Genomic DNA, 72089 nt, shown 5'->3' on the forward strand with positions numbered 1-72089 from the left:
TTTCCTCATTTTACTTGTCTTTATTGTTGTGTTGTTGTCTCCTTTTCTCTTAGTTCTTCATTATCATTTGCAGTGTATCCAGAGAATGCATCTGTCCATTACCCGTGCTGAAGAGCTAGAAAGGGCCGTGCTAGAGGCCGCAATGAACGTTGAGAGACTGACGGTAAGCTTGGAGAGAGAGAAGGAAGGACGCCGAACCGCGGAGAGGGAAACATTTCGGTTGAACAAGATTGTTGCTTCAGTTGAAAAATTGAAGAAGGCCGCTATTGGGACACAGGCTCAACTCGAGGGGAAGGTGGCCAAACTGGAAGCCGTTATTGCCGTGATGGTCGCTGAGCGCTCTGCTTTGGAGGCCAAGCATTGGCAACAAGGCTGGGATGAAGTTGGGGCGACGTATAAGGAGGAAGTGCTAGTACTGCGAGACAAGCTCTTTCTAAAGGGTTGGACGAGTGATTTGGCTGCTACGCTGGTTCCTGAAGGCTCTTCCCTGTTTCAAGACGTTCCCGTTCCTTCAAGATCCTTGGGTTCGAAGACTGTTTCCACCCCTGCTATTCTTCTAGCCGAAATTTCCCCAGAAACTGATTCTACAAACAAGACCCAGGACAATAATGCTGCCGCTGAAACGGTAGATATTGAAGGACTGAAACCCTGGAGACCAAAGCCACGGGAGATGTGGTTAAGGAGGCTTCTACTTCTCAGGAAGTTGGAGTTGCCTCTACTTTTCCTTCCCGAGACGGCCTGGACGAAATTGTTGATGCTGCTCTTGAGTTTACCTCTGTTACTGAAAGTTAATGTTGAAAGGATTTGAACTTTTTTGCTTTTCTATTTTGATGTATCGTGGCTCGGTCTCCAGGACAAGCTTTTTTTCTGCACTTGCCAAGACAATTTTTCTTTTCTCTTTTCTTTTCTTTGCTGCTGGTTATGAGGCCATTTGTGCCTTTTGTTGGATGATAGAATTTTCTCTTTGAACTTGCAGTCTGATGCTGTTTGGCTTTTATGTTTGAATGTTTTCTATACTACCTGCCCCCGACCGAGCACTGTTGGGACCTCGGGGCCGAATGGATGCTTGGTCTGGTTCTGTACTGCTTTTAAATAGATGCTCTGTCTGATTCTGTACCGCTTGCCCCCGGCCGAGCATTGTTGGGGCCTCGGGGCCGAACTGATGCTCGGTGTGGCTTTGTACTATTTGCTCCTGGCCGAGCACTGTTGGGACCTCGGGGCCGACCTGATGCTCGGTGTGGCTTTGTACTGTTTGCCTCCGGCCAAGCACTGTTGGGACCTCGGGGCCGAACTGATGCGTGGTGTGGCTGACGGATGTGTGGTATGGTTGTGCTTGAGTTTGTAAGTGGATCTTACTTAGGTCTAGGTTGGTTTTAAAAGAAAACAATTGTTTGCCCCCACCTGGAGCTAAGTAAGATTGGTACTGAAGATTGTGCTCTTAGATAGAACTGCTTAAGTCTGTTGCAACTTTGATAGCGCAGATGCGTTTGAATGAGATAAAGTCATGACGAGGTGTCTTACTCAGGTCCAGGTTGGTTTGAAAAAATAATTGTTTGCCTCCACCTAGAGTTGAGTAAGACTAATGCTGGGAGTTTGCTCCTGACAGAGCCTGGTTACGCTTGTTCCAACTCTGTTTGTTTAAATCAGTACTGAAGTGTTGACGTGTTGGTACTTACGGAACTCTGTGGATTCAAAGATGTTTACTTAAGATATGTTAGTGTGGTTTCCACCAAGCAATTCCACTTGGCTATAGTCCAATTTAGTTGCCAAACATTATTTCACCAAGCAAATTTAAATTAAGTCTATTTGGGTTAAGACCAAAGTTAACTCTGTTTGATAAACATCAAAGCTAATTCCATTTGGTAAGGACCAAAGCTAATTCCGTTTGATAATCATCAAAGCTAATTCCGTTTGGTAAGAACCAAAGCTAATTCCATTTGGTAAGAACCAAAGCAAATTCCGTTTGATAAACATCAAAGCTATTTCCGTTTGGTAAGAACCAAAGCTAATTCCGTTTGATAGACATCAAAGCTAATTACAAGAATTTGATAAATTTGAGAGAAGTGGGGAAGCATTTGCATTGGTTAACAGATAAATGCCTTTATATTCTGATAGAGAGGGTGGGAGACAATTCTATTGATAGTATTTCTTGAGATTTGCCACGTTCTAGGGCCGAGGTATAGCTCTGCCATTAAGATCCTCTAGGTAGTAGGCTCCATTTCCAACGACAACTGTGACTTTGTAGGGACATTCCCTCGCCAGGTACCTTTTTGTGATCCATAACTTTCCTCAAGACCAGCTATCCTGGTGTAAATTGCCTTGGGAAAACTTTTTGGTTGAAACTCTTGATAAGCTGCTACTGATACGCTACAAGTCTGATCAATGCTGCTTCTCTTCGGCCCTCTACCATATCTAGTGCTTGTGTAATAGCTTCCTCGTTACTAGTGCTCTCAAACAATTCAGACCGAAGGGTTGGGAGGCCGACTTCGAATGGGATGACGGCCTTCATTCTGTAAGTTAGTGAGTAAGGTGGTTCCCCGTTGATCGTCGTGTTGTGGTTCGGTATGCCCATAGCACGTGGGGTAATTCTTCAACCCATTTTCTTTTGGCATGCTCAAGCCGTTTCTTTACTCCGTTGATGATGGTTTTGTTTGAGGCTTCTGCCTGTCCATTGCTTTGCGGGTACCCTGGAGAAGAGTTCCTATATTCAATCCTGAGGTCGGCACAAAACTTTCTAAAGATCTTACTATCAAACTGTGTTCCATTGTCCGCAATCATTACCCGCGGGATATCGAAACGCACCACCACATTTCTCATAACAAACCACTTCGTATCGGCCTCTTTGATATTTGCCAATGCCTCGACGTCAACCCATTTAGTAAAATAGTCGGTTGCTGTAATGAAGAATCGTCTGTTCCCAGTGCCTCGTGCCAATGGTCCAACAATATCCAGACCCTATTGGGCAAAGGGCCATGGGCTAGTAAGTGGGGTGAGAGTTTTAGCTGGCTGATGAATGAATGGAGCAAACCTCTGACATTTATCACACTTCTGTACATACTGCTGAGCATCTTGTTGCATCCGTGGCCACCAATACCCGTGAGTGAGGGCTCGGTGTGCCAGCGACCTTCCGCCAACGTGGCATCCACAAACCCCATCGTGAATTTCGTAGAGAACATTCTCGACCAGATTTGGATGCAGACATAGAAGATAAGAGCCAAGATAGGAACATCTGTACAGCTTCCTGGATGGTGAGATCCAAAACCGAGCTGACTTGTGTCTGACTTTGTTGGTTTCCCTTTTGTCTTCGGGGAGAGTACCAGATTTTAGAAAAGCAAGTATTGGATCCATCCAGCTCGGCTCTACGCTGCTGCAGAAGACTGGAGATACAATGCTTGGCTCTGGCACGAACTCAACCCAAACTTTTCTGGCATCTTTGGTATCCACTGATGAGCTAAGACAAGCCAAAGCATCAGCATGGATGTTTTTGTCCCGACTAATTCGTTCCACTCGTATGGATTGAAACTTTTTGAGTAAGTCTTTGGCCTTGTCTGCGTACATGGCCATTCTTTCATCCCGTGTTTCGTAGACCCCAGAAAGCTAGTTTACCACTAGCTGTGAATCGCTAAAAATAAGAAGTTGTTCTGCACTGAAGTGTTCAGCACTGCGTAAGCCAGCCAACAACGCTTCGTACTCTGCCTCGTTGTTCGAAGCCTTCCAACCGAGCCTGAGAGCCTGTTCCTAGATAAATCCTTCTGGTGAGATAAGTACTACTCCTGCCCCCCGAACCTCGGTTATTGGACGACCCGTCCACATAGAGCTGATAGATGTTTCCGATGAAGAGTTTCCAGGCTTCCGAAGCACAGAGCTTTCCTTGTTCGTTGATGCGTGGCACCTGTGCCGAACTTGGGTTCCCTGGTTCGGTACTCTGGGTGGGAGCAAATTCTACGACGAAATCTGCTAAGACCTAGGCCTTAATTGTTGTCCTGGGTTGATACCGAATGTCAAACTCGCCAAGTTCTACTACCCATTTTGCTGTTCTACCAGAGAAATCAGCTCGGCTAAATACAGATCTGAGGGAGAATTTAGTGAGGACATTGATGGTATGCCCCTGGAAGTAATGTTGTAACTTCCTCGAGGCGATAAGCAGCGCGTAAGCTAACTTTTCCAACGGTGGATACTGTGTCTCGGCATCTAGTAAAGTCTTGCTAACGTAGTATATAGGCCTCTATTCCTTGTTAACCTCTCGAATTAATACTGCACTTACAATATGATCTGAGACTGCTAAATAGAGGTACAACTCCTCTCCTGGCTCTGGAGTAGACAGAAGGGGAGGTGTACTGAGGTATTTTTTTAGACTTTGTAATGCTTCAGTGCACTTGGAACTCCATTCAAATGTTGCCCGTTTCTTCAAAAGCTGGAAGAAGGGCTTCATCCGATTTGAAGATTTGCTGATGAACCGATTCAGTGCGGTCGCCATTCCGGCCAGTTTCTGCAGCTCCTTAGCCTTTGTTGGTACTTCAAGATCTTGTATTGCTTTTATTTGGTCCGGATTCGCCTCAATTCCTCTGTGAGTGACCATATATCCCAAGAACTTCCTTGTTCCTACCCCGAAAGCGCATTTCGAGGCATTAAGGCGAAGCTGATGGTTCTTTAAGATGTTGAAAACTTCTCTCAAGTCTGTAAGATAGTCTGTAGCGAACTTGCTCTTGACTACCATATCATCTATATAAGCTTTCATGGTTTTTCCCAGTTGGTCCTTAAACATTCGAGTGACCATCCGCTGGTAGGTCGCCCCGGCGTTCTTGAGGCCGAACGGCATCACTCTGTAGCAGTAAGTTCCTCTCGGAGTGATAAATGTTGTCTTTTCTTGATTCGGACCGAACAGTGGTATCTAATGATAATCGTTATAAGCGTCCAGAAAACTCATGCACTCATGCCCTGCTGTTGAGTCTACTAGTTGATCAATGCGAAGCAGAGGAAAGCTATCTTTAGGGTAGGCTTTGTTCAAGCAAGTGAAGTCAATGCAAACTCTCCATTTTCCGTTCTTCTTCTTGACTACAACTGTGTTGGACAGCCATTGCGGGTATTGAACTTCCCTGATTGCTCCTGAAGCCAGGAGTTTTTCGACTTCGGCAATTACTGCTACGGTGTGCTCGACTGAGGATCTCCGACTTTTTTTCATAATGGGCCAAGCTGAAGGGTTGATGTTGAGCTTGTGGCAAGCAAATTCTAGATCCAACCCAGGAGTATCATATGCTGACCATGCGAATACCTCCATATTTTCCCTCAACAATTCCAACAGCTGAAGTTTCTCATCAGCGCCTAGCGAGGTACCGATAAGGAAGTACTTTTCTTGGTCACCCTCTTTTACCAAGACTTTCTCCAAATCCTCGACCATCTTTTCCTCTAGGGTTCCCCCTACATCTTCCAAGACTGGCTGTTCGGCCACTTCTACCGTCTGTACCCGATTGCAAAGCTGCTTTGCATTTAATGTTGCCATGAAGCAATGTTTGGACGCAACTTGATCCCCTGAGATCTGCTCTATTCCGTGTTCCGTTGGGAAACGGATGAGTTGGTGGTAGGTTGAAGGGACTGCCTCCATTTGATGAATCCATGGGCAGCCAAGTATGGCGTTGTAAGGGGATGGTGTATTAATAACCAAGAACTCTATCTGGAGGGTTTTTGTTCCTACCATGACTGGCAACGCTATTCTGCCAAGCGGCCATTCTGGCTGTGAATTGAAACCGACCAACGGGGCTACTGCTGGGGTGAGGTGTTGCTCAGAGAGACCAAGCTTTCTGAACAAATCATAATACAATATGTCTGCTACACTGCCTTGATCTACTAGGACTTATTTTACGTCAAATCGTTTCCCAATTCCCACAGTTATAATCAGTGCATCAGTATGTGGGTGCTGTATGCCTTCTAAATCTTTGCTAGTAAATGAAACAGTGCACAAGGGGGATTTGGGTACTGTACGTACCTTTTTCAATGCAGACTCCACTGACATGACCCTCTGTATTTGCGCAGCCTTAGCGATCTCTTCTTTCAGTGCCTCATCAGATTCCTGGGTCGTTGTCCCATGGATCACATTTATTATCAACCGAGGTGGGTGCTCAACATTCGGTTCTGGTGGCGGGTTCCCCAGTTCGGCCATTTCCTTATCCTGATCAATGTAATCCCTTAGGTGTTCGGTTACCACTAAGTCTTCCAAGTGTTGCTTCAGTGCCCTGTAGTTCTAAGTCATGTACCCCCTGTCTTGGTGGTAGATGCATCTGAGTTTCTGATTGCGCCGAGCTGGATCTCCCAACATTTTCGGCGGCTAAACAAAGAAGGGCTCTCTCTTGATCTTTTCTAGGATTCGATAGATTGGCTCTTTGAATACAGTCACAACGGCTTCGTGGGATTTGGACTTATCCACTTCATTCACTGCAATCCCTCAGTGTTCTCCTCGATCTGTTCTCTTACTTTCTGGGCGTTTGGTAAGTGATTGTCTCAGCTTACTTTTAGGGCACAGGCCATGTTTGAAGGACATAACGGCCATCTGTTCGCTGCACATATTTTCCTCCAGGTCATTGTACTCTTTCTAGTACCTCCTGGCATAATTGCGCAGCGTTTCCTCCTGCCCCTTTCGGAGACCGAACAATGTATCCGGCTCCTTCAGGATCTTAGTGTTGGAGACGAACCTAGCTAGGAACTCTTCGGAGAGCTGCTTCCAGCCATGGATCGATCTAGCGGGGAGACGATTGAACCATCGAAGTCCGGTTTCTCCCAAGCTGGATGGGAAGACTTTACACATCAGTGCCTCGTCTCGGTTCCATAGGGACATCATCTATCTATAATGGCTAATATGTGTCAGCAGGTCCGACTTCCCGTCATATGAAGTGAACTTTGGTAGGGTGAATTTCTTTGGAGGTCTCAAGGTCTCAATCTCTGGGGAGAATGGCGAAGAGACAAGCCTGTCCAGCGCTCGATGTTCTCTCTGTGAACAGTACGGTCCAGATGATCCCGATGTTGTTCGTTCTGCTTATTGCCAATTAACCAAATACGAAGGTCCTGAGGAGGGTAGTCAATCTGTTAGCTAACTGTCTTCTGCCTCTTGGCCCTTCTCTGGCGTGACCCACGGGTGTGACTGCTTGTTGCCTTATTCTGTATTGGGATAGGCTGGCTTTATTGCCCAGACTAATTCTTGGGGAACTTCTTCACTCGTGGCTCTTTGGATAAGCTCCTCCGTCGCAAACAAGAGGGCTCTGCTTCCGTCTTCTTTTTCGTCAGATCGCCCAACACCCTCTTAAGTTGGGCTTTCAACTCCTATATCTCCATCCCCACGAAGTCTATGATTCGATCTCTATAATCCTTTTCCAGAAGAAAGTGATGAGAAGAACCTCCAACGAAGGGTAATCGATGCTCGACGGATTCAGGGGTTCGATTATTGTTTCCAGTTTGTTCCTCCGGGACTGTTGGGAGTGCCAAACCTTTGTCCTTCGTTTTCTCCGTCTGTGGAGTATGTGTCGAAGGCGGAATATCCTCAATCCCCATCGCCGGAACTGAGTGCAGAGCTTAGAGCTGAAGTGATCCATGTTCACCGCACCAATTGTGCGTACCGGATTCCGCACTAGATGAAAGTGGATCGGGGCTCGGCACTCGGTTAGACTATTCAGGGACTGAGGTTCCTGCCACAAGAAACACCGTTAGAGCTGCCCGGCCGGGGTTGGCCGGAAACCCCTCCGGTGTGGGAATTAGCAATCGGAGAAAAATAGTATCGAGAGATGAGTTTGTATCTAAGTGTGATTTTGCTTGGAATTGTTCAGTTACCTTCAATATGAAGTTCATGTTGTATATATAGTATTCCTTGCTTGCTTCTCAAGGTGAGTTCATGGAGTTTGGATGCTGTCAGGTGTCCTTTTAGCATTGCTCAAGGTGAGGGACCACCTGGTAGTTGTCATTGAATGCATATACTCATTGTAGTCATGCTGATAACAAACCACATTCCTTTTATTCAACAACTTTCGTGATTCTAGGTGTAGGGGACCAGTTGAGGTGGCAACTTGCACATGCACATATTCACAACTTCCACGTTTCCTTGCGAGGTTTCCTCAGCTCGGTACCGTTGTGCCTCAGCTCGACATCCTTATGCCTTGTCTCGGCTTTTTACAGGATCATTCATGGAAATGGGCTGATCCATTCGAATATCTTTGTATGGGCTCGGCCCATAGGTTCAATCTCGCAGCTCGGCCCAGCCCAGCACCACAGCTGGACTAACCTTTCCACTGCGGGTTGGGCCCAAGTGCTTGAAGACCTGGGTGGACTGTTGATCATGAAATTGGGCTCAATTGGTTTGCCCATATACTCATCCAACCCACTTGGATTCAGACTTTAGTAGATTGGGCCGGCTCAAGGCTTGGACCCGACCCATTTCACATTTAGCCCCTTCTTCCTGTTTATATCCTTTTATTAATTGGTAATAAAACATAAGATAATACGACAATTTATGTGATTATTTAAGTCTCTGATTATTTAATGTAGTAAATTACAATCCACATGGTTGCCAGCTGCATTATGTTTAATTGACCATATTAATCTTATTATGTGGGGTTCCAACTACATTAAGTGATAATTAACTAGAATAAATTGAAACTTTTGAAGATGCCTATCATAAGGACAGCGTGCAATAAAAAAAATTTATTAGGTAGTAATAGTATAACAAAAATGTTAGAAATTTTAAAATTTTATCAAATATCTTATATGGGTGTAGAACTCATATGGACCTACATTGTCTAGGTCCTATACTCATATGATACATTTGATAAAAAATTTATTTTAGAATTTTTAAATCGTCTAGCATTACTCATAATACAGTAGTATTGTAACTTGAGCGGATTTAATTAATATTGCATATAGAAGGATATGTTCAAGTTTGACCCAAGCTCAACCTCTAACCCACACTAGCTTGTGCAAACCTGAATTTGAATTAGACTCAGAATTGCCTAAATTCAATAAAACATGTGTATTGCACTTTTTTAAGATTAATAAGGTCATTTTAACACAATTTATAATATTTAAGATGTCATGTGTAAGTCATATGTTATTTTTTTTTCATTTATTTATGTAACAAATTCTTAATAAAATGTTCATATTGATATAAATTAATAGTTTAAGGTGGCAAAGTATGATATTTTTATTATACTAGTCTAACCAGATACTGAGTTTTTTTTTTGTCTATAAAAAAAGTATAATGTTTTTAGCTAATAAGTAAAATGATACCAAATAATAATTCAATGCGATAAAAGTGTAATTTAGGCGTGATTTGGAATCCAGTCACAATGGTAACCTTTTTTTTTAACTTTTACGTTTTTAGTGATTTCCTTCTTTTCTTTTCTTTTTTCAAATTTGGTTCTTTTTTTAAAATAAAAAATAAAAAAAAAATTCTGCCCATTTAGTGTAGAATGGCTTAAAAAGTCTTTTAAAAAATTGAAGAAAAAAAAATCCAAAAATAAAGTTTAAGACCAAAAAAAAAAGTGAACTTTTTGTACTTGACATTTGCCAAGGATTTTTTTTTTTTGAACTTTTCTGATCCATGTAGAACCTAAAAGTTTAAAACTTTGTAAAAAAATTTCTAAACATCACTAAAATAAAAAAAAATAAAAGTAATTTAACAAAAAAAAAAAAAAAATCAATCTCAAACCACAACTTACTCGTACAAATTATGACTCCATCAATAATGTAATTGGAAGACGGTAAACATTGATATCAAATTATGAGTATATACTAGCTGTCAACAGTTTGGTAATTAAAATTTGAGAAAATACCAATTTATGTAAATTTGAAAATAAAAAAAAAAATCAAATCAGTAGTAAAATTTATAAATTTTAATAATTATTAATAATTAAAGTGTTAAATTTTTTATTAGTATATAATTATTTTAAAAAGACACTACTAAATTATGCCTCCATTTGGAAAGTGGGTTAACTTTTTGACTTTTTTGACTATTTTAGCCTCGGTTAAAAAACTTGGTTTGAGAAAAACTTTTTGATTTTTTGACTTTTTTGATTTTTTTTGTGAGAAAAGAGTGTAATGATTATGGGTTAGAGCATCTCCAATGCACTAGGCATATAATACTTGTTAGTTAAAATGTCTAGTGTGATTCACTTTTTTCAATTCCAATGCACTAGGCATATGATTAGGCATTTTGACTCAACTCATATTCACTAGCTACATGTAGCTAGCCTTCAACGCTAGGCAAAATGTATTCAATCATTATGATCATTTCCCTCCATCTATGTTATTGACGTGGCATTCTATAAAATTAATAGTATTTGGATAAATAGCTAAAATAAAGAGCATGGTTGGAGTAAAAACATAAAATAGTTGATAGGCAAAATAAAATATATACTTTATAGTAATATTTAGATAGGTAAAATGCTTACTACCGTTGGAGATGCTCTTAGATGTGATATTTTGTTTGTTACAGTTAAAATAACATATTTTATCTTTTGTGGTTAAAATAGCCACAAAAACTCTTACCGAACGAAGCCTATATATAGGCCAAGTTTGGGAAGACTAAATAAGTGCACTTTTTGACTTTTTATGAAATATGGGTTGGATTTGGGTTGGGTTTGAAGTGATGTGTTAGAGAGGTGATGTGACTTAAATAAGATGATGTGACTTAAATAGAATAGTGACTTTTTGACTTTTTAGATTTTTTGAGGGATCCCAAACTTGGCCATAATTTCTGCTTAAAATTTTCAGTGATAGGGGCTTACATAGACCTTGGTCACAACCTAGAATACTTTTAAATGAAGTAGACTTCATAACAAAAGCATTTGAAAACACTGTTTCCTACGTTGGCAGCACGGAACACTTTTCTTAAAAAATGTTTGGGAGCTCATAAAAAAGGATCCCCACGACCCTATTAATTTGATCATTAATATGTTTGATTTTTTTTTTCTATCTCAAACAACGATATCAATGGTTCGGATTATTTTAGGGTTAATGGGTTGTGTTTTGTGAGGATCTCTATTACTATTACTATGACTTTTCAAGAACACTTTTCAAAAAATTTTATTTTTTTATTTTCGTATTTTTTTTTTATTTTAGCTGAATTTTTTCAATATTTTAAGCAATTTTTTAATTTTTAGACACACCTAACATAAATACACATAAAAAGTATAATTTTTGTAAAAAAATCTTTTAAAAATTCACTAAATATCAAAAATATAAAAAAAAAATACAAGAATTCAGTATATTTTTCATATTTTTATGTATTTATTAATTTTTTAAATTATTGTTTTACAAATTTTTTACTTTTTAAATACATCTAACTTAGGTGCATCTAAAAAAGTAAAAACAATGCTTAAAATTTTAAAAATATTCACCAAAAATAAAAAAATAAAAAATAAAAAATTTAATTTTCAAAAACTTAATCTAAAAAACTCAAACCAAACACACACATTTCATTCGTTTGAAAGAAATTTATCATTTTAATTATTAATATTGATAAAATTTATCATTAATTTATAATTAAAATTATTTTTTAAAATTATTACCATATTTTTTAAAATTATTTTTATTAATTTATAATAATTTATATCTCAAAAATCAAAAAAGACAAATAGGAATAAAAAATTTATCATTAATTTATAATTATTTTTATTTTTATTTTTTAAAATTATTACCATATTGTATTACTAACTCTTCTTTTGTTTAGGTGTTGTATGAATTTTTTTTTAGAAAATATTTTTTTATATTTAATGGTTAGTGATGGGACAAAAGTGGGGGTGAATGTCGAGCCAGTGGCGGCAATGGTGCTGGCCCTGGCCGTGGCGTGGTAGTGGTATAACTATCACTCACTTGATTCACGCCCACGGGAAGTCACTTTTGACATTGAAACAAAGTGCTCTTTTGGCAAGAAGGTGGTAAAAAGTTAATTTTTTATTAATTTTGGGTTATATTTCTCATATAATTTATTTATAAAAAGGTAAAATAAGTTAAAAAAATTAAAAAGTCAATTTTTTACCAACTTCTCAAAACACTCCAAAAGTAATGATTTTTGATAAAATTGAAATTTGAATTTGAAAATAAAGTGGTAAAAATTGAATGTTGAACATTTTAATATGAAAACTGTTTGTTGTTTACTGAAATTTAAGTATTTAATTTAATTAAATTTTTTGATATGTAAAAAGGTTGAAATTTGAAAAAATTTAATTTATTAAATTTTCGCTTATACTTCATATTTGTAGTGATAGGTTAGTAAATGCCTAACCAGATAGGGGTGATCTCTAAAGGTAGACCTTAAGAAGTCAAGACTTTTAGAGGTCACTTTTAAGTGGTGCTACATAGTAGAACCACTCAATCATGCAGTAAAAAGTCGCAGACTCACACATCAGAAGGGATTCAAACCCACACTCCGAATAGTGGTGTTGGAAAATAATAGGTTGTGTTTTGTAGAATTTTAGAATTATGATTTGAAAATAGAGTTATATTTTGAGTTTGTGAGTTTTGAAATTATGATTTGAGTGTAAAAAATTTATTTGGTTATGAATTTTGAAAAAAGTTTGAATTGAGTGATGTGACATATGATATTGAAAAGTAGGTGTTTTGAAAAGTGTTTTGAAAAGTAGATGTGGAATTAATTTTCTAAAGTTATAACCAAACAATACACTCAAACTAAGAGATAAAATTAAATTTTAAAAACTCTACCAAACATAGCCATAGTTTTTCAACAATTTTAATGTGAAATTAAAATAAGACTCAACCGCCAGTTGAGGTGGATCCAAATGGTTTTGTATTCTCTTAAATGAGAAGGTTACAACACAAAAATAATTAATCAAAACCATTAAGTTGTGAATGAGAATTGTCTCATAAAGTAGGTATCAATAAAAGTTAGATTTAGTCTTAGTTTTGACTGAACCTAAGCTTGTGCTTGTGCTAGTGCATGTGATGGGTTTGGTCTTTATCTTGGACTTAGACTTGAACTTGGGCCTAGCGTAAAGACCTTAATTTTTGTAATTACTATTAAATCCCTAACCTTGAGCTTATTTCAATAAAGCCCTTGAATTTTCGCTTAATTGCATTTTAAATCCTAAAATCGGGACGCATCACAAATTAATTCGAGTAAACCCTAATCGATCCCGGTAGATTAATAATCACCTTTAAAACCCTATTATTAATTATTAGATCCTATAATTATAGATTAATCACTTTAAAATCTTAATTTTCAGTAACGTCGTTTTCGCTCGGTTTCTCACATTTCTTTGTGCTTTAATTTAACGGGATCCGAATTTATTCTTTTAACTATTTACTAATGTTAGTATATTAATAACGTATATCAAGGTTTCATAAATTTAGACTTGTTCCCTATATACTTCTATTTTATTTCATCGTAAACCTTAATTGTAATATTTTATTAATTAATGTACTTATGTCTATTATTTTATATTTATAAATACAAATATCTCATATATATATATATATATATATTTCTTGGAGCCAAGTAGTTGGCTATGTGATGGATGAAAGGGCATTGATGGCACTTTGACAAATTTTTACTTGGGAAACTTAGTTCCTAAAAAACCTCCTAATCCTTTCTCTATATATATGCACACTTCTCCCCTTCTCTTTTTACACATTTTTCAGCCATGCACTAGAGGAGTGAGAAAGAGTGATCTCGGAAGAGAGAGAGAGAGAGAGAGAGAGAGAGAGAGAGAGAGAGAGAGAAAAGAAGAAGAAAAGAAGAATTGTGTTAAGTCTTATAAAACAAAGGTAAACTTACATCACCTCTTCTCTTAAGTTCTTTTACCACTTGTTTTTTTCCTCCTAATACATGCTATTTGTATATATATGTTGTAATTTAGGCCTACACTTTTGTATAAATGTGTATTAATCAAGAAATGACGTTCTTCTCATTCTTTCTTAAATTTCCAGCAATAATTCTTTTTCCTCTCTTGAATTTATTTTCCTATTAAAACTCCATAAACTGAAAATCTATTTTTATGGGGTAATATTTAGTATGTCTAGAGTATGTGATAATTTGGTAGGACCTAAGGATGCATTTTTATAATCTAAACAATTTTTCTAAGTTTGTTACTCACAGAACCAAAAAAACAGTCAACTTTCTCTATTTTTATAAAATTCTAGAAAAATAATCTCGAGTCCAATTTTATGTCAAAATCTTAATTTTGGTGTTTTATTTCAACTAAAAAATTTTTGAACTCAAGAGAGTGAGGGGTTTGAGAGGAAAACCGATTTGCGTAACGGTCAACGAATCTGGATAGATCTTGGTAATTTTGAATTATCTTAAAATCTAAAATACCTATCCTACCTTTGTAAATTGAGTTTGAAATTAGACTTATTTATCTACAAACTCACATGAGGCCAGGTACTTAGGGCTATAAAAGTATTTTTTTCATAATTATTTTCAAACTGGTTCAAATCTGAAAATTTGAAAATTTGTGTTAATATGCTCTTATTTAGTTTCAACTCTTATATTCTATGTTTCTTGAATGTTTTAGTCTTAATATGTAATTTATGATAAATTGTGAATTAGCTTTACCATGAATAAATTACTTGTGTAGTTTAGATTCGTAATTATATTGACCATGCTTTGCTATAACTGAGAACATAATGCACTTAATAAAGGGAAAATCAAATGGAATGGTAATGAGTTGCGATCATTGTATTAAATTTTATGAGATAATGAACGATGGATTCAAGAGGATTCAAGAGTATGGTATAGTAGAATGTGTTCCATTTTTGTGAAGTCTTGCGTAAGTGTGTTTTTGAACCTTAACATGGCATGAGAGGTATTCTGGCAGCTTAATGGAAATGGGAGGTACAAGGGTGACAGTGAGGGTCTCACACAAGGAGAGCATCCCTGGAAGCCCGTTCTCTTGGGGCAGACCATGATGTCACCACTCAGGTATGTAATCTAGATACGCGGGCATCATTGGTAATTGTGCGGTAAGCGACGCATTGGTATTGTCTTAACCAATGGGGAGTTAGAATTGCCCGTGGCTAGTGTTAGTGGTTGGGGAGGAACGACATTCTTCAGGGAGTTGCTTAGAACTAACTAAAATTTGACTATTATTCATGAGAACTGAAATTTAATTATAAGCTCTACTTAATTATTGCTTTCGTTGTATATTATGATCGTGCCGTTATGTTACTTGTGTATTTAGAATGGAAAAAGGGTCGGGATATGTGTGTTTTCTAGGCATTCCAAGCTCATGGCGTTTTATGCTAGGTGAAGGCGAGTTTTACACCGAGAACGAAATTCCTAAAAATTTTGAGGAACCATGGCTGCCTTAGAGATTATATTTTATATTTCCTATATTTTGTTTAATCTTTTTGTATCAAGGAACTGATTTGTATTTAATGACTTGAAGGATTTTATTTGTAACTATTATTAATATTTTTTTTAGTGTAATTTTTGAGGTTATTAATTAGTTAGAATTTTAAATTTGAAGTTAATTTGATTTATTAATGGCTCGGAAGTTGGGACGTTACACCTAGCCTTGAGCATGGACTAAGCTGTATTGTGTTGGGTTTAGTTTGTGCATGTGTTTGAGATTGGACTTAGATCGGATTGTGACCCAACATTCGTATCCGTTTTGCGACCCATTTTGTTTGTATTATTCAAGCATCATTATATACATTTGTATATATTAAGCATATGAGAGTCATAAGCTTTCGTAACTCTCATCTTTTGATGATGGAGTTGATGATCATATTAGTAGCAATGAGTTTTTAACCTTTGCAACTCTAACTCTAATGGCTACAGTTGATGGCATGTGATGGCAATTTGATGACCCTATTGATGTTAGCTTTCATGAGTAAGGCTCTCCCCCACAAGTATAAATAGAGACATTTCCTCTCCAACTTAGAAAAAAAGATGAAAAGAGGATTTTTTCAGATGAAAAATTTGTGATTTCTTTTTGGAGATGTGTTTATATCAAAGGAAAAATTCAAAGATTTTTTTTCCCTATCTTCTTTTTGCTAGCTCCTTCTTTAGTTCTTATTAGAGAGAGAGTGCTGCCCTTCGTCAGTTCGCCGAAACTATCCAAGAGGTGCTCTTGCAGTAGTTGATTTCAACCATCGTATCTTGTGAGATAGATGTCGACGTTACTCTAGCATCTATTGACGAGGTGAGAAAACTGTGTATGCCACAAGTTTTGGTTTGTTTCCTTTCTTGTCATTTAACCAAACCAAACCAAACCTTAAGTCCCATCAAATGGAGTCAGTTACATAAATCCTTCTTTTCCACGTGACCCTATCAAAAGTCATTTCCTTAGTCAATAGATTCATATCTCTATTTACAACGCTTCATTTCTTGTCATTTGTTTTTTAATTTTTCAAAATTAATTTTGCCTCAACGAGTTCTAATATTTAGTTATCCATGTTAATAATTTGTTTTATTAGTGATTTTGTTTATCCGAGTTTCATGATATAATCTAATTTATTCCTATGTTTTTAGTTTTATAGTTTATTATATATTTTATTCTTTAATAATAATAATAATAATAAAAAGATTGTTTTGTCATTTTTATTTAATTTTATTTTATATATTTTTTTAGCATTATTATAAAAAAATACCAACAACTGATATAGTTTGCCCAAGTTTAGAAAGTTTGTATTACCAACCATATGTACTGTCGTCAGAGTAACTGGCTCCAAAAAAAATGAAACCTAGGATAATAAATTTAAATCACATGTTAATTCTTGTATGCATTTTTCTTTGCATTTTTTTTTCTTCCCACTAGATAGTGGTTAGTATGTTAACAGTTCAATTATAATGCAGATCAATATACTTTCATAGACTCAAACTTAAAATATCACTTATCTTGACACCCAAATATCCTCTTTATGGCAACTTGAACAATTGACCAGGCTAAGCAGTATATGGACTGGGTCTAATTTTAAAAAAATAAAATAAAACAAAACAAAACAAAACGTAATCAAGTTCAACGTAGCCTGCCTGATAACAAACTTGAAAGTCTCACCCAAGTCTAACCTTAAAACTACATTACAATTGCACGTCCACCCAATAAAACTAAATAAAACATTTATATGAATTTATTTAATAAATAATTTACCATAATGGACTCAAAGGTAATTCGCAAGTCCAACTCATTTTGTAAATAGTTTTAAAATTTTAGCTCAATCAAATTTATGAAGTTAAATATCAATTTCAAATTGAATAACTCTAGGTAACAAGAAAATTTACTCATAATTTTACCATGAAAGTGAAGTATAAGGCGTGAATTTAAAGTTAATGCATTTGTAAATCATACATAGAATGAATAGTACATCAAAATATTATTGAAAATCTTTAGTCTTGATGGTATAATGACACTTTTAAGTGTCACTGAGGTGTCACTAATATCTGCCGTGATATAATCAGCGTGTTTGGTTTGAGTTTTTTGGATTAAGTTTTTTTAAAATTGAATTTTTTAGTTTTCGTATTTTTTTGTTTTTAGTGAATATTTTTAAAATTTTAAATATTTTTTTTTACTTTTTTAAATGCACATTACTTAGATGTACCTCAAAAGTAAAAAATTTGTGAAAAAATATTTTAAAAAATTGATAAATACATAGAAATATAAAAAATGTACTGAATTCTTATATTTTTCGTATTTTTGGTATTTAGTGAATTTTTAAAAGTTTTTTTTTTTGCAATTTTTTTACTTTTTAGGTGTATTTATGTTAGGTGTAAAAAGTAAAAAAAAAATTACTTAAAATATTAAAAAAATTCAGTAAAAAAAAAATACGAAAAAATAAGAAAATAGAATTTTCTGAAAAGTATTTTTGGAAAAATGGAACCAAACAAATCGTTCAAAAGGTCATAATACTTAAAAATGTCACTAGCGGAGTAATTTTGTGCCACTTTCAAGTGTCACTGAACTAAGAAAATGTTGTAAATGGTAGCTAGCCATCAAGTCCGTGTCCACCCCCACTCAAGAATTACGTCTTGAAAGGTTGAAGAATTTATTAAATATTCTCAAAGTATCATGTGATATTGTTCACATGATATTCCTATTCATTGAGAAATTACAATACATACTAAATGGATCATTATTTGTCATCACTTAACAAAAGTGAGTTAATATGTTTAACTCACATGTTTCATCCGTAAAAACGTGATTAATTTAAAATACCATATAAATAATACCACATATATTTTAGAATTACTAAATAATTACCAGAAAAATCAATAGATGTCCAATAGTAGATTTTGGGGGACCCTTATATGTAGTTTATCATCTTCACTTTTCGAACAAAATATTTTCTAGGGAAAGTGGGGGAAGAGAAAATTTATTAAAAATTTTCAATAATCCTCAATCAAGTGGAAATCGGGCTGGTCTAATTACAAGCAAGCTTTGTGTTCTTTGTAATTTTTATATGGTTTTTAGCTACTAAGCTTCCACTAATATTAATGAGTGGCTCTTAAATTTACATAATAAGTCATCTCGATGTTTCTTTTAATTTTTAAATAATAAAATGGGAGAATTTTATATCAAGGTAAAATTTGAAAAATAATTACAAATTAGTGATAAACTTATCAATGTTAATGATTAAAATTAGGGAAATTCTAACACACACACACCTTTAAAATGGGTGCACCATATACATCCCTAGTTATGTTATTTTTTCTCTTTAGTTATGATATTATTTTAATTATGACTTATGAGATTTTCAGTTATGTCTCATATTGCGTTTTTGGTTATGATATATATATATTTTTTTTAAGTTATGACTCGAAAAGTATAAAATTATGCCATTTTATTCTTTAGATATAAAATAGATGCGTACATAGTGTTTCCCTTAAAATTATAAACATTTTTATACATCTGTAATAATTTTTTTCAAATTACCACTGAGAGGTAATTTTCCACAATAAGATGTTTATTATGTTTTTATAAAGTGACATGAGATAACTAAATTTTCATGTGTAGTAACTAAACCTTTAGTTTTTCTTAGTTTAATTTGAACAATTTGGTCTATATATTTAAATTCAGTTTCAATCTAGTCATTCCACTTAAATTTCTGTTCAATTTTTCTATATATGAGCGCGGATCGATTGCGGCCACATAACTTTCAATCCGTCATCCGTCTGCCAAATTGGCTTTTTGGAGAAAATCAATCCGCATCTATCCGCCAATCTGGTGGATGTGGATTGAGCGGATTGGCAGATTGACGAATGGATGCAAATCAGTTTGGCGGTTTAAAATTTTATAAATTTCTAACATAATTCAACTTGTGTACTTCCTCAAAAAAAAAAAAAAAAGTATTATAGTCGATGACTTAAAAAGTATTACAATCACTACATGTTTCATCCAAAGAAAGAAAGTTTGAAATTTTAGAATACACTACATGCCTCATCCACATAAAACCACCAAAATCATGAACAGAGTAGTAGTAGTAGAAATTGTGTGTCTCTGTATTGTTACATCTATATCTGTTTTTAAAACAAAAACCAACAAGTATATATCATCTTTTTTATTTATTATTTTTAGAGTTAGATTTAAAAATAAAAAATATATAGATAAATAATATATTTATTTTTTTCAATTAAAAAAAATATTTAAGTTGAAAACTCTTTTTCAACAGAATATATTCAACAGAATATTTAAACTCTTTGTCAATTGAAAATACGAACAGAATATTTAAGCAAATTGAAAATATAAAATCTTACAAATTACTAAGGGTGCTTGCAGTTTGACAGTTCGGTTGTGGCTAAAGGAACCTCAAATCTGACATCCATCCAAAATTAGGCAGATTGAAAAAAATCAATCCACAATTGTCTGCTTGTCATCACACATCCGTCTAAAATACGGCGGATCGGTTTGGTTCAATCGATTTGGACGGATCGATAAATTCGCTACTCACCACTAATATACACTCCAAACAAGTGTCCCAAAATCTTAATTTTAACTTTTAAATTAAAAAGAATGATCGAATTGAAATTGCATTTAAAAGTATAAAGATTAAATTATTTAAATTAAATAATAAAAATCAATATAAAATTTGAGACAAAAGTGTGATTTACATGTGTTTTGAATTAAAAAAAATTGATAATTGATCGAAAGAAAATTACTAATCAGAAAATGCTCACCACTAATATACACTCCAAACAAGTGTTCCAAAATCTTAATTTTAACTTTTAAATTAAAAAGAATGATCAAATTGAAATTGCATTTAAAAGTATAAAGATTAAATTATTTAACTTAAATAATAAAAATCAATATAAAATTTGAGACAAAAGTGTGATTTACATGTGTTTTGAATTAAAAAAAAAATTGATAATTGATCGAAAGAAAATTACTAATCAGAAAATGCTCAGGATGGGAAGTTTTAGGAAGTCAAAAAGCTCCTTGATGGTGTGAAAAATTATTGGCGTACTTATCCAGCATAGCTATTAATTAGACTTATTTATTCCTAGATTTTCATTGATAAATTTATTATTATAAATTTATTTATAAAAATAAGAAATCAATAAATTTATCAATAGGATTTAATGGGTAATAAATCTAAAAAATATGACCTATTGGTAATTTATCTCATTCTTAGAATTTTTTCAAGAGAAATTATCAATAGGTCCTAATAATTGGACTTAATTCTCATTAAGTCCTATTGAAAATAATTCATAATAAAATTGTAGCTAAAAAATAATTTTTTGTGATATTTTTTACATATGTCGCTAAAAATCGACAATTAATAACTATTTTATCACGATTTTTATAAATTGTTGTTAAAACTTACAATTAGTAACTTTTTTTGTGATGAATTTTTCAAACTGTTGCTGAAAATTGAAAAATAGTGGCCTTTTTTGTGACAATTTTTTTAAATTGTCGCTAAAACTTATAATTAGTAACATTCTTTGTGACAAATTTTACGTGTAGGTCCTAATAAGTAAACTATGATATTTATTGAAATTATGATATTTCTAGCTCATTACTCATTGCATGTCCCATTTTAATGTCACATAAAATATACACATTAAAGGACCATGTTTCATAAAATTTACATTAGGCTTGTTCCCACTACATAGCACCCACTTTAAATTCTGTCCTTTCCAAAAAATTTCATGACGCCAGCGAAGTCATCACAATCAGTGGCGGTTGTGTCATTTTCCGGCAAGCACAACTGCTATATATACCCACCAAGTGGGAGGAGGAGCATAGGATAATATATACAAGTGCATAGGATATTTGGGAATGTGCTACTAATCAGCATCTGTACTAGTAGCAGTGAAACAAAATCAATGAAAATCCCCTTTTTACTCCCCATAAATATGTGATCACAGCCTTCTTTTTGAAACACTCACAAAAAGTCACTCAAATCACCAAACATTTCCTTTCATTTCAAGAGAGAGGGGGCAAAAAAAACAAAGATGGTGAAATTCTCTAAGCAGTTTGAGGGGCAGCTTGTTCCTGAATGGAAAGAGGCCTTTGTTGATTATTGGCAACTCAAGAAAGACCTCAAGAAGATCCATTTCCTTAACAACAACAACAATACTACTATTACCAAGCAACCCAACACCTTCATGTCCTCTCTTAAGAAGTTCTCTTTGTTTGGCCATCAACATAGAGAACATGGGGTCATTCAAGTACTCTCTCCCTCTCTCAATCTCTCTAGTGTTGTATGAGCACAAGATCCTTTGTTCCCAAAATTTCTGTCTCCTGTGCTCATTGCATTCTCAGTCGCATGATTGTGGCTTGAGATTCTCTCCATAACATACGGGTTGAGAGTGAATTAGATAGAGAGACGAGATTTTGGAGACATAAGATCCTGACGGCCTTCTAGGATACATGCATGTAGTAAAATTTGAATTTTTTTTTTAGTCTAATGTGTGGATTATGGTGTTTTGTTAGATTCATAAGAAACTTGCATCCTCATCAAGTAAAGGGGACTTGTATGAGACTGAACTACTAGAGCAATTTGCAGACACTGATGCAGCCAGTGAATTCTTCTCATGTTTGGACCTCCAACTCAACAAAGTGAACCAATTTTTCCAGACAAAAGAGAGAGAGTTTCTTGAGAGAGGGGACTCATTGAAGCAACAAATGGAGATTCTCATTGAGCTTAAAAGCGTGTTCAAACAACGCTCCAAGAAAGGTTCTTCCTACCAGGACTCGAAGGATGATGACTCCATTTCCGGCACCATTTCATGTGGTATATATATAATCTGCTTTCTCTGTTTCACACATTAAAAACAAAAATTAAATTCAAATTAAATTAAATTGAAATTATGAATCTTTTCTACCAGTTATTCACTTATTTTCATCACCAATAATTTTATTTATTTTTTCTACAGATGACGAGTCGATAAGAGACAAAACAGAGCAAGAACAGGGGAGGGACAGAACAACAGATGAAGACTCAATGAAATCAGACGAGCCGGTGGGGCAATCAATAATAAGGAAAAGTGAGGATGGGAAAATGAGGACTACGTCGGGTCGTGTTTTCAATTGCCAAGGGAAAAACTTGAGAATAAACATTCCTCTAACTAACCCAACTCAAACATTCTCAGCAATCACTTACTTACTTTGGGATGATTTGGTTAATCAATCATCGAAGAAATATTGTCCCGAAGGAACTAAGCTTCACATCAGCAAAAAAAAGCTTCATCACGCGGAGAAGATGATTAAAGGAGCTTTCATTGAGCTCTATAAAGGGTTAGGCTACCTCAAAACTTACCGGTACAATCTTCTTTCTTTTCTTTTTCTTTTTTAAACTTCTAACTTCTGTTGATGATTAATGATGAAAAATGTTAACTACATCTTCTCTATGTCAACTATGATTTTTAGGAACTTGAACATGCTTGCTTTTGCAAAGATTTTGAAGAAATTTGACAAAGTAAGAGCAATGACCAATGGTAGATTTTTTTAGTCCTTGATTGAAACTTCAATAATGATTTGCTTTTGTGACTAAACTTTTTGTGCATTTGCATTTTTTTTTCAAGGTCACAAACAAACAAGTCCTTCCCATTTATCTAAAAGTGGTTGAAAGCTCCTACTTCAATAGCTCAGACAAGGTAAACTCACTAATCCGAAAGCATAGCTATGGTATTGCGATTGGAAGATGATTGGATGTAGGGACAAGATATCCCATCACCAAGATTATTATTCTTGGACAATATTAAGTGGCCATCAAAAAGTGAATTTTTCAGGAAAAAAAGGGGTCGCCTTAGATTTGCATTGATTGAGCTAAGATACTCTTGTCTGTAAACTTAAAAAATGGAGTACAACATTGTCAATTTCTAATTAGTTTAATGAATCATAGGTTATCAAGTTAGCAGATGAGGTTGAGGAAATGTTCATCAAACACTTTGCCGAAGATGATAGAAGGAAAGCAATGAAATACCTTAAACCAACTCAGCATAAAGAGTCGCACGCGCTGACTTTCTTCATAGGTGAGTGTTGTTTTTTTCCACATAATTTGTGAGTATATAAATTTAGAATTAACCTATTTAATTGACTTGTTTTGAGAGATTTATGAGAAACTCTTCACTTTCTGACAGTATAGGGAACAAAAACATGAATCAAATGCACCATACAAAGTACACTTTTTTATAAAGCCAAGGACCGTGCTAGGCCATTTTCATTTTATGTGCAATCCCGACCCTACATTGCTTGATCATAATAAGATCAACAACATGAAAAAGACAGTATTACATAGTTTCCCTAGTGCGTTACTAAGCTGTGTTATGTTGCATGAATGCTTCTAAATGAGAAGTACTTGTGGTGGGCTTTGTCAAAACACCTTTTGGATGCCAATGCAAAACCTATTTCGTATAACAATCTTAACTGTGATCAATATATACCATTTTGAATCATACACCTATACCCATAGGAAGTGATGCAAGGAAGGGTGATGGAATTAACAAAAACACGACGAAAATAGGAACAATATAGAAAAAAGAACAACTTTTCTCAGAAATCAACTGATATTGTCAAAGGTCTACAACTAAATTTATAACATACATTGTTTGGTGACCAAACCACTATCCATGCTGCAAATCTAGCCGAAGATGCAAAAAGTAAAAAAACAGCCAAAATAGCAAATTTGAGTTGGGCTCAAATCTGGGACTAAAATATAAAAGAACCTTCCTAGAAAAAACATGAATCAAAACCTATTTATTAAAATCACGAAAAGTATTCAAAATCTTTAATTTCGTAAATTGGAATTGAGCAATGCTAGGTATCATGAAAAAACTTTCATGAAAATGATCATGAAAAATTTATGACCTTTGGATTACACTTAAAATAAAGCACTACACACTAATCAAGGTAATCCAAGGGCCATACATTTTTCATGATCAGTTTCATGAAAGTTTTTTCATGATCCCTATCTTTACTCATTGGAATTTGCGGAAAATCCAGTGCAGGTCAATGCACAGCAGTGAGTTGAACTTGTTAAGCCATTTCGGATCAGATTTGGATGTTTTGGGCCTAATTTGACAACCTTAGAAAATCAGCAAAATTGTGTTTTTTGCCATCAAACGGTTAAACCAATCCATGCGCTCGGTTTCAACAACCAATGGAGCAGCAAGTATAGCTAGGGGTGCAACTCGGGCGGGCTCAACCCGAGCAACCCGAGCCCAGCCCGAGTTTTTTTAGGGCTTGGGCAACTATATCTTGCAATCTGGACGGGCTTGGGCAAAATTTTGATGCCCGAATTGCAATTCGGGCCGGGCTTGGGCAGAACCAATGGCCAACCCGAGCAACCCGAACCCGAATTGAATTTAATATATTATATAAATTATATAATATATAATATATATATAATTTAATAAATTATATAATATATATAAATTAAGTAAAAGAGTTAGTCTTAATTTTTATTTTTTATTTTTTTTTTGGTTAGTCTTCTATTAAGTAAAAGAGTTAGTCTTAATTTTTATTTTTTATTTATTTTTTGTTAGTCTTCTACCATTAGATTAGCATCTTTTATGTCTATCCTTAGATCTACCTACAGGTTTCTGGACTCGGGCAATTCGGGTAATTCGGGCAATTCGGGCAATTCGGGCTAACCCGAGCTCAAAATACAAAGCTCGGGCCGGGCTTGGGCAGCAATGCTCGGGTTCATGGTCGGGCTTGGACGGGCTTGGGCACTGCCAAATACAATTCGGGTCGGTCTTGGGCAGACCCCCAACCCGACCGAACCCGCCTGAGTTGCACCCCTAAGTATAGCAAGTGTACATGTATTCTTGTTCAATTAAAAACTATGTAACAAACTTAATAATTTCATACTGATTCATATGTTCGAATCCTGATTTTTCAGTTCTTAACTCATCTCATGACAATCATGTCAATAGCACTCGTAGCTCTTCCAATTCAAGATAGTTAATAGATCTCCCATGCAAAAATCCAGGAATTACAAAAAAGTTCTCATCTCACTCTTGGTTTTTTCTTATTTCAGTAAATTAGAACTTACTAATTTAAACTTTTTTTACATATAACCAGGACTATTCACTGGATGTTTCATTGCGCTTTTCACTGGGTATGTCATTGTGGCTCATGTTACAGGGCTGTATAGACTACAATCGGATTCAGTCTATATGGAAACTGTTTACCCTGTGCTTAGGCAAGTACCGCTTTATTCTTAGTATGCACTTTGATTCATAAATTTAATACTTTTGATATAGCGGGTATGAAATGAATATGACAGAGTCCTCTGTTTACAGCATGTTCAGCCTATTGTTTCTGCATTTCTTTTTGTACGGATGCAACATTTTCATGTGGAGGAAGACGCGTATAAACTACACGTTCATCTTTGAGCTGGCCCCGGCAAAAGAGCTTAAATATCGAGACGTGTTCTTGATCTGTGCTGTGTCAATGTCTGCTGTAATGGGGGTGTTGTTTGTTCATTTGTCGCTCGTGGCTAAAGGATGTTCATATGCTCAAGTTCAAGCAATACCCGCCTTTCTGCTACTGGTAATTTGCCAATTTTAAAGCATATTGTTTTAAAAATTTGTGATTTTAATTAACTAATTCAATTTATTTTGTGTGCAAAGGTCTTCTTCCTATTGCTTTTGTGCCCCTTCAACATTTTCTACAAATCGAGTCGATACTGTTTCCTTCGTGTGATTAGAAACATCATTCTATCACCTCTCTACAAGGTAACTTTTTTTTTTTTTGCAGCCACTGAATTATAGTTAGAGATGTGTATAAATTCCGGACAAAAATTTGATAGTGCTATAGATTTTAAACAAAGTTTAATAAGAACTAAATCATTTTACTGATAAATTTAACAACCCTGCAGGTTGTAATGCTGGACTTCTTCATGGCTGATCAACTTTGTAGCCAGGTAAGCTTAAGCCCTTCTACAAGTGCACTTTGTCTTTAGCTAACATAAAAGCCTGTAGCGTTTGTTAACGTTGTCATTTCCTTGTTTTCTATTTAGTAAACATTTTTTTTTTTTGGTAAACTTCCAATAGCCGCTAATAGTTTGACTTAATTCCCATTAAGTCTTAGTAAAATTATCGCTAAAAATAATTTTTTGTGACGATTTTTTGCATATGTCGCAAAAAATTGATAGTTAGTAACCTTTTTTGTCATGGTTTTATAAATTGTCTCTAAAACTTAAAATTAATGACATTTTTTTGTTCTGAATTTTTCAAATTGTCACTGAAAATTGAAAATTAGCGACGTTTTTTTTAAAAAGTCGCTAAAACTTATAATTAGTGACGTTTTTTGTGACAAATTTTAAATTGTCGCTGGAAATTAACAATTGGTAACATGTTTTAGTAGTGTTAAATGAAAAATATCATTAATTATCATAAAATCTATTGGACAATAAGTCTATCAATTAGGACCGACAATAAGTCTATCATAAAATCTATTGGACAATAAGTCTATCTATTAGAACCGAAACCTAAGTCCCTTCTATTTTTTTCTCTTTTTTTTTTCAAGAAACAGAAACAAATAACGTGTTTGATATAAACATGTTTTCAAAGCACATAAAAGCAAAAATAAGAGAACATGTTTGATGAATTGCCAAAGGTGGTGACAGAGGGAAGGGTGGGGTGGGCGGAGGGAGGGAATGAAAACTAGTTATGAAAACAAGTGAAATCTGCTCTTTTTTCAAACTTCGAAAATCTTGAAAACTATGCCATTTTTATTGAAACAAAAACAATTATCAAAAGTATTTTTTTTTTCTAGTTTTCAAATTTTCTTTTATAACAAAAGCAGAAAACTAGAACGTTACCAAGCGGGCAAGGATAACAAAACAATCCTTTAAATCGTGAACTAAACTGACTAGTTTCGATGAACATTGCCTTATTGAATAGGTGCCGATGCTAAGAAACCTCGAATATGTAGCATGCTACTACATAACAGGAAGCTACAAAACTCAAGACTATGGTTACTGCATAAGTAACAAAAATTACAGAGATCTTGCTTACGCGGTTTCCTTCCTACCTTATTACTGGAGGGCAATGCAGGTTAGTATTAAGCTCTCCAAACTAAAGCCATCTTTTTTTTCTCTTTTTATTTCCTTTTTATCTTTTTGCTTATATTTGAAACGAGATAAATTTCGATAAAGATTTTTATTTGATTTGGTATGCAGTGTGCAAGGCGGTGGTTTGATGAAGGTCAAACGAGCCATCTTGTCAATCTAGGGAAGTATGTGTCAGCAATGTTGGCTGCAGGAGCTAAAGTGGCCTACGAGAAGGAAAAGGAGAGCGTGGGATTGCTTTGTCTAGTCGTGGCCATGTCAAGCGCTGCAACGGTGTATCAGTTGTATTGGGACTTTGTAAAGGATTGGGGTTTGCTTCAGTTTCATTCCAAGAACCCCTGGTTAAGGAATGAATTAATGCTTCGTCAAAAGTTCATTTACTTCTTCTCCATGGTACAGACAATGCCTTTTTCTCTGTCTCTCTCCCTTCGACCAAAAAAAAATACAAACAGAATTTTTTCTAAAAATGTCAAGATCCTGAATTTGGCCCAGAGTCAACCAGGATTAATACAGCGATTCAAAGCAATCTGCTAGGCTTTGAAAGCAAACTATAAGAAAAAATTCAAAAGCAATTTTAAAATTTTCTTGGGTTTTTTAGTTTAGATTCTTTCAACTTTTAAGATGGTGCTAAACAAAAATTTGGGCATGCCTTGCAGGGATTGAACCTTGTTCTCAGGCTCGCGTGGTTACAAACCGTTCTGCATTCAAGTTTCGGCAGCGTGGATTACAGAGTAACCGGGCTATTTTTAGCAGCCCTTGAAGTCATTAGAAGAGGGCAGTGGAATTTTTACCGGTAATATGAGGGATCTAAGTCTGTTACTACTATATTTCACATCCACATCGCCAGTGGATTGATCTAATGAACAAATTTTTGACTTTTTCAGGTTGGAAAATGAGCACCTAAACAATGCTGGCAAGTTCAGAGCTGTTAAAACGGTTCCATTACCTTTTCATGAAGTGGATGAGCAAGACTGATAGATGCCCAATTTGCAACACTTGGTTATGGAATACAATTCAATTTGATTGCAGGGTCATAGATGATTTTCGGACCCTATGGTTCAAAAAGAACCAAATTGTACAAGTTGACAGAAGATCAATGTCAACTTGGTTATATCATTGTTCAGATCAGATTCCCGAAAATAATTTATACTCGTATACACAAAAAAAAAAAAAAAAAAAAAAAAAAAAAAATCTTCAAGTTAACGATGCAATTATCCCTTTCGTTAATATCTAGATAATCCCGGTTAATGTTGCTTATGTATCATTTCTTTGCCAATGTTTTCATTGAGAATAGCAGTATTGAGAAATGAATCAATATCGATTTCGATGTGGCCATATCAATAGTACTAAGCAATACGTATCAGAAATCGTTGACATTGTCCTGAATTTTAAAATCACCATCACCAAAAACAGCTTTCTGGCAGCCGAAGGTTGCAAATCTTCTATGAACTGGAATGTCTTGCAAGTTGGCTGATATGCAAGTAATTTTCATTCTCACCCGTACATCGGATGTATCAGCACTGGGGGGCCAAAAAAAACGATATTCCGATATTTAAAACCTTCTCACAGATGACACAAAAAAAATGGAATGAATTTCACATTGGCTGCAGATTGATAGCTTTGTTAGGCCCACATGAGCCAAACCAGATGAGATTGTTAAATATGCTAAGCCCAAATGTGGTTAAAAATTGTTTGCCCATTTCTAGCCCAAAGGTGGTTCCCACATTTCAAATGGGACTCATCACACACATGCACATTAGTTTTGGGTGTTCTTCTTCTTATCTCATAAGTTGAAGATTAAGCAAATGTATAGTTAAAAAAAGATTAAACTTCAACTTGATATAAGATATGAGAGTTGATTATTTGTTTTAAAATAACATGAGAACATAAAAAATAACTATTATTTATCCTACAAATTTAGGTTTATTGGTGATAAGTCTATTTCTATAGAATATGGTATTACATCTCAGTATTAATCTTTTATGAAAATAAAGACATAATAAAATTGTTTGGTAAGAAGAATAAATTATTCTTTTAAAGATTTTATTTTATTTTTTTTCATTTTTACCCTACTACTTCTAGATCATTACAAAATTGCAGTTCAAAAAGTTGCTAGAAAGTGATTAACGACAGCGCCGACAACTGATAGTAGTGATGGTATGGACCAATAGATAAGTTATGTGAATACATAAGTAATATGTGAACAAATAGAAAGATGACATATGAACATATATATAAACATATAAATAACACTTTAACAAATAATTAGACATATAAATGACATGATAGATAAACAGATAATATGATCTTTCAAATTATTTTATTACTTTAATCTCAGAAGAATAAACTTTTGAATTAGGTCCAAAAAAAATTTAAAATTAAACTTATGACTCATGTTTTTTACAATTTTTTTATACTAAAAGGTGAGATATTTTATTAAATAATAATTAAACAATATATTATAAATTATGTTACCTTGTGTAATGAATTTACGAACCTATTAAAGTCAAAAAAAAAAGAAAAAAAATATATATATACTATTTCAATTAAGAAAAAGTTACAAAAAGTAAAATAAAAAAAATTAAAAGGAAAAAAACTATTGAATTGGACATTTAAAGGTTTTTCTAGGGTTTTGTATAGAATAGGGAAACTCCTGTGAATCCAAATCAAAATTTTGTTTCCCAAATTCTCAAGTTCACCCCCAAATTTCTCCCCAATGGCTGCAACTGCCTGGAGCACCTTTCCCTCCATTTCTTCTCTCTCCTCCTCATCCAGTTCCACGACCATCGTTGCAGCTCGTAGCTCCATTCGCCCCTTTCCATGCTCTGACTTCTTCAAGCTCAAACCCTACAGGTCTTCAATCATCACACACTCTGCTCTCTGTGCTTCTTTTTATTTATTTATTTTTTTTCCCCTCCCCTTAGAAAACTCAATTATTGGACAATTTATGATCAGTAAATTATATACCCTGCTTTCTATTTTGGTTTTTTTTTTTTTTTTTTTTGAAAGGTTGAGAATTTCTCAGAAGATAGGTACAGTACCAAAGAATGTGTTTGGGGTACCAATAGTGTCTTGTTTGGATGACAATTATTGTGAAGCATCATCAGAATTTGGGTCGTCTCATGTCACGAATGATTCTAAGGCGGTATATGATTCCATTCATTTTCTTTTTTGCTTACTTTAATTATAATTCCTATGTTTTATTAAATATTGTCTCATGTTGATTGTCAAATATGAGCTCTTACCTTCTCTTTAGTTCTTTTTTACTAATTGCATTGCAGTCTTGAAGAATTTTTGGTTTATGTATTTCATTAGTTTGCAGGCTGTTTGGGAACCCATCAGAGCAAAGAAAAGAAAGGATTATTTGAGTTGTGAGAGAAAAGAAAATTAAAGATTGTGTTTTGTTTGGATAAAGAGGAGTGAAAAGATAATTTTGTTTGGTTATTCTATATAAGAGAATTGAAAGGAAAGTATATTATGTTATTTTACCAAAATAGACTTTCATATTTTCTCTCATATTTTCTTTATCTTTACTAATCCAAATAGATGATATGGGCATGCAATGTAGCAGAAACGTGTAATAGAGAAAGTAGGGTAACGATCTTAGGATCTGTTTATTCCAAAAATAATTGCTGGAAGCCAGATCATTCTCTAAACCCATTGATTCACAAAGAATACCAGGAATAAAGGCTCAACAATATTTGATTCAAACCAAATGCCCAAGGTTAGAAGAAGAGTATAAACTCGAAATTCTATTAATTTTCAAAAATTGCCTTGCCATAAGGCTTACAATCGTTATTTATAATAAGCCTAATTTTTGCAGAACAAGAAACTAATAAAATAGGAAACTAACTAAATCAACACAATTTAAGAAACATAATAATTTTAAGATTCTATACTAAACTAGAAGATTTTTAATAAAATACTAATGCCAAAATAAATAATATAAAAATCTTAAGTCTCGTCTACACATCATGACGTCACACCTTTCTATTGTAAACTAATAAGAGCTTACCGCATTGGTGAAAGATGCGCGAATAATATATGACATTAATTTCCTTTACTAATCATGTGTCTAGGCCACATTGATGTGTTAATGAGTAATTGGTTTATTCACTGTAGGTGTGGTGCCTTCTACATTGAATGTGGATTCATGCTAAGACAGATATAAGTGGGATGTTCTCATTCTATGTATGACGGGATGTTTTGTGAATTTATTTTTTATTTTTCCTTTTTTGGAGGAGCTAATAAGCCATCTTATTGGCTTAAAAATATGCCAACAAAAAATGAAGGTTAAAATAAGTAATGTTGTTTTATCATACTTTGAAATTTTTGGCTTTTGTAATAGCTTTTAAGATAAGTATGTTTGGTGGCCTTGTTAGTTTTTTGGTTTTTAATGCAAAATGATCAATTTGTTCTTATAGTTAGCCTTTTAACTTTTTTTTGGCTTTTTTAATATAAAAAAAAAATTATGAAAAAGTTGGCTTTTTTGGAATATGTATTAGATTTTTTACTTCTATATCTAAAAGTAGACTTTTTCTTGGGCTTTTTGAGGTCTGTTCATTTTGGCTGCAGAGCTTATTTGACAGTCCAAGCTCCTTTGGCTGCAACTTATAAGGCAACCCAAGGTGTTTTGGCTGCAACTTATGAGAGCTTATTTGACTTTTATAACTGAATAAGCTAAAAAGACATAATATTGTTATTTGACAAATCTGAAAAAGTCAAAAAAGTCAACTTTTTTCATAAAAAGTTAAAAAAACAGTACATATATATATATATATATTTAAAATAAATGAAAAAAACCTCATAAATTCCCCAAATAGCTAGTCCTTTATTATGAAAGGCAAATTGATCATTTACATTAAAAGGTCAAAAAGCTAACAAAGTTATCAAACGTGCTTAAGCTAAAACGTGATTGCAAAAGTAAAAAGTCATTTGTGCCAAGCAACATGATTGATTAAGCCTTACTTTTTTGTTGACTTATTTTTAAGCCAATAAGTTGATTTATTAGCTTTTCACAATAGAATAGCAATGCATGCTAAGTGTCTAATCCAGTGTGCACCATGTGCACCACACAACTTATAGTGTTATATTCCTCTACCTTGTTCTTATAGTGTTAGGCTAAATTCACTTCACCCCTGTGCTATGGTCGTAGAGCACTTTAACACAGCCCCACACCCCCCCCCCCCCCCCCCCAAATAAATAATCAATTACTCCCCTCATGGGTTTAGACTAAATTACTGCAGTTACATGTTCCATCCAAAATGTGTGGCTCACACACCTGCTTTGAGAGTGACAATTGGAAAATAGAGTTTGCCCTATAGTTTTTTTTCCTTATGTGATGAGTGAATAATGTATCTGGTGTGGAGGTGTGGTGGCTTTTACATTGAGCATAAAATTTATGCATTGATAAGTAGGAGAATTATTTTGACGATGGAGGTGTGGTGGCCTTGATGTACTGCCATTCTTCAATTTAATTTGTGATGCTATCTTCAGTTGTTCTTGAATTGATCTGAAATCACAATTGGGAATTTCTGTACTGTGGATATTGAGAAATTTGTTATTTATTTTGGAATTGCTGCATTATATAAAAGTTCAGTTTCCTTTACTTAGTAGGAAAGTCAGTTAAATTTTTTAGCCACTGCAACAAACTGTAAATTACACACTATTTTCTTTCCCTTTTAACGGATAACCGTTTATCCAAAAAGTTTTATCTATGAGGCTGCCCTAGACATTGCTAAATTGCGGCAATGGATCTGTGCAGCTGACCCCCACTGTTTGGGATTTAAGTTATTTCATTGATTAATACCTTTTTTTTAACTATTACTCTGATACTGATTCAGGTCACACCAATAACAAATTGTTGTTTGGGATGAGGTATATGTTGATTATATTCAGTGGAAATGGCTGTATCAGAAAATATTTATCTGCTTTTACTTTTTGAATATACTTCATTTAGTTTTGTGATAATGTCTTCTTACTGTAGACTTTGTACAGTTATGTTCTGGTTATTTGTTGTATGAACATTCACTCTCTTCTCTTAATCTGATCTGTCTGCCACACGTCCATTGTGCAGGAAGCAACTGCTGATTTAAAAACTGTTGATTTAAAACTCCCAAGAAGAAGTTTGTTAGTGCATTTCACTTGCAATGCATGTGGTGAAAGAACACAAAAGCTCATAAATCGATTAGCCTACGAACGAGGAACTGTTTTTGTACAGGTATGATTTTGTTGATGGCTATAATGATGGAACTTCTACAACCTGGTTCTTAATTATGTCATCTATTATAGGTTTTCATAATCCATGTTAAAATAGATAAATACATCATAGTGTTAGGTTTTGCATACTGACCAAATGTGAATTTGTACACTTACAAGGAGTGTTGTTTTGTTTTACCTTGTCATATATATATATATATATAAAGAGTGACAGAAAATATTCTGTATGTAGCTATTTAATGGACAAAGCTTTTACGATCATCATCAGGTTTATAGCTGCCAGTTGACTTGCTTTAATAGATGGAGGACTCTCAAAGCAATATTAAGTGCTTCCATAAAGAATGTAATGATTATGTCTGCATTTTGATTAAGTGCCTCATTTCAGTACGCCCCAGAAGAGTTCATGTAACGTAATTTTAGACTATAAATTCGATTGGTCACATTTTGATTTCTCATGTCCAAAACTTGTTTTCATAACTCTGCAATAATAAATATTGTTGAAACTTTTTTAAATATCTTCACCAATTGTCAGTACTTGTTAGTGTGCAGGGTGTTTCCAGCATCACAAATTAATTGACAATCTTGGGCTGGTGGTTGAGTATGACTTTCGGGAAGATAGTGGGACTGACTCAACTGCAGATCAAGTTTGACATGTGAAATCAAAGTTAAACTAGCATTGTCTGATTACAGTTCTAGTTATAAATATTTACTATGCAATGGCTTCTTGTTTTTTAACTTTTCCCCTCCTTCCCTCTGAAGGAGATTAGGCAAGAGTTTGTAAAAGGATAATCAATATGATAATCAATATTTTTTAATAAAAATGTAAAAGGATAATCAATATTTTTTGTTGACAATACTCCCTCTGTAATAGCTATGACCATTGCTCATCAAATAAGATTCTCAAAATTCTAGCCCTTGACAGCAAGCAGAACTGCAACAGCCACTGCAATCCTCAACCATGTTCTAGATCGCTGTCCTTTCTGCTGAAGTGCAATTCCTCCACTCTGTAACGAGAAGTCAGAAAAGGTCAGTGACTTAATAAGTTCGGGTACTTGATTTATACCACAAAAAAAAAAATCATAAATATTTCAGTGAGAAAATAATAATCTCATTACCAAATTTAGAGTTGGTGATGGTGCTTGTGTTGTTCCTGAGTCTGAAACTGTAGGGGGTGATGGGGGACTTTGGACAACAGTAGGTGCCGGTGCCGGTGCATGATGTCTCTTGTGCTTATGCTTCTTTTTCTTTTTGTGCTTTCCAGGAGCTGGTGCAGGTGAGGGTACTAGTACTGGTGCTGGGGTTGGTGATACAATAGCTGGTGCTTGTGCCGGGGTTGGTGACACAATAGCTGGTGCTGGTGCTGGTGCCAGTGCCGGCACTGGTGCTGGTGCCAGTGCCGGCACTGGTGCTGGCGGTGCTTGGGCGGGTGCTGGGGATACCTGTGGTGATGGCAAAGCCGGTGGCTGTGAAGGGCTAGAGATTGGAGGAGATTGCGGCGGTTGTGGTGGTGGGATTTGAGGGGTTAGAATGGCAGGGCTTGAAGATGGTGGAACTTTAGGAGATGGTGTTGCTGTTACGGGCAAAATAGAAGGTGAGGCTGCTGGCGCTTGAGCATGGACATGGCTTAGTGGAAGGCAGAGGCAAGCCAGAAAGCAAGCCCACCAGAGTGAACCCATATTGGTGGATATGGAAATTGGTTGGCAGATATGTTGTGGTTTATATACTCCGTAGGGTAGAGTAGAAGGAATTCTAGAAGTAAAAAATATTAGGTGAACTGATGGAAGGAGAGACATAGTCCTCATGTGATTGCTACTCTTCTTCTAATCATTCAATAAGGAAAATGTGTTTCAAAATGAACTTTTTTTTTTAGGGTCCATGGAAGGTTGTGGCCTGGGGGAGGGGGTATCTTGATTGTGCCAAGATTTGAACTATTGACTTTCTAGTGATATACAAGGGTTCTGACCAACTGGGCTAATTGTGATTGGTTCAAAATGGCTCAATTCAGTTGTTTCGTGTCTGGACTTCAATTAGATTGACTCAAACTTGAATTTTCTGGTTATTACCTAATTGCATATATGCACTAATTGCATGTGAATTAGTTTTTCTTAATAAAATTATCTGTTCTTGAATTGGACCCTATGCTCACAATTTGCTTACTTAAAACATAGACATGTTTACTCTTCAAAAGAAGCATTACCTAAACGAGACAATTGACGAGATGTGCAGCCATACAGTCATAGTACTCACCAGTCAACAGCCTCAAAAATTATGATTCAAATGGAAGTTACAACTCAATGTAGTCGGATTCTAACTCATTCTCCTAACTCAATGTGGCAATTTATGATTTGCTACATAATGTTAGTATCGTGTCGTAATTCAATTACATTAAATTATAACTTTTGAAAATGTATATACAGACTAACCTTATATTATACATGAAATATTTTTAAGTTGATAGAGAAATGACATGGGACTGGCGAAAAGTGATGGTAGCAAACCCTACCTATCATTTTTTCTGGAACACAATGTGTGATCTTGACAGAAGACCTAAGCATTGGTACCCAGTCCCAATCAATTCTGTTGCTCCAAGGAACACTATTTAACAATATTTTTGTGACACATTATTATTAATCTTCAATGCCTGAAAAAGCCTCACCAGATGGAATGGAATACTCTGAAGGGCCTGTTTGTTACAACTGAAATGGGTCTGCTGTTTTTGTTTTTGGGTAAATTACACTCATCTCCCTTGAGGTTTAGAAAAAATGTAATAAATCTCATAATTTTGACATAATTACATTTAACTCATTTGAAATTTTAATTCATATATCACTTAACTCCCTTTTCATTAATAATTTGTTAGTTATATAGATTAAAAAAAATGATATTATTATATCTTTTAAACGAAAACGTATACTTTACATTGTTTATTTTTATATTTTTGCATTATCTGTGTAAATTTTAATTCATTTAACCTTATTAAAAAGAAAATTAATATAATTATATCAAAACCGTATGACTTACTATATTTTTTTCAAACTTCAAGGAGCTCATTGTAACTTAACCTTTATATATATATATATATATATATATATATAAAGTAGAAGCTAATTAACTTGAAACCTGGAAAAGAATGCTTTTAGATTTTGCTTAAAAACTATCAAATTGCAACTTTTAGAAAAACGTAATCTAGATGCAATCCCAACAAATACTTGAAACAATGAACTTTACTTCAAACAAACGCATGGCAATTTCATTGAAAATATGCGGAATAAACCACACAAACTGAACATTTTTATTTTGTGGATCAGTAAAATACATCAAAAACAACTTGAGTCGATCAAACGACAGTTGCTAATCGAAGACTGGTTTGTCTGATCCTTTACAAACAGAACATGATGCGGAAGGCATCATGCATCTTGGTGAAAAACTTCGAAGGATGGTGTGAAATGGGAAGATGAGAACGTTCTGTTGATGAGTCTGGTTTCTTGTCCTTCTCCCTTCTCCTTAGTTGGAAGAATTGCTGCATTATATCAGCACACTCTGCCGCCAATACCCCTCGCCTAATCGTTATCTTTGGGTGGAATGGGTGGACTGGTGCAGGCAGCTTATCCGTTGATTCTGACCCATTTCCGCCTTCGCTCCCAATGGGAAAAAGCCTGTAAAAATGATTATTATAGATCAAAATACAACGGAATTTCCAAAAAAGAAAATTAAAAATGAAAAACAAATAAATAATGGAATTTCATTCTCAGTCCCCAACCAAGGAAAGAAGAAACAATTGGAAAAGAGAAGAAAAAGATCCATGTCATCAAGTTTTTTTGCACTCTATGCTCCATTTGTTTTGACAAAAGACATTTTCTACAGATTAATTAAGTTTTTAAAACTAATGTACTAGTGAGTGGTGGTGGAGGCAGTAGTGATGGTGATGGCAGGGTGGAGGGGGTGGTGGTAGTGATGGTGGTGGCAGGGGTGGGGTGTCGGTGGTGGCGGAGTGGAGCCCCCCCCCCCCCCCCCCCCCGGGAAAGAAAATGAGAAGGAAAAGAGAAGAAAAAATCCCTCTTATCAAGTTTTTTGCACTTCAATGTGGAAAAATTCACTATAGCTCTTTCTCCACATGCTTCGGCTTCTATATTTAAGTAAAACTAACATGCAAATAATAACCAGTTTCATTGCTATCATCCGACTCGATCATAAACCATAACAGGATGGGCTTCATTTCAACCAGCTTCAATTGAAAACCAGTCCGGCCAAAGCTGGTCAATGCATATCATGCAAACAAGATGGGTAATATTTCCAAAATAGAAACCACTAGTCCACTATGTTAGGGAAGAATTTTACAATTGAAAATGCTGATATGCATAGTGAAAATCATGTCATAATACCACAGAATAACATTTGGAATTCCATTGGTGGGCCTCTAAACAAATACTAATAATAAAATTCAACAATTTAGTGATGCAGAAAGGGTATCTTAAATGGGCTCGTGTACAAGTGTCAGGTACAAGTGCGGATATGTATCTTAGTGTCGAATTCATCTAATTCACATGTCAAGGACACCTGAATAGGGCTATATTTCATATTTTTTAATTATTTTAAAAATATTTTAAGGATAAAATGATGCTTAAAAACAAGAAATTGCATTTAAATATAAAATAGAAATCTTATGCATATTATTTTGGGCGCATCTCCAACTAGGCATATCAAACACATGTTGTACCCTTACCCAAGTGTCAAGTGTCTAACAAGGGTACTTCACAAATTTAGAAGAGTCATGTAACATAGGTTCCAAGTAATGCTATAATCCACATTTTGTCTTCCATAAGAATGGGTGAAAAGACCATGATATCAATTATAGAGACAACAATTTTATTGCATACCTAATCCAGCTACCATCTGCTCCTAGGAGCTTATTGGGAGCTCCCCATACAACGGTGTCAACTCTAGCTTGAAGAATTGCTCCGGCACACATCGCACATGGTTCAAGTGTCACATATAAGGTAGTCTCCTGAAGGGAAAAAAAAAAATGAAAAAAAAATATATATTGTATGTACAGGTTAAAATAAGGAACCCTCATACAGCTTTGATAGAATCATAAAAAATGTCTATATGTAAAACTTATGAAGGATGCAGTTACTTTCAGTTGGTCTCCTTATAGCTTAAATAACCCAAAACATACCATATCACAATGATCTATTTTAAAGAAAAGAATTTTCAATATAAAGGATTGCAAAATCTAGAAATATTCAGCTTTACAATGGCCATCACAATTCCTATAAAGGTATACAATGGCCAAGATCACCATCTTATGATGGGTTTGGATGCTCTTTGAAAAATAAATAATTTTACTTTTGATCTCGAGAGCACTTCAAAATTACAATCCATCCATTTGAATAAAAGCTTGTGCTGTGAGTGGGTTTGAGAGTCTAATAGCAGCCATTTCATACAACTTATGCCAAATGTTAGGTCTGTACCCAATTTATCCTCCCAGCACCATCAAGTATCAGGAACTGACACCGTGAATGGCCTTATCCATCCTATCCATCCTTAGAAATTAAGGTCTCCACACACACACACACACAACAAACTTGATATATTTTGTCTGATATTAAAGATCCACAAATTTAGACACTATGCTAAAGCAAAATACCAGAAAGAAGATTGAATCTTTGTTATTCATGACATTCTAAATATACCCCCTCTCTCTTTTAGAGTGTACATACCAACTTGATGCATCAGTTATCACAAACTCAAGAGCACTTGGTAGAAGTCGCTGTTTTCAGGCAGAAGTACAGTTGTTATATATTATATTAAATAAAGTGAAGCTTACAATTCACAATTCAATACAATTCACAATGATTTGATTTTTGATTCGACAATAATGGGCACAAGAACTAACAAAGTGTCCTCCTATAATTCCTTTGGAATGAAGAGGAAAGTAATTGTGGTTTTAGAAGGAAATTGAGGGGTTGACAGCTAGCTAATTGAATTAATTGGAATACATCATTGAGTCAAACAGCTGCCAACCCTAGCGTCTTTTTATTCATCAGACAATCACTTTTGTTTCTTGAACTAAATCTACTCGGCATCTCAAACCCAGTACGCTGAGCTTGGCTGACCCCTAGGAGTCTGGTGCTTTTCCACTGCACCGATGACCCTTGCTCAATATTTTGTCATTCTAAGGACATTGCATGCAAGCACAATGAGATTTCCAGGGCATTCAGTACTTCAACCTTGAAAGAACTATCTTGCTGTCATACTACTCCTAAATCAGCTCTATCTCATATGTTGAACAAGTAAACCAGATAAGATCACACAATCTTCCAGGCAACACTAGCCACTAAAACCTCGCCTTGGTTCATAGTTCCACAGGGAGTTGCAATAAAGCATTCACTGACACTGGAGATTCTGTACATGGTACCACTAAAATTTCACCTCCAAACTGTTTCTGTAATAGCAGAACTAACACAAACTCTAAGCATTAGCACAACTGACGCAAACTATGGGCATGTATTTACATCATCGGCACAATGATCAGAAGATGAGTAAGAAATAAATCAAATTGAGCTAAACTAAAAATGAGTCAAAACAGCACCAACTTACCGCAAGCCTCCATGTACGGAGTACATTTGAAGCCTCCCGTATACAAATCATTTCTGCATGGGCGGTGGAGTCTCGCAATTCTTCCACTCTGAAAAAAAATATGTAACTATGAATTACACCACGCAAAGTCGATATCTTAAACAAGGAATAAGCAAGTATAACTCACAGGTTGCACCCACGAGCAATTATTTTTCCATGTTGTACCAGCACAGCCCCGACAGGAACCTCCCATATATCACCAGCCTTTTTGGCCTCTAACAGCGCTTCCCTCATAAATATTTCATCAATTTTTCGCTGCTCACTTTCAAGTTTATATGCTTCTTCCCATTCATCAAATCTATCTTTCATGACCTGATTGGTACGTTGAAGCTTTCTGTGTTTCAATTCCCCGCCCTTTCCCTCAGTCCCTGATACTTCAGTTAGACCAGCACCAATTAGTTGCTCCTTCTGCACCGATGAACCACTTCCAGATACATCGGTCTTACCATCTTCTGGAATTTCATCTACACGAGGAGATCTTCTAATGTGTAAAGAAGGCATTAGTACTGGTGGTTCCACTATTGCATCGTCAGAAGTACTAACATGGTTTTTTCTAGTTTCATTCCTTCCGAGATTCTCTTCACAGACTGAAGAAATGCCTTTGGATGCTGAGCCACTTGAAAAGGACTGTGTATTCCCTCCTACAGGAACTATTTCGTCCTTTGAACTTATTGAGCTGGACCCTTCTCCTTGACTTTGCGTGGGAATTGTTACTGGGTTTTGTTGATCAGAAGATTTGGAATCTTGTGACTTGCTTTTCTTTTCCCTTTTTACATTCTCATCATTGTTTTCATCTTGCTCATGACCAGAGAACCATGCTTCACTGCTAACTGATTGATTTGGCGAACTCTTTCCCCCCAACTTTAGAGTTGAATTATGGCTTTCAGAACTGGAAGCCCATCGCAATCGAACTATATCCACAATGATATTCCACATGGACCTGCCTGTTCTCTTGGCAACGGTATTGGTGGCTGGTGAATTTCTTTCTGGTACCTCTGTCTCAACAGGTTCCTGAACAGATGAATCCGTCACATTCCATATTTCATCTGAAGGCCCTTTTACACCAGAATTCCGGGAAGAGCGCCATGAGTCAGACTCCCTAGACTTAAAGTCTCCAGAACCATAATGACTTGAGCTTTTTTCCTGATGCTTATGGCCTTCATTCACCAACTCTGTTTCGGAAATTCTACTTTCCTTTTGGATTTCAGAACTTGAGACTTCATGTGTCATCTTCTCAACAAACTCACCCACAAAGTGCATGGAGGATTTCTGTAATCGATCAGCAGAACCCAGTGCATCTTCATGAGAAATAATGTACAAAGGCTCCACGTGGAGCACACCAATTTGTTGCACTGTAGGTTGAGTTTTCAATATCAAAGATGCTCGGGAACTAGAGGCCTCTTTTGAAGTTTCCTCACTGAAACTCAATGCCTTAGTGGGCCTTTGAGCCTCTTTTCTTGATCCAATTTGAACGACTCTTTCATCGGTCTGATTATGTCTTTCTGCGGTTTCCTTGGTCGATTTCACCATCAATGTCGAATATGTTTCTTGACTACTCATTGTCTTTTCAGACTGCCTTTGAGTGTTAGTAACTTGAGCATCACTCGAATGATCAAGTACTGCACTGCTCACATCTTGGGATCCTTTTCTTGATTCTGTTCTCCTAATAGCTTTTTGACCTGTTTGGAACTGTTGTCTGTTGGCATCCACAAATGAACTATCAGACTGCCTCAACGAAGCTGAAGTGTTATCAATATCAATCTCGTGCATATCTGATACTTCAGTCAACTGTTTTCTTCTATATTCCATCTGTCTGGAGTCCAATTGACTTGTTAAATGGGCTTGCTCTTGCATGTCCTGAACCGAACTCAAAATCAATGTTGATTTGTTGTCTATGTTCTTCAAACTAGATTTAGACTGTCCCTGTGAGCTATAGGTCCCTTTAACATTGATTCCTTGAATTTCTGACACTTCACTGAGTTGCTGGGAATTTCTTCTATAGTCATCTTTTCGGCTAATAGGGCCAGCTGTTTTAGCATGTTCATGTCTTGTTTCCCGAACCAACCCTTCTGCACTTATGTTTGCTTCCTTACCGCTGAAATGCTTGTCATCAGAGCTAGAAATTGCTTCAATATCACTGCTACGGATCTCTTGCATTCCAGTAGAATGTTTGTACTCCACTCTTGATTCAGACTGTCCAGCAATTTGGTCACTTCTTTGACTATATCGCTGTCTTGTTCCACCATCAATACTCACACGCAAAGTTGACTTTTCTTCCTTTTCATCAAATTTCCTTTGAGAAGAAAAATCCTTTCTATAACCAGATTCGTGGACTTCTGATAATCTTGTGTGCTTCTGTAACGATTCTTCCCTAGACTCCGTTTGTTCAATCGACTCGTCAGCAAGTTTTTTCTCAGTTGCTTTTCTCCAATCACATTCAACACCACTTGATGCTGCATACAACCCTACGGGAATTTTTTCTTGTTGCATAACAACCCCCTGTCTCTTTACATCTTCCTCAATTTCCCCCTCATATGTCGCTTCTCCACTTTTCACTGAATCCCTTTTAAACCCACTTGTCAATTCCCCTCCATATCCCTCTTGCCTAGCCTGAACTTCAACATCACCCTCAAATTCTCCTAACGAAGAACACGAGTAATAAGATGAGCAACTAGATCTGGATCCTTCTTTCCTCGCCCTACGTTTCTCACCCCTCAAACAATTTTCCTTATTTTCTTTTTGTCTACAATCCTCTTCCCTCAATTGAATCCTAACAGATGCAACTTCGCTCTTCGAATTACTCTCCAACAAACCCGAACCAACATTTTTCTTTTTACTACTGTAAGAAGTACGACCACCATTACTTCCCTTCTCCACTTCCACCCTCCTAGACGAACTACCACTTCTCTCCCTAAAGAGAAAACACTCCTCACCCACTACCTCAGTCAACAAGCTGAGAATTACTTCCACATCATCATCGACACAGTGCAAATGATGTCTCTTTCTCTTTTCCTCCGAAACCATACCCTTAAATCTTCCCTCTTCCCACCTCCCTCTTCTACCACTAACACTCCTCACCTTGAGAGGGCTTACATACCCACAACAACAACTACTCCAACCCGTCTCGTGAACCGGAAACCGGTGATAATACCGGTCTCCACCACCCAAAATCAGCCTCCTAGTACCTGACCACTGAATCAGAGCAGATTGGCCCAACCCATATGAAAAGCTAGGGCTTATGGGACATCTATATTGAGAATTTGCACAACAAGAACAGCATGATTGAGACGATAATGGAATTGGGTTTCTATCAAATCTATCATTCAAGTAAGAGCAGTCATTGAATGAAAAGGAAAGTGACCCATTACACCCAAGTGATAGAGTTGAACTAACATAAGTGTTGTACATTTCTTGATTTGTGTTCTCTAGAGAGAAAGAGATAGAGAGAGAGAAGATCTTACCTTGTTGGGTTCTGGGGAGTTAGTCAAATTGGTGAACTTTAATGGAGTTCATGTGAGTTTGTAGAGATCAGATTTTTGGAGACAAAAGTGAAAGATAGAGGTTCCGAATCCGATTGTGCAACAAACGTGCAAAGTGGCTGAGTTGACACCGGAGCTGGCTCCGAGTACAAATCGGTTTAGCCTTTATTTTATTATTCGGATAAATTATAAATGTACCCTTGAGTTTTGATAAAATACAAATTGCCCAGTATTTTAGAAAATTACAAATATTTCAAAAAAAATTATTTAATAGAATTAATAAAAAAAAAAACAATTTTCTAACTACTTTTTTATACAACAATAAAATTATAGGAATTTTTATTTAAAATATATTTCTAACATCATTAAATCTATTAATTGACTTGATAATTTATTAATAAAATGAATTATTTGTTATACGATTATAAACTTGAAGAGATGTGATGTAATTTTCAAAACTGTAGGAAGCAATTCATATTTTAAATAAATTTCAGTGAATGTGTTTATAATTTTATTATTATTATATTTTGAAAATAAAGATAAATAACTTGACATCGATTCATGTTAACTTGATAAAATTTTATTTAAAATCAATTTGCTATGTGGATAACTTAAATTTAAACAAATTTTATATGAAATTTTAAAATGAAATTTGTCAAATTCTTTCCATTCGATAATTTTATATGTATTATAAAAAATTAAATTACCTGACTCACTTCTTGTCAATTTAATTACAATTCATTTGAAATCAATTTTAAAAAATTTAATTCAAACTTAAACATCTTTAAAAATTTGTTAAATTTTAAGTCAAATTTAAATAATTTATTAATTATCTTAATTCGACTAATTTATAGTCCTATAAAAAATTAATTAAATTTAATGGAGTATATGCGTTAATGAAAGCAGAGGAGAAGTGAATATTGAGAATCAAGAACTGTCTAAGAGTGAACATTTTCGTTATTTAGGGTCGATTATCACAACAGCGGGGGAGATTGATGCGGATGTGGCCCATAGGATTAAGGCGGGATGGTGTAAGTGGAAAAGTGCGTCTGGGGTACTGTGCGATAAACAAATACCTATTAGACTTAGAGGCAAGTTTTATAAAATGGCTATTAGGCCAGCGATGTTGTATGGGACGGAGTGTTGGGCAGCCAAGAAACAACATGTAGATAAGATAAGTGTGGCTGAGATGAGAATGCTAAGGTGGATGTGTATCAAGACTAGACAAGACAGAATTAGGAATCAGGGTTGTGGAGATATAATTTTTTGAATGACAACACGTGGCCGAGATGTCATCGAAGTGCCAGCCGAGGTGCCACGTGCCCTGGTTATGACGCCGAGATCATCTCAGCTAGGCTGAGGTTATCTGCGAAGATACCGGAATCCGGGATAATCGGATAAAGGACAAGAGTCCTAGAATGAGAGAGGACTTCAGTTTGGGTAAAGATAAAACTCTTAGAGAGTTTATCTCAATCCTACTGGGAGTCCAAGATTAGCAGTAATCCCAAGTCCATTGAAGCTGGGCTTCTAATGGGACTAGGTTTGTGTTGACTATAAAAGAGAGGCACCCTCATGGGTCTAAGGTATGTTTTTTATGTTTTGAATAGTGAGTTAAGCACTTTTGTTATCTTTGAGAGATAACTGACTTGATCGTCGGAGTGCCCCCGGTGGACGAACCACCGCCGAAATCTCTTATTTTCTGTGACAGATCGTTCGGGCAATCTATTCTGCCGGTGTTCTACAACTGAGTACTAGTTTGGTAGTGTGGTCAGAAATTGACACACACAATTTGGTGCCGTCTGTGGGAAAGAAAGGAGAATAGATGGCCAATGACGGACAGAAAGAGAAGGTTGGGGACGACACCCCTGCTGGGAGTGAGAAACACATTGACCTCGATGTCGAAGAAGATAACTGCAACGAAGAGACTCGAGATAAGAATCACACAGAAAAGAAAGTCGGCCAAGAGGGCGACGTATCAAAGAAATCAGACCGAAGCGAGTATTATAACGAGAATGACCTCTAGGTATGGAAGGATAGATGCCTGCAAGGGGACGACGAGATGAAGGGAATGGCGAACAAATTGGCAAACCTACAAACGGTCGTCAATTTCATGATGCAGAAAAACGTCATGCAGTCACCGTTCCCTTTCCAAGATACGTCGATTCCAGTGGCCAAGAAAAGTGCCCAGAAAGGGGGGCAGAATACAGTCCCACAGTACACCAGGACCGAAAAACACTCTCACTGGCCTTCCAGGGAGGTTGGGTGAGGAGAGTCAAGAAAGGAAGAATCTAGGAGGACGCATCGCACCAAGGAAGCTGACCCCAAAGAACATCGGCATGTTCAAGGACAGGAGCTGTGCTTCGACGCAACTAATGGAGAAAGGTCCAAAAGGACTCACAATGACACTAGAAGTAGTGCACTAAAGAGGCTGAAATCCGGGGATAGTCGAGCTCCTGGACGAACCAAGGAGGATCTAAGGGATTACCTCCAGAGAAAGCGACAAGATGCCGAGGTGACATCTCCGATCAAGCCGAGGACATCCGTTCTCGGTAGAGTTGGACAAATTTGAGGCCCCGAAAAGGTTCCACACGCCGAGATTCCAAATATTCGACGGTAAGTTGGACCCGAACTTTCACGTCGGCTTGTACCTGAACTCGATGGCATTATACATCGGGAACGAGCCGTTGCTCTGTAAGGTGTTCCCCTCGTCCTTTGGGTAAATCGTATCGGACTGGTTTCACTTGCAGAAAGAAACTGTGAAAACCTGGGAGGACCTGGCCGAGATGTTCGTGGTCAGGTTTGTAACAAACAAACTACAGCCGTTAATGGTGAACTCCCTGATGGCTCTGAGAATCAGTGAGGATGAAAGCCTTTGGGCTTATGCCAAGAGGTATTATAAGGTGTTCAACCAAATACCAGGATGCAACCAAGAGGTGGCGGTCGTGTCCTTTAAGAACAGCCTGAAAGATGACTGTCTGTTTCGAAAATCACTGGCAAAGACACTGCCAAAGAGCATGGAGGAACTCATGACCAGAATTGAGAAGTATGCAAGGGCCGAGGAAGACACGCGGGGTAGAGGGTTGGAGAATAATGCTTGGGAGTTGGAATTTACAAGCTAAGGTTGGTTTAACACTTGTTGAAATTTTAAGAAAATTTACAAGTTGAAGTTAAACCGAGGTCATGTTTAACACTTGTTGAAATTTTAAAAATTTACAAGTTGAAGTTAAACCGAGGTCATGTTTAACACTTGTTGAAATTTTAAGAAAACTTTACAAGTTGAAGTTAAACCGAGGACATGTTTAACACTTGTTGAAATTTTAAAAATTTACAAGTTGAAGTTAAACTGAGGTCATGTTTAACACTTGTTGAAATTTTAAGAAAAATTTACAAGCTGAACTTAAACCGGGGTCATGATTAAAGGAAGGAATGATATGGATTCCATCACCTTAGGATGGCGAGGTAATAGAACCTAGGGGGTATTTGTGGGGATATAATTTTTTGAATGACAACACGTGGCCGAGGTGTCACCGAAGTACCAACCGAGGTGCCATGTGTCCTGGTTATGACGCCGAGATCATCTCGGCTAGGCCGAGGTTATCTGCGAAGATACCGGAATCCGGGATAATCAGATAAGGGACAAGAGTCCTAGAATGAGAGAGGACTTCAGTTTTGGTAAAGATAAGACTTTTAGAGAGTTTATCCTAATCCTACTGGGAATCCAAGATTAACAGTAATCCTAAGTCCATTGAAGCTAGGCTTCTAATGGGACTAGGTTTGTGTTGGCTATAAAAGAGAGGCACCTTCATGGGTCTAAGGTATGCTTTTTATGTTCTGAATAGTGAGTTAAGCACTTTTGTTATCTTTGAGAGATAACTGACTTGATCGTCGGAGTGCCCCCGGGTGGACGAACCACCGTCGGAATCTCTTATTTTCTGTGATAGGTCGTTCGGGCAATCTATTCTGCCGGTGTTCTACAGCTGAGTACCAATTTGGCAGTGTGGTCAGAAATTGACATACACAAGTGTATTCGGGAATGAGTAGAAGTAACACCGATAAAAGATAAGTTGAGAGAGAATCGATTGAGATGGTTTTGTCATATTCAACAGAGATAATAATGAAGAGATGCGATGCTGTAACGGTAGATGGAAGTGTTAGGGGATGGGGTAGGCTTAGATTAACGTTGGTTAGCGTTGTAAATAGAGATATGGATCTACTTAATTTGACTAACGAAATGTCCTTTGATAGGGCCTCGTGGAGAAGAAAGATTCATGTAGCCGACCCTATTTGATGGAACTTAAGGCTTGGTTTGGTTTGATTTTAGTTTGGTTACATGCGATAATTATGCCTTAAACACATTCTAAAAAAATTTGTGGACGAAATAGTCCATGGCCTTGAGCACATACCTCAATTATATTAAAGCGCATTTCTCACTTATATTCCATAGATTTATAATTAATTTCCTCATTTCATAGAACAATTAAAGGTTGCTTCCATTTTTTTTTTAATTTTCTAGTGACTTATTGTCAAGACAATATTTTATGAATAGACCAAAAATAAAATTTATACTCTGAAAATCAAACCTTCTTAATTAAAATTGAAATTGAAAAAAATAATTTTTGACATGGGTAAGCCCATAAAGATTATAGCCCACCGTTTAGGGCTCAATACATATCTCAAATACTAAAGCCCAGCACTACTAAAGCCTCACATAGCAATAAGAACCAAGGACATCAAGACACGTAGCGAGAGAAGGGCAAGCCACATCAACAGACAAAGATCTGCAAAGTTATTGCCACGGCACATCGCCATTAATGAGGCCCCTCACAGCATTTATTGCGATAACCCCTCTCCGTCGGGACAGCACGGCCACACCCTGAACAAGGTAAGCTACAGCATAGACTTTCGGCCAAGGTGACAGGTCGGAAGGGACAACGAAATGATTACCAGAGGATATAAGCAGACGTTGAAAACAAGAAGAAGGTTAAGCTTTTCTATCTCTAGTCTATCTCTGCAATCCACTTTTCTTCCTAACTTGTTCGTCGGAGAGTTCGCTGGGGGACTCCCCGTTCCCCATTGGACTTTTGTGCAGGTTCCTCCGTAGGCTTGGTCATTCGGACGTAGGCTTGAGGAGCGTGGATCAGTCCGACCTGTCCTATCATCACGAACTGTATCATCAGTTGGCGTCGTCTGTGGGAATCGCTTTGCTCCGTGCACCAGTTGTTCTCATTGTCATCGGAAACCCTGTCCCAACAACCCTTTCTTGCTACCCATCAAAGTGTATGGTCACGACTAGATCCATGGCTTCTCACCATAACCCTGCCGACCACCAAACCGAACCCTCCCAACCCAAACAACCCACCACAATATTTCATCGAGCTTACCAACAGCATTAATAGCATGACTGAGCAAAACCAAGCCCTGATAAATGCTCTACTCCAAAGAAACCTTCATATGCCTCCTCCACCACCTTCAGATATTCCCACCAACCAAGAACGAGCCCCGAGCCATACTATCCTGCAACCTAATCCACCCAACTTGGAAGGTTTGTAACCTCCTCCCCCGAATATAAATCCACCACCCCGACCCCCACATCCATTGGTCCTGGCACCAACCCCTGAAGAAGAGGCCAGTAGCGTCCAGCCCCCGCTGCCCTCCGGTGGAGACAATATTCCACTCTGAGACGTAGAACTCCGAGCCACGAAGCTCCAACTCCAAGGGGTCATGCAGAACATCCAGCATAAACCCTCTACCACGGCCAACTCGCCATTCGTTGCCTCCATCCGGGATAAACCTCTACCCCCTAAGTTCAAAATGCCCACCATCAACTCTTTTGACAGTACGATGGACTCAGTCGACCACTTGGAGACCCACCGGACCCTCATGATCCTCCATGCTTTCCCTGACGAAATCATGTGCCGGGCTTTCCCCGTGACGCTCAAGGGGTCAGCTCGACTTTGGTTTAGTCAACTGCCAGCAGACTCTGTCTCCACTTTTCAGCACCTCAGTGACTCTTTCCTCAGCCATTTCATTGGAGCCCAGCGCCAGCGGTGTCCGGCAACCTAACTCCTCAACATCCGTCAGACCGAGGGGGAGTTGCTACGCAATTTCGTTACCCGCTTCAACACCGAAGCCCTGCAAGTAGCGGAAAACGATGACAAGGTCATCCTTACGGCTTTCATGGCCGGTCTGCGGTTGTCTGACTTTCTTTTCTCCCTTTCCAAAAACCCCCCGACCTTCATGGCCGCCCTACTCTCCAAAGCCCAAAAATACATGAATGTTGAAGATTTCCTAGTCGCCCGGCAGGATCCTATAACCAAAAACCCGACCCTCAGAGAAAAGATCCAGAAACCAGAAATACCCAGTACAATAACCACACATTTCAGTACATTGACCGACCCTCTAGAACCGGCCGGTGGGCCTCAGCCCGACCGCCCGGCCGGTTCGAGCGGTACACCCCCCCTAAACTCCCCCATGGAACAAGTTCTCCATCAGATCCAGCGGGACTACCCCCTAAAATGGCCCCAACCATCACGGACTCCTTCTAATCGAAAAGACCAGTCCAAATATTGTCGTTTTCACCAGGACCACGGCCATAATACCGAGGAGTGTGTTAACCTCAAAGATCAGGTCGAGGGCCTGATTCGTCAAGGACGCCTCAGCCGATTCACGGATACTCGCCCTCAGCAGAGGCAGCGGACTGAACCCATCTGAAACAATCGCCGGCACACCCCTCCTCGATAGCCAGCACAGCCTAACCAAGGTCATGATCACCCTCCACAGTAACCTCGGACACAAGGTAACCCCGCCCCACCTGTTGGAGAAATCAGAGTTATCTCCGGCGGGTTCGCCTGTGGAGGGTCATCCCGGTTGGCTCAGCGGGCAGAACTCAGAAAAATAAGGCAGGGCTCAGACAAAGAAGTTGTCACGTTGGACCGACCCTCCAAACACCCCAAGCAGTGGACCGAGCCTATCACCTTTACGGACGCCGATTGCACAGGCATCCGTTATCCTCATGACGACCCTCTCGTCATTTCCGCCCTCCTCTCCAATTACAAGGTCAGACGGGTTATCGTCGACAACGGCAGTTCTTTAGACATCATCTTCCTCAATTGCTTCCGCCAGCTCAAGATTGGGAAAGAAAGTCTGTCTCCCCTCCAAACCCCTTTGGTCGGTTTCACTAGCGACCGGGTGACCTCCATCGGCTCCATCGATCTTCCTATCACAATTGGTGAGTACCCGCAACAGACCACAAAGTTGCTCACCTTCCTTGTTGTTGACTACCCCTCTGCCTACAACATCATCCTTGGCCGCACAGCCCTAAATGCTTTCCAAGCTACCACATCCACTTACCACCTTGCCATCAAGTTCCCCACCGATCTTGGGGTCGGAATAGTGAGGGGAGAGCAGACCGTGGCCAGAGAATGCTATGTCGCCTCACTCAAAGAAGTCAAGCTGAAGGAAGCCATGATCATCGAGGGACTTGACGTCAGAGATGAGGACGAGCTGGTTAGGGGGGAACCAGGGGAAGAACTTGTCGAGGTCCTCGTTGACCCCACCAACCTGACTAAAACTGCCAAGATCGGCAGCCAATTGTCCCCCCAAGCCAAGGCTGACCTCACCGCCCTCCTAGTTGAACACAACGACATGTTTGCCTGGACTCACTCCGATATGCCAGGTATTGATCCCTCCGTCATCAGCCACCGTCTCAGTGTTGAGCCCCATTTCCGACCTATCTGCCAGAAGCAACGCATTTTTCACTCGAAACGCAATCACCTTATTGCTTCTGAAATAGACAAACTCCTTGAGGCACAGTTTATCACTAATGTGGACTACCTCTGATAGCTGTAGAATGTGGTTCTGGTTCGTAAAAACAATGGTAAATAGTGACTCTGTGTCGACTACTCCGACCTCAACCGAGCTTGCCCCAAGGACAGCTACCCTCTCCCTCGCATAGATCTGCTGGTCGACACCACGGCCGGTCATCAAATGCTCAGTTTCATGGATGCCTTGTCTAGATACAACCAAATCTTGATGCACCCATCTGACCAAGAACACACCTCCTTCATCACCGACCGAGGCACCTACCATTACCGTGTGATGCCATTTGGGTTGAAGAATGCCGGGGCTACTTACCAATGGCTGGTCAATGCTGTCTTTCATCATCAGATAGGCCGGAACATGGAAGTATATGTTGATGACATGCTGGTTAAAAGCAAGCTCTCCACCGATCATCTGGCCAACCTGTGAGAAACCTTCGCCACCCTTCGAAAGTACTAGATGAAGCTCAATCCGAAAAAATGTGCCTTCGGCGTAGGATCTGGGAAGTTTTTGGGATTCATGGTCAATCAGCGGGGCATCGAGGCTAACCCCGAAAAGTTCAAGACCTTAATCAAAATGCAGTCACCCAGGACGGTCAAGAAGGTTCAGAGGCTTACTGGCTGAGTGGCCGTCCTCAACCGCTTCATTTCTCGAGCAACGGATAAGTGACTCCCCTTCTTCAAAGTCCTTCGGCAAACTTTTGAATGGACGGCAGAATCTAAAGAGTCCTTTCAATAGTTGAAATAGTGCATGGCTAACCCCCTCTACTTTCTCAAGCCATCACAGGCGAACCCCTCTTCCTCTATCTAGCCGTGTCACACACTGCCGTCAGTGCAGCACTCGTTAGGGAAGACAACTCTGTCCAGCGACCGGTCTACTACATCAATCGGGCTCTTCGGAGGGCGGAACAAAGCTGCCCATTGTTAGAAAAAATGTCCTTGGCCTTGGTCACCGCCTCCAGACGACTCCGCCCTTACTTCCAAGCCCATTCCATAGTGGTCCTCACTGACTAATCATTGAAGAAGATAATGCAACAACCAGAGCTTTCCGGCAGACTTATGCAATGGTCGGTCGAACTCAGTAAGTTTGATATCTCCTATCGGCCTCGGACAGTAATTAAGGGACAGGCTATTGCCGACTTCATCATGGAATTCACTAACCTCACCCCAGCTACAACTCCTCCACCCCCACTAACCCCTACCGAGCCAGAAGACCCCCATTCTTGGACCCTTAACGTCGACGGATCGTCTCGCAAGGAAGGCAGTAGGGCTGATCTCATCCTCACTGCCCCTGACGGTAACTTTTTCAAATGTGCTCTCCGCTTCCTGTTCGATGCAAGCAATAATGAGGCTGAATATGAGGCATTGATAGCAGGTCTCCGCCTAGCTAGAGACATCGGTGTCAGCCACATTCGGGTGTTCAGCGATTCCCAGCTTATCGTTGGGCAAATTACGGGAGATTTCGATGCCAAGGAGGACACCATGTGGGCATATAGGGATATTGCTCTCCCCCTTGCTCGCCTCTTCAATACTTTTCACATCAAGCACATCCCTCGGGCTAAAAACTCCAAGGCAGATGAGATGGCCCAATTGGCTTCTGCAGACCAGTCAAACCTCAACCACGATGTCCGCCTCGAATACCTGTCTCACCAGGCCATCTCCCCCAACCTGCGGTCTGCTAACCCCAAGGGTTTTACACCCGAATCCAAAACTGACTGAAGAGCTGCGTCGGGCAGACCTAGATCTGATCGAAGAACTCTGAGAAACCACCGCTGTCAGACGAGCCTCATACCAACAGAAAATGAGAACACACTACAACCGCAAAGTCAGACCGAGGGAATTCGCTGTGGGGGACCTTGTTTTGGGAGAAGTAACTCTTGCCACCAAAAATCCGACTGAGGGCAAACTGGCAGCCAAGTGGGAGGGACCTTACGTTGTGAAATCCAGACCACGTCCGGGCACTTACCGACTTCAGGACATGGAAGGTCGAGACCTTCCCCATCCTTGGAACGCTGAGCATTTGAAGCGCTATTTTCAATAAAAGTTATGCTTTTGTATTGTCCAAATGCTGTATGTTCTTTTTGACAATTTGCACACTTGAATGTTCTCATTTTCTCCTTATATGGTGTAAATTTATCATTCAATGGGCTGCACTTTATATGACAGCAAGCTTGTATCTCAGTTATCTGTGGTATTCCAATAACGCTTTAATTGCAGCCTCAGTCAGACTAAGCACAAAAAGCCTCAGCCAGACTGAGCATGAAGAACTCGGCTAGACTGAGTCACAAAAAGCCTCAACCAGACTGAGCATGAAGTGCTCGGCCAGACCGAGTCACTAAAAGCCTCAGCCAAACTGAGCACAAAAAGCCTCAGCCAAACTGAGCATGAAGAGCTTGGCCAGACTGAGTCATTAAAAGCCTTAGCCAGACTGAGCATGAAGAGCTTGGCCAAACCGAGTCAGTAAAAGCCTCAGCCAGACTGAGCATGAAGAGCTTGGCCAGACCGAGTCACTAAAAGCCTCAGCCAGACTGAGCACAAAAAGCCTCAGCCAGACTGAGCATGAAGAGCTCGGCCAGACCGAGTCACTAAAAGTCTCGGCCAAACTGAGCACAAAAGGCCAGCCAGACTGAGCATGAAGAACTTGGCCAGACCGAGTCGCTTAAAGCCTCAGCCAGACTGAACATGTAAAGCACGTCCAAACTGAGTCACTTCAAGCCTCAGCCTGACTGAGCCACCATTGCAACTTCATGATCGTAAGCATAGTGACAATACTTAGTCAAATTCCAGTCCAATGTTTTCCAAATCAGACTGGTTCTTTAACACTCTTGCAAGTTAAACTTCACTCTGCATTGAGTTTTTCTCACATTCACTTCGCATTGAATTTTTCTTACAAGTTAAACTTCACTCTGCACTGACTTTTTCTCACAATCACTCCGCATTGAATTTTTCTTACAAGTTAAACTTCACTTTACATTGAGTTTTCTTTACATTTTGCACTTTACAATGATTTATACACAAGCATTATACAAGTCACCATTCTCATTCATTTCAGATGCACAAACAAAAGCAATAGCATGAAAACAAGGCTCAAAATTTTATTTATTCAGAAACTCGTACATAAGTTTATTACAGTCATTCAAAAAAAAAAAAAACAAACAAACAAACAAACAAACAACCAAAACTCTAAGTACATATTTTTTCTACTCCATTCACTCATCTTTTTCACTTGAGGCGACATCTTCCTCTTCAATGTCCTCATCTAGGGGGGTCTGGGCCACGTCGTCTTCCTCAATTCTAACACGGCTGAAGTCTATGTCTGGGAATAGCTCTTCTGCTCTACGCTTGAACATTTTCCAGCCACTGTCCCAGAATTCAGCCATTTCGTGTTTGTAGAAGTCTGACCGCCGTCAGTCCAGCTCCTTTTGCAGCCCAGCAATCTTCAGGTCTGCTTCATCATTTTCTTTGATTTGCTGGGTACGCAGTTCTTCATTGCTGGTCATAACCTCTTCAAACCACTCGGTGGCGACCGTGCAGGCATTTTGAGCATCCCCCAGTTTGTTTTGCTTGCTAGCCAGCTGGAACTCGAGCGACACTACCTTGCGGCGTTCGTCCTCTAGCTCCAACTTGACCGCGAGCAGCTCAGCATGTGCTTGAGCGGCAACATTGCGCTGCACGATCGCCAACACCTCCATCTTCTTCGCTTTCTGGGCCTCTTCTAACCCCCTAGCTCAAACGCTCCGTGCAGTCCTCCTCCACCCCACAGTTTCACTCCTCAAACTCTCAAGTTGGGCCTTCGCCTCCTCTAACTTGGCCTTCAGAGGCTTCAGTTCACCTTTTGCAGCCACCGCCTTTCTCAACAAAGCCCCTACTAAAGTGGTCGCTTCCATTTAGGCAGAGCATAGCCCCCTTAGCAACTCAGCCTCATTGAACTTGGTGGCAGAGCGCACGGCTGCTTCGTCCACTACCCCCAAGAGAAGATCTGCCGCTGTCCTGGCTGGGCCTTCTTCTCCCTCCAGTCGCCCAGCCACTATGGGGCCGTGATAGATGGCATACTTTAACCTGACCACTTCTCTTTGGGGCGCAGGCCCCCCTTTAGGCTGCTGCTCCATCACCTCATCGGGGTCAGCTGACCCACTCTCTACCTGCATCTTGGGCATGGCACTCATGTGTGCTTCTCTCTCGTGGTCCCCCTGACCTTGGTCCCCTTGCACCTCTGGGACAACCACCCTTTCTGGGGTCACCCTCACTCCCTTCTCCTTTGCTTCCTCAGCCATAGGGGCATCCTCTCCACCGACCCTCGCCTTCTTCGATCCAGGCGCATCTACAGCCCCCTCAGGGACACTCCTCATTTTTTTCTTCTTCTTCTTCAGAGCTTCCCCCTCCTTGTTCGCTTTTTCCTTCACTGGATCAACTGGGGGCGGTCGTGGCTCAAAACTGCCTAAGTCCTTCTCCCCTAGCGGCTTGGGGCGCGGTCGGATGCGTTCCCTCGCGATCGGCTTCGAAGCAGGTCCCAGTTGGGTCTTATTGTACTTGTCCGCTCGAGCAAACAACCTCCTCTCCTCTTCCTCCCCTGCCTTCCTCTGCACCTCTAACTCCTCCCATGCTGGATCCTCCTCCAACGGTTGTGGCCCCAAGTCCAGGGCAAACAACTTTGAAGGCAGGACCAACTCGTCCCACCTTACCCCCTTTTCTTCCCTCTATTCCCTCACCCTCCTCACTCGGTTCCAGTTTGGGCTCGACCGATTTGGTGGGCACCTTTCATGTCGCGCGAATTTCCTTCCCACCGTTCGCTGTTACAAAAAATCACCGCGGCCTCCATCCCTTCACCGACGATGGGAGACCCACCACCAGACCTTGCCCCGTCACCGCTTGCAAGGTGACCCAGGTCTCCTGCTGACCGGATGCCTTGTAACAAGAGAAGAACTCGTCCACGGACATTGTCGTCCCCCCGATCACCTGCAACCAGGCACTCGTGCACGCCATTACTATCTTCCACGCGTTTGGCATCAGTTGCCCTGGCCCCGCCTCCAACCTGTTTAACACCTCCACCACCACTTGGGGGAGAGGTAGCCTCAAACCCCCTCGCAGCGCCTCCTCGTTATAGACGTCCCCGAACGCCCCGGGAAGATGAGTTCCGTTCTGTTCATTTTGGGCTCACTACAAGTTCGGACTCTCAAATTGTCACGGTGCTAAATCTGAACCAAAGAGTCCAAATCCGGCAAATCGTTTTGAGAAAACAAATTTTGAAAGAAGTGCCAAACATGGACTGCTTTGCCAGATACAGAGTCGCCACCTAAATGTTTTATTTTGGGGAATTTAGGAAACCCTGACTCGTTTGCCTAAGGCCACGTGTCCGTCATCACCAATGTTGCCTCGGCTCGGGAACTTGGGTACGATTGGGGAAGGTCACTTCGTGAGCACCCCCGCTCGCCCGATCAAAGATCGGCCTCTACTAACCGTGATATCTATTTTTGGAAACATTATGCGTTCTTATTCCGGTTATTAGCCTAGATTTACTATGTGATGCGCACAACATACAAGTATAGACTAGGTCGCCTGAATTGGAACAAAACATTTCATGTTTATTTTTTTGAAAATGGTTTGATGGTGCTACCCGCAAGTAGGCTAAGACGTGGATTTACCACCCTCGGATCGGCTTAGAAAACATGATTTTGCCACTATCTAGTGGGCTTAAAACTCACGGTCAACGAATTGTTCCAATTCAAATAACCCAGCCTTCACCCACAAGCATTAAGGCAGTTATATCATATAAGCATATAACCTCATGGTAAGCATGCTATCATGACAGTCACTCACACGCATGCAAGGATGCTAAAGCATAAAACTTACCGAGTACTCCAAGCCAAAACAGAAGCTAATTAGAAATCCATGCATGATCTTAACTATACAGAAATGCCTAATGCAACACATGCAAAATGCAACTAAGATAGGCTCGGCTTATTCTAAAGATGGCATGTGAAATGTTACAACTAACATGTATTCAACTTGGAATTGAGATACAAATGCAGTTAGTATGATGTGCCGAGCCTGATGCATGCAAGACAGATGAATGAATACAAACATGCTATCATATTGTATGCTAATTGAAACATGCCCTAATCTAACCATCATAAGCTGATAAATAAAAGGGAGAAAGACGTGGGGTTGGAAAACATACATCACACACACGCACACTTATTACAACATTGTCCTCGCGTAGAGGGTCCGAATAAATAATACAGTCCCAAATGAATAAATAATACAGTCCCGAATAAATACAGAATCTTAATTAATTAACAAATTAATCTAGGAAAGCAGTAAATTGGCACGCAAATCCATGGACCGCCTCAGCTCTATTCCATATGATGAATGATGCATGCTCGGGTTGCCTTGTGCGGAGAATCCCTTGCGATGCCCCGGTTTGCCTCTGTTTGCAATTATTCTTGGGATGCGTGCCAGGCTCCGGAAGGTTGCTGATTTCTGATTTGCTGCAACAGAGAGCAACAAAGGGGCATGGCAAAGTATTTTCACATATGTATGTATGACTACTCTTCAGGGAGTGTAGTCCTCGATCCTCGTACCACCAATCACGCATCTCGATGCATGATGGCCGAGAAGTCGAATTGCATGACTCAATATGAAATGAATGCACATATGGACATAACAAGGTCTAGACTCCATCATGGATAATCCGGAGTGTCGGCGACCGAGAATTGAGACACGTTTCGTCACTCGGAGTACGAAACGTCCCTCGTTTCCCGTGCTTGGGCTAACTCCAATCCCAAGCACAATGCAATATGCATGACATGCATGGATGCGATCCTAACATGCATCCTAGCATACACAATGCTATGAAATGGCATACACAATGCACGATGTAACGAGGCATACACAATGCTCTAACATACAACCTAGCATACACAATGCTATGAAATGAAACAGCATACACAATGCATGATGGACTTGCATCAACATGAGTGGACCTCAGCCACACTCACATCAGTAGCCATTAGGTGAAAATGGGACTATCGAAATGCGTGCACATATGCACGTAAACCGAGGACCGATCCTAGGCATAACATGCAACTCTAACAAGGCATGGCAAGGGATGCAAGATGGCATGCAAACTCACAAATTTCAGCACTGAAATATGATGCTAAACAGCCCCGAAACATGGAAAAATGGCACCCGATGCATGAGATAAAACCCGAAACTCGAAATTAGGCACATGGAATGACTTATAGCTATACAAAGCATGCATTAATTGATCATGAAGCATGAAGACAGAGCTAAGGCAGTCCCAAAACATGAACATTTCCAGTTCAAAGCATGGCCAAAAGATGCTAGCATGGTGGACAAAATGGCATGCAATCTTGATTAGCAATCATGGTTTACATGGCAAGTATATGAAGCAAATGTAATCTCACCAAACCAGCAAAAATCAGTGAATAAATCATGTGAAAATAGGCCCAAATAACCACTGATATGCAACCATGGTATGCAAAAATAATGAGCTCCTTTAGAGGGCCATGCAATGGATTATTAAGCACATACAAGGTGGACACTTAGCATGGCATAAACAACTATTAGGGGTGGGCGCGGGTCGGTTGCGGCCACGAAACCTCCAATCCGCCATCCGTCCGCCAGATTGGTGGATTGGAGAAAATCAATCCGCATCCGTCCGCCAATCCGACGAATGTGGATTGAGCGGATTAGCGGTTTGGCGGATGGATGCGAATCGGTTTGGCGGTTTGAAATTTTATAAATTTTCAACATAATTCAACTTGTGCACTTCCTCAAAAAAAAAAAAAAAAAAAAAAAGAAAGAAAGTATTACAGTTAATGACTTAAAAAAGTATTGCAGTTACTGCATGTCTCATCCAAAGAAAGAAAGTTTGAAACTTTAGAATATCAAAATCACTGCATGCCTCATCCACATATTACAATCACAGCATGCCTCATTCACATAAAATATTACAATCTGTGGTTCTTAAAATATAAAAACAATACAAACCACCAAAACCATGAACAAAACAATAGTAGAGATTGTATGTTTCTGTATTGTTACATTTATATATGTTTTTGAAAACAAAAGCCAACCAGCATATATTATATTTTCTATTTATTACTTTTAGAGTTAGATTTAAAAACCAAAAAATATAAATAAATAATATGTTTATTTTTTTTAATTCAAAAAATATATTCAAGTTGAAAACTTTTTTTCAACAGAATATTTGAACTCTTTTTCAATTGAAAACATAAACAAAACATTTAAACAAATTGAAAATACAAAATCTTATAAATTACTAAGGGTACTCGCGGTTTGGCGGTTCGGTTGCGGCCAAAGAAACCTGAAATCTGCCATATGTCTGCCAAATTGGCTGATTGAAGAAAATCAATCCGCAACCGTTCGCTCGACATCACGCATCCGTCCAAAATGCGGTGGATCGGTTCGGTTCGGTCGGTTTTGGCGGATCGATATATCCGCTGCTCACCCCTAACAACTATGAAAATCAAATATGGTAGTCTCAAAACTCACCAAATTGACCCTGGAAAGTGGCTTCAAAGCATGCAAGATAGGGTCTCTTTGGAGGGCCAAAAAGGCCACCAAACAAGAGAAGGAGAGAGAGGGTCACCCCCCTCTAATTTTGGCTCTCAAAATAGTGTCTTAGCCACTGAAAATCCACTGGATTTCAGTGGCTAGAAGGCCAAAACAAGGCCAATGCAAATGCTCACATGTATGGCTCAAAACATGAAGAAATAACGCATGCAAGGAAGGAGATGACCTCAAACAAGAAAATTCCCTTAATAAAACATCAAGAGGGCCTCTAAAAAAAACTTTTTCTAGTTTATAACAAATCTCAAAAACAAACACAAATAGGGCTAAACTATCATTCAAAGATGGCCCTAAAAGAGAGAAAAGAGACAAGGGACAGAATCTGGCCTCAAACAGTGAAGAGCCCTTCAACAAAGTTTAAGAGGGGCTCAAAATAAGGTACTTTACAGTTTATGACCAAGTCCAAAACAGCTCACAAGTAGGGCTACAATATGATGTAAAAAAGGCCCTAAAAGAGAGATACAAAGCAAGAGGCAGCAGCTGGCCTCAAATAGTGAAGAGCCCTTCAACAAAGTTGAAGAGGGGCTCAAAATGAAGAACTTCACAGTTTGGCTCAAAGCCCAGAAATGCTTACAAATAGGGCTAACATATCATGCAATAAATAGCCATAAAAGTGGGATAAAGGGAAAGGGGTAGCAGGTGGCTTCAAATAGAGAAAAACCCTTGATCAAACATGAAGATAAGCTCAAAATAAGACCATTTCTAGTTTGGGTCGGAGCCCAAAAATGCTAGAAAATATGGCTTAGATATAGAGCAAAATAAGGCAAGAAAATAGGAGAAGAAGACCTACCCTTGAAGACCAAACTTCAGCAGCTCTTGGACCAAATTTCTGAGCTCTCAACCTCTTCAAAACAGTCTGTAGACGTCCCCGAACGCCCTGGGAGGGTGAGTCCCATTCCGTTCGTATTGGAGTCACTACAGCTCGGACTTTCAAATCGTCATGGTTCTAAATCTGAACCAAAGAGTCCAAATTCGGCAAATCGTTTTGAGAAAACAGATTTTTGAGAGAAGTGCCAAACATGGACTGCTTTTCCAGATACAGAGTCGCCGCCTAAATGTTTTATTTTGGGGAAATTTAGGAAACCCTGACTCGTTTGCCTAAGGCCACGTGTCCATCATCACCAAAGTTGCCTCGGCTCGGGAACTTCGTGAGCACCCCCGCTCGCCCGATCAAAGATCAGCCTCTACTAACCATGATATCTATTTTTGGAAACATTATGCGTTCTTATTCCGGTTATTAGCCTAGATTTACTATGTGATTCGCACAGCATACAAGTATAGACTGGATCACCTGAATTGGAACAAAACATTTCATGTTTGTTTATTTTGAAAATGGTTTGATGGTGCTACCCGCAAGTAGGCTAAGACGTGGATTTGCCACCCTCAGGTGGGCTTAGAAAACATGATTTTGCCACTATCTAGTGGGCTTAAAACACATATTTGATGAATTGTTCCAATCCAAATAACCCAACCTTCACCCACAGGCATTCAGGCAGTTATATCACATAAGCATATAGCCTCATGGTAAGCATGCTATTCGTGGCAGTCACTCACACGCATGCAAGGATGCTAAAGCATAAAACGTACCGAGTACTCCAAGCCAAAACAGAAGCTAATTAGAAATCCATGCATGATCCTAATTATACAGAAATGCCTAATGCAACACATGCAAGAGTGCAACTATAGCAGGCTCGGCTATTCTAGACATGGCATATGAAATGCTACAGCTAACATGTATTCAATTTGGAATTGAAAATACAATGCAGTTAGTATGATGCGCCGAGCCCGGTGCATGCAAGACAGATGAAATGAATGCAAACATGCTATCATACTATATGCTAATTGAAACATGCCCTAATCTAACCATCATAAGCGGGTAAATAAAAGGGAGAAAGACGTGGGGTTGGAAGACATACATCACACACACGCACACTTATTACAACATTGCCCTCGCGCAGAGGGTTCGAATAAATAATATACAGTCCCAAATGAATAATTACAGTCCAAATATGTACAAAACCCTAATTAATTAACAAATTAAATTAGGAAAGCAATAAATTGGCAGGCAAGCCAGAGACTGCCTCAAATCTGCTCCGAATGATGAATGATGCATGCTCCAGTTGCCTTTGTCGGAAAATCCCTTGTGATGTCCTGTTTTGCCTCTGTTTGCAATTGTTCTTGGAATGCGTGCCAAGCTCTGGAAGGCTGTCGATTTCTGATTTGCTGCAATAGAGAGCAACAAAGGGGCATGGCAAAGTATTTTCACATATGTATGCATGACTACTCTTCGGGGAGTGTAGTCCTCGATCCTCGTGCCACCAATCACACATCTCGATGCATGATGGCCTAGAAGTCGAATTGCATGACTCAATATGAAATGAATGCACATATGGACACAACAAGGTCTAGACTCCATCATGGATAATCCGGAGTGTCGGCGACCGAGAATTGAGACACGTTCCGTCACTCGGAGTACGAAACGTCCCTCGTTTCCCGTGTTTGGGCTAACTCCTATCCCAAGCACAATGCAATATGCATGACATGCATGAATGCAACTAATATACAACCTAGCATGCACAATGCTATGAGATGGCATACACAATGCACGATATAACAAGGTATACACAATGCTCTAACATACAACCTAGCATACGCAATGCTATGAATCGAAATGGCATACACAATGCGTAATGGACTTACACCAACATGAGTGGACCTCATCCACACTCACATCAGTAGCCATTAGATGAAAAATGAGACTCTCAAAATACGTGCACGCATGCACGCAAACCGAGGACCAAACCTAAGGCATAGAAATGCCACTCTACCAAAGCATGGCAAGGCATGGAACATGCTATGCAAACATGTGAATTTCAGCGCTGAAATATGATATAAAACAGCCCCGAAACATGGAAACATGGCACCCGATGCATGGAATGAACCCCGAAATTCGAAACTAGGCACATGGAATGACTTACAGCTATACAAAGCATGCATTATTTGATCATGAAGAATGAATAAAGATGCACGAAAGTTCCAAAACATGCATATTTCCAGTTTATAACAAGTCTAAAAAATGAACACAAATAGGGCTAATCTATCATGCAAAAATGGCCCTAAAAGAGAGATTAAACACAAGGGGACAGTAGCTGGCCCCAAATGGCAAATATCCCTTCAACAAAGTTGAAGAGGGGCTCAAAACAAGGTACTTTACAGTTTACATCAAGCCACAAAAATAATCACAAATAAGGCCAGACTATCATGCAAGAAAAGGCCTAAAAGAGGGGTAAAGAGACAAGTGGTATCTTCTGTTCTCAAACAGAGGATATCCCTTCAACAATGTTGAAGAGGGGTTCAAAAAAAGATATTTCACAGTTTATGGAAAAGTCCAAAACAGCTCACAAATAAGCCTAAAATACTATGCAAAAATTGGCCTAAAAGAGAGATAAAGAGGAAAGTGATAGAAGGAGACCTCAAAAAGAGGATAGCCCTTCAACAATGTTGAAGAGGGGCTCAAAAAAAGTTATTTTACAGTTTATGACCAAGTCCAAAACAACTCACAAATAATCCTAAAATACTATGCAAAAATTGGCCTAAAAGAGAGATAAAGAGGCAAGTGGTAGTAGGAGACCTTAAATAGCAAGAAGTCCTTGATCAAACATGAAAAGGGGCTCAAAATATGACTATTTACAGTTTGGGTCGGAGCCCAAAAATGATTGAAAGCAAGGCTTAGATATAGAGCAAGAAAAGACTAGAAAAGGGAGAAAGATGACTCACCCTTGAAGACCAATGAACCAGCAGCTTTTGGTTGAAGAAATGGTGCTCCTAACCTCTGGAAATAACCTCCAAGTTTCTGGAATGGAGTATGGAGGTGTAGTGCTATGAGGTGGTGTAGAAATGGTCCAAGAACAAAGGTATTTGATGGTTGAATGAGAAAGATGGAGGATGTATGTATGCAAGGCTCCAATTGGTTTTTGTCAACCTTTAGAAATGATGGAGAGGTGCTGGTCTTATAGAGGGAGAGAGGCAAGGAAAGGGGGGGAAAATGAAATTCAAATTTCCCTCCCAAAAGAGCCCCCCTCGGATACAGGATCTGGGGGGAAAAAGAGGGCATATCTGTAAGGAACCAGGTGAGGGGGTCATGGCCGGCCAGGTTTTGAGGGTTCAGGGGGCCGGCCGGCCACCCCTCATGGCCGGCCGACCAAGGGTCAAAAGGGGCAATGACAATTGCTGGTCGGCCACCTCATAAAGGTGGCCTCCCATGTGTGCACAACACAATTATGTGGTTGAAACCCGAAGAATATGAACCAGGAGAGAGAAAGACCCATTTTTTAGAGGGGTTCAAAAGGGTCCGGTACAATTACTGGTCGGCCACCAAATATTGGTGGCCTCCTAGGTGTGTACAACACAAATATGGGGTTTAGGGTTCAAGAAAGTGGCCCCGGGGTGGTCAACATTGGCTTTCAAGTGAGGAAAACGGGCGTTGGAGAGTGATGAAGAAATAAAGCTGGTTTTTCAGAATAATTGCTGGCCTCCCACCCTCCTACAAGCTTTCTAATAATGAAAATAAGGTCTCCATAAAAAATGAACCAAAACGGATGCAAAACGGAGGTTCAGGGACCGAAATGCGCGGCCTGGGGCCCCGAAAATGGGCTGTTAAACACCGGAGGTGGCATTCGACCACGAAGTTGGTCTCTCGAGCCACAGTGTCCCCTAAAAGGGAGTAAATAAGATGTGTACCAAAAATCGGAGCAAACGGAGGTGGTTAGGTGGTCCTGAACCGGGGCACACGGCCGTCGGCTTCGAAAAATCAGAAACCGGGCTCCAAATGGGAAAAATGGCCTACGACCACGAAACGTAGCCTACGGCCACTGAGAGATGGTCTATGAGACCTCTCCCTCCCTTTGGGAAGGGAAAATAGAGAAAACAGAGCCTGGTTCGCAAACCGAGGCAAGACACGAAAGAGTCCGGAAGTCTAGAGGCAAGGCTTGCAGCCGGGACTCTGAAACTTCTGAACGAGCACAATATGCAACATCACCAAGCGCTCAATCGGTGACGTCTGAGTCTTAAGGTCAGTTAAAAATGGGGTGTCTACACAGTCCCAAAATTCTGGAATGGAGGATGGAGGCCTTGTGCTATGGGTTGGTGTGTAAATGGCCAAGAACCAGGGGTGTTTTGAGGCTTGGAAGAGAGGGAGAGGGAGGATTGTATGCAATGGCCCTAAACAATTTTTTGTAACCCTCAAACATGAAGGAGGGGTGCTGGTTATATAGAGGAGGAGAGTGGAGGAATGGGGGGGGAAATCAAATTCAAATTTCCCCCCAAAAGGCAGCCCCCCGGATACAAAATCTGGGAGAAAACAGAGGGTACAGCTGGAAGGCACTTGGAGAGAGGATTCTGGCCGGCCAGGTTCAAAAGGTTTAGGTGGCCGGCCGGCCACCCCCCATGGCCGGCTGGCCAGGGGTCAAAAAGGTCAATGAAGATTGCTGGCCGGCCATCTCAAAAAAGTGGCCTCCCATGTGTGCACAACACAACTATGTGGTCAAAACCCAGAAAATGTGAACCAAGAGAGAGAAAAGCCAACTTTTTAGAGGGGTTCAAAAGGGTCAGAGACAATTACTGGCCGGCCTATTTATATTGGTGGTCTCCCAGGTGTGTACAACACAAATATGGGGTTTAGGGCTAAAGAAAGTGGCCCGGGAGTGGTCAACATTAGCTTTCTAGTGAGGAAAACGGGCGACGGAGAGCGATAAAGAAATAAAACTGGCTTTTCAGAAAAATTGCTGGCCTCCCACCCTCCTACAAGCTTTCTAACAATGAAAATAAGGTCTCCACCAAAAATGAACAAAAACGGATGCAAAACGGAGGTTCGGGGACCAAAACGCGCGACCCGAGGCCCCGAAAATGGGCTGTTAAGCACCGGAGGTGGTGTTCGACTATGAAGTTGGTCTCTCGGACCACAGTGTCCCTAAAAAGGGAAGAAATAAGGTGTGTGCCAAAAACCGGAGCAAACGGAGGTGGTTAAGCGGTCCCGAACCGAGGCACACGGCCGACGACTCCGAAAAATCGGAAACCGGGCTCCGAACAGGAAAAATGGCCTACGACCACAAAACGTAGCCTACAGCCACTGAGAGATGGTCTACGAGACCTCTCCCTCCCTTCAGAAAGAGAAAACGGGACTCGGTTCCCAAACCGAGGCAAAGCACAAAAGAGCCCCGAAGTCCGGAGGCAAGGCTCGCAGCTAAGACTTTAAAACTTCAGAACTAGTACAATATGCAACATCACCAAGCACTCAATCGGTGACGTCTGAGTCTTAAGGTCGGTCAAAAATGGGGTGTCTACAGTTGCCCCTCTTTGACAGAACTCGAAAGTCATGCGTGACGGGAGTGAATGTCAAAGCCCAGAGACGACCCATTTTTTACAAGGCCGAAGACTTAGACAAAACAGGCGAGATAAATAGAGATGCGCCTGCAGGCGTGCCCGCAGGCAGGGGCAAAATGCAATCGACAATGTAAGAATCCGAAGGTATCTTAATGATCATGCAAATGCAGCAAGCTGTAACGAAGCAAATATACGCAATAAATGCAACAGTTTTAAGCAAGAATACAAAGCAAACTACATTACATGCAGAAAGGATATAAGAAGATTATGCAATCTTAGCGAGCATGTGTGATAGATACACAAAAGTGAAGTAAGTGTGATGGATACACTATATGAATAAAGTGTGATTGATACACTAAGTGAAGCGAAGTGTGATAGATACACAAAGCGAAACGAGTGTGATAGATACACTATGTGAAGCAAAGCATGATGGATATACAAAAAGTGAACGCAAAGTGTGATAGATGCACTAAGTGAACAGAGTGTGATTGACACACTGAAGGTGAACACAAAGTATGATAGATGCACTATGTGAACAAAATGCGATTGATACACTAAAAGTGAACACAAAGTGTGATAGATGCACTATGTGAACATGTGTGATGGATACACAAAAAGCGAACACAAAGTGTGATAGATGCACTAAGTGAACAGAGTGTGGTTGATACACTAAAAAGCGAACACAAAGTGTGATAGATGCACTTAGTGAACAAGTGTGATGGATACACAAAAGGTGAACACAAAGTGTGATAGATGCACTATGTGAACAGAGTATGATTGATATACTAAATGAATGAAGTGTGATTGATACACTAAATGTGAACACGAAGTGTGATAGATGCACTTAGTGAACAGAGTATGATAGATATACTGAAAATGAACACAAAGTGTGATAGATGCACTATGTGAATAGAGTATGATTGATATACTAAATGTGAACACGAAGTGTGATAGATGCACTTAGTGAACAAAGTATGATTGATATACTAAATATGAACACAAAGTGTGATAGATGCACTATGTGAACAGAGTATGATTGATATACTAAATGTGAACACAAAGTGTGATAGATGCACTATGTGAACAGAGTATGATTGATATACTAAAAGCGAACACAAAGTGTGATAGATGCACTAAGTGAATAGAGCGTGATTGATACACTAAAAGCGAACACAAAGTGTGATAGATGCACTAAGTGAACAGAGTGCGATTGATACACTAAAAGTGAACACAAAGTGTGATAGATGCACTTAGTGAACGAGTGCGATTGATACACTAAAAGTGAACACAAAGTGTGATAGATGCACTTAGTGAACGAGTGCGATTGATACACTAAAAGTGAACACAAAGTGTGATAGATGCACTTAGTGAACGAATGTGATGGATACACTAAATGAACACGAAGTGTGATAGATGCACTTAGTGAACAGAGTATGATTGATATACTAAATGAATGAAGTGTGATTGATACACTAAATGTGAACACGAAGTGTGATAGATGCACTTAGTGAACAGAGTATGATAGATATACTGAAAATGAACACAAAGTGTGATAGATGCACTATGTGAACAGAGTATGATTGATATACTAAATGTGAACACGAAGTGTGATAGATGCACTTAGTGAACAAAGTATGATTAATATATTAAATGTGAACACAAAGTGTGATAGATGCACTATGTGAACAAAGTATGATTGATATACTAAATGCGAACACAAAGTGTGATAGATGCACTTAGTGAACGAGTGTGATGGATACACTAAATGAACACGAAGTGTGATAGATGCACTTAGTGAACAGAGTATGATTGATATACTGAAAATGAACACAAAGTGTGATAGATGCACTTAGTGAACAAAGTATGATAGATGAAGTGTAATGGATACACTAAAGGTAATGAAGTGTGATGGATACACTAAAGTAAACGAAGTGAATATGTGCATGATAGATACACAAAATGAGGATGTGTGTGATAGATACACAAAGTGCATGAAGTGTGATTGATACACTAATAAATGATCTCAAACGGAACTTCTTTGAATGAACTGTACATACAATATCGTGCATGAATGAGAAAGAAACTTGATAGGTACAATGCATTACAATGCATGATGCTTAAAGAAAGCAATAAATGGACAAAACAGCGCTTTAGAAAGCACCTCATGAGGTGAGTGGCGGTGAACCGCTTTGCTCCGATGGGGATCTTCCCCTGTGCTCTTCGAACACTTACCTTCAACTTACAGTACAAAGGCTCTGAAATACTGACAAGGGTTCTTCATGTAGAACACTTTGGACGCTGCCTTTCTTCCTAATCATATTCATAACTTTCCCTATTCTCCAACGGGGTGACAGACTAGGTTGGTTCAGTATCCAAAATTGAGGTGCATACACGCTATCTCAACCTATGGGGCTTCCATACAGATTTTAAGCCGAGGACACGCCCCTGGGTATTTAAACCAGACTTTAGTCCCGGAAATCCCGAACCTTCACGTTCTAGGCATCAGCCATTCGAACTCTAGTTTCCACCGTCGCAGTTGGTCTCCTAAGAACTCATTGCAAACACAGCCGAGATGTCCCTGGCATGAAACAGTACTTGAGGAGAGCACTTCTGATTGCCATTTTGGCTTGAAGCAGACTTGATTTCGAGCTTGAGGTAGAGGCACACTCATACTTCGGAGCATTGGCAAGACTTGAAGAGGTACACACGGAATGTAGTCTCGGAACTTACCGAAGTTGAAACAAACTCAGATACCCGACATTTTCCTTCTTTTCTTTTGCTTTGTAGTCTGGAACCCATATAGCTTCAAATAGGTCCTAGTTTTACTATTCTGACATGACCTGGGTTAAACCCTGCGATTTTATGAAGGAACAAATACTATTTTGCACAAATGTGGAGAATGACACAGTACTCTGAGCACAAAACGATTTTATTTTGAAATCGAAATTGAAAATGAATTCTCAACTGGGTATTGAGTCTACGACTGGACACAGCGCATCACGACTCAACAAAGGAAAACAAAGGTAAACAACCTAAACACATCGAGACACGCTCGGAACGACTCAAAGCAAGAATCGAGACGAACAAAACAAAAGACACGACACACAGACGTGTTACAAAGATGAGAGACCTCTTAGTGCACGAGGAGCCAGTTTCTCCGGGTATTATTTCCCACCCTTTCTAATTTGTGATTCTCATATCACTCAGCCCTCAGGCTCTATTTTTTCTGAAAAAGCCATTTTCTCACTTTTTCTCTCAGCTCACCTCTCTCTATTCTTTAATCTCTCATTTTTTGTCCCTCCCTTGGGTGGTTGATGGATAAACAGAAAGTTGTGGGCTCTTGCCCATAGCATTTTGCTAGATTCTTCTTCTTGTTCATAACAGTGAGTTTCTTCCACAGAGGGGCTGCGCTACAATTGGGTGTGTAGCAAATCTGCAGCTGACATCGGTTGACGATGTTCTGCTGGGGAGTTTGGACGTGATCAGATCTGTCCAGATAAGGGAGTGGAATATCTAGTCCCATTCCGGTTCGTGCTTCGCACTTGGCTTGATACCTCGTTGCTTAGAGGATGAGAGAGCTTTCAGCTCTTTTGTTGACAGTTTCAGTTGTGCCCTTTCTGGCAGGGAGAGTGCCCTTCTTGGCAAGTATGGTGCCCTTTCTGGCAAAGGCATTGGCAACGGGGAAAAGACAAGAAGCCTGACTCAACTGTGCCCCTAGTTCATCATTTTGACCAATTTTTTTTTGTTTTGATTTTCGACTAAAACAATTTTAACCGACATGAGAGTTATATTAACATGCTCGTTCGATTTTCTGATTTGAAATCATGCGAGTTAGGTTATGAGCACTGAAAATTTTCCTTTTTTGGGACCAAGAAAAAGGTCCAGTTTTGGAAAAATGGAATAGTTTTCGAGAGAAACTCAATCAACCTTAGTAAAAATTCTCAAAAACTGTTTTTGCAAACGACCACTGCTCAACGAGCATAGAACCCACTCTCGAGATGCACAACCTCAGATTCGAAGGAAAATTGCCCCTTACTTGAAGGGAGCTGCATGGCAACGGAAAGTTGCCCCTTGTTTGAACGGCACCGCAGCGCATTGAATGGCAACGGAAAGTTGCCCCTTGTTTAAATGGCACCACAGCGCATTGTAGTTAGTCCTCAGAGTGACGAACACAACCAAATTCCCGGATGCAAAGAAGTCAATGATGGTCAAAACCATTACATGGACATAGTAGAATTCGAAGTGTTTTACGGCTGGACTTCAGAATGAAGTTGCCTACGTATCCCAAAGATGGGAATCAAGCCTCACGTAGTTCAGGGTTAAGGTACACTCAGGTATTAACCTCTCCTTTTGCGCTCTAACTTTTGCTAAGGCCGCCCTTCCGGGTTTTCAACCTTGCGAGCTCTATTTTTCTTTTCTTTTGTATTTTCTTTTTTCTTTTTCATCTTTTCTTTTTATTTTCTTCATTTTTTTTGTCTTCTTTTTTTTGCATTCTCTTTTTTTGTATTTTTCTCTTGCTCTAACTTTTGCCTGGGTCGCCCTTCCGGGTTTTCGGCCCAGCGAGCCTCTCAAAGGGTAAAAGTGTAACAAGTCCATGTCAAATGATTTTGAGATCCTGAAGTCATCTGAGTCCAGGAAAATGGCTGTTGTTCGCTGACGATGCAGGAGTCCATCCAATAGGGGGTTGAACTTGCCCTTAGTGTTGCGGATAGGAACTCAGTTGTTCTTCAGCAGAAACTGTCTTCTTTGCTCCCTTCTGGGATTTGGCATTCTTGCCGACCTTCTTTGATTTGTGGAATGATCCATCTTCGGCTCCTCGAGCACATTTGAAATCCTTTGCCCCTAGTTCGAAGGGTGCTTCTGATCTAGCTTTGCAAGCTTCTTTTGATGACATCTGATCTTCTTGATCTGACTTTCTTGCCTCTTGTTCGAGGGATGCTTTGAATCTAGCCACACAAGCCTCTCTTGATGGTTGATCGTTGAACACTCCGAATTGTGGTTCCAGGTTTTAAAGCAAGGGCTCGAGTCTCGAGGCTGAGAGCGATCCGAGGCTGCACAATCTCAAGAGCGATTCCACACAGGTCTTCGCAGGATCGCGCAAAACATTTTTTTGAAATCTTTTAAGAAAACGACTAGTCGCTCGCGCTGAAGACAGTGTGGGACCAATCTGGATCAAGCCAGGATCCTTCTCAGTACTCACATTAACAAGCATGATCTCAATCATTAAAGGCTTAGCATGCCTCTCTTTCTCTCAAATGATCAAATTTTTGTAAAACCCGAGGAATTCCTTCCTTTTCGTTTTCACCGTAGTGTTCAAAAAGTTTTGAAAAACTTAGGTCAATGCAATGATTTTGGGGTGCAGAAGAGTAGGCGAAAAGTACTGCCATTTCATTCAAACTTTCTGGCACAACTGGCACAAGGCAGAAGCAAGCACAAAAGTATGAAAAACCACTCTGTTTCATTCATAACTGTTGGTGTAACT

The 72089-nt window shown here is 38.9% G+C and overlaps 5 protein-coding genes across 10 annotated transcripts; 2 read left to right on the forward strand and 3 right to left on the reverse strand.

Moving 5' to 3' along the window:
* Window positions 1-4891: 4891 nt before the first annotated feature.
* On the reverse strand, window positions 4892-5695 carry LOC145791990 (uncharacterized). Its single transcript, XM_082872457.1, has one exon. It carries the CDS (start codon window positions 5693-5695, stop codon window positions 4892-4894), a length of 804 nt encoding a protein of 267 aa, XP_082728583.1.
* A 15480-nt stretch (window positions 5696-21175) lies between these two features.
* On the forward strand, window positions 21176-28659 carry PHO1;H1 (EXS (ERD1/XPR1/SYG1) family protein). Its single transcript, XM_028201985.2, has 14 exons — window positions 21176-21604; window positions 21870-22170; window positions 22313-22697; window positions 22806-22854; window positions 22961-23032; window positions 23281-23410; window positions 25464-25584; window positions 25685-25934; window positions 26015-26119; window positions 26263-26307; window positions 27290-27442; window positions 27568-27849; window positions 28113-28249; window positions 28341-28659. Exons 1-14 carry the CDS (start codon window positions 21389-21391, stop codon window positions 28429-28431), a joined length of 2337 nt encoding a protein of 778 aa, XP_028057786.2. The 5' UTR covers window positions 21176-21388; the 3' UTR covers window positions 28432-28659.
* Window positions 28660-29947: 1288 nt separating this feature from the next.
* LOC114261687 (Zim17-type zinc finger protein) lies at window positions 29948-35789 on the forward strand. 4 transcript variants are annotated; one of them, XM_028201981.2, is made up of 5 exons: window positions 29948-30309; window positions 30466-30601; window positions 33533-33676; window positions 34218-34701; window positions 34937-35789. In XM_028201981.2, exons 1-4 carry the CDS (start codon window positions 30173-30175, stop codon window positions 34323-34325), a joined length of 525 nt encoding a protein of 174 aa, XP_028057782.2. In that variant the 5' UTR covers window positions 29948-30172; the 3' UTR covers window positions 34326-34701; window positions 34937-35789. The 4 variants fall into 4 exon arrangements, with proteins under 4 accessions (XP_028057782.2, XP_028057784.2, XP_082727118.1 ...); XM_028201983.2 differs by having other exon boundaries at window positions 30016-30309; window positions 34225-34701; XM_082870992.1 differs by having other exon boundaries at window positions 30021-30309; window positions 33944-34701.
* Window positions 34450-35477, reverse strand: LOC114261694 (uncharacterized). The gene is made up of 2 exons (XM_028201991.2): window positions 34791-35477; window positions 34450-34679 (listed from the first exon to the last, which is right to left on the reverse strand). Exons 1-2 carry the CDS (start codon window positions 35475-35477, stop codon window positions 34584-34586), a joined length of 783 nt encoding a protein of 260 aa, XP_028057792.2. The 3' UTR covers window positions 34450-34583.
* A 1109-nt stretch (window positions 35790-36898) lies between the features above and the next one.
* Window positions 36899-43937, reverse strand: TADA (tRNA arginine adenosine deaminase). 3 transcript variants are annotated; one of them, XM_028201978.2, is made up of 4 exons: window positions 40442-43937; window positions 40276-40363; window positions 38553-38680; window positions 36899-37331 (listed from the first exon to the last, which is right to left on the reverse strand). In XM_028201978.2, the coding sequence occupies exons 1-4, from the start codon at window positions 43720-43722 to the stop codon at window positions 37055-37057; spliced, it is 3774 nt and encodes a 1257-aa protein (XP_028057779.2). In that variant the 5' UTR covers window positions 43723-43937; the 3' UTR covers window positions 36899-37054. The 3 variants fall into 3 exon arrangements, with proteins under 3 accessions (XP_028057779.2, XP_028057780.2, XP_028057781.2); XM_028201979.2 differs by lacking the exons at window positions 36899-37331; window positions 38553-38680 and adding an exon at window positions 39449-40120 and having other exon boundaries at window positions 40442-43931; XM_028201980.2 differs by lacking the exons at window positions 36899-37331; window positions 38553-38680 and adding an exon at window positions 39449-40134 and having other exon boundaries at window positions 40442-43931.
* Between the last annotated feature and the right edge of the window lie 28152 nt (window positions 43938-72089).

Source organism: Camellia sinensis, chromosome 5 (genome assembly GCF_055761805.1).
Source record: "Camellia sinensis isolate YWXY chromosome 5, ASM5576180v1, whole genome shotgun sequence".
NCBI classification, from domain to species: domain Eukaryota; kingdom Viridiplantae; phylum Streptophyta; class Magnoliopsida; order Ericales; family Theaceae; genus Camellia; species Camellia sinensis.

Coding starts and splice junctions, on each gene's coding strand:
- TADA (XM_028201978.2), bottom strand. CDS start 43,722: ATGTACAACACTTATGTTAGTTCAACTCTATCACTTGGGTGTAATGGG. Junction 38,681..40,275: donor TCCGTACATGGAGGCTTGCG/GTAAGTTGGTGC, acceptor TTTTCCCTTCAG/GAGACTACCTTATATGTGAC. Junction 37,332..38,552: donor GCAGATGGTAGCTGGATTAG/GTATGCAATAAA, acceptor TCATTTTTACAG/GCTTTTTCCCATTGGGAGCG.
- LOC145791990 (XM_082872457.1), bottom strand. CDS start 5,695: ATGGTAGGAACAAAAACCCTCCAGATAGAGTTCTTGGTTATTAATACA.
- LOC114261694 (XM_028201991.2), bottom strand. CDS start 35,477: ATGAGGACTATGTCTCTCCTTCCATCAGTTCACCTAATATTTTTTACT. Junction 34,680..34,790: donor CATCACCAACTCTAAATTTG/GTAATGAGATTA, acceptor TTCTCGTTACAG/AGTGGAGGAATTGCACTTCA.
- LOC114261687 (XM_028201982.2), top strand. CDS start 30,173: ATGGCTGCAACTGCCTGGAGCACCTTTCCCTCCATTTCTTCTCTCTCC. Junction 30,310..30,465: donor TTCAAGCTCAAACCCTACAG/GTCTTCAATCAT, acceptor TTTTTTTGAAAG/GTTGAGAATTTCTCAGAAGA. Junction 33,677..33,907: donor GAGGAACTGTTTTTGTACAG/GTATGATTTTGT, acceptor TTCTGTATGTAG/CTATTTAATGGACAAAGCTT.